At 29.5% G+C, this 72,089-nt stretch overlaps 11 protein-coding genes across 11 annotated transcripts in view; 5 read left to right on the top strand and 6 right to left on the bottom strand.

Annotated features, from left to right (window-relative positions):
• Positions 1-25,097: 25,097 nt before the first annotated feature.
• On the top strand, positions 25,098-25,721 carry HO173_008278 (uncharacterized protein; the record flags this gene model as incomplete). Its single annotated transcript, XM_037310178.1, has 1 exon — positions 25,098-25,721. One exon carries the CDS (start codon positions 25,098-25,100, stop codon positions 25,719-25,721), a length of 624 nt encoding a protein of 207 aa, XP_037162964.1.
• A 262-nt stretch (positions 25,722-25,983) lies between these two features.
• HO173_008277 (uncharacterized protein) lies at positions 25,984-26,629 on the bottom strand (the record flags this gene model as incomplete). The annotated part of the gene is made up of 2 exons (XM_037310177.1): positions 25,984-26,040; positions 26,087-26,629. 2 exons carry the CDS (start codon positions 26,627-26,629, stop codon positions 25,984-25,986), a joined length of 600 nt encoding a protein of 199 aa, XP_037162963.1.
• A 118-nt stretch (positions 26,630-26,747) lies between these two features.
• HO173_008276 (uncharacterized protein) lies at positions 26,748-27,761 on the top strand (the record flags this gene model as incomplete). Its single annotated transcript, XM_037310176.1, has 2 exons — positions 26,748-26,874; positions 27,697-27,761. 2 exons carry the CDS (start codon positions 26,748-26,750, stop codon positions 27,759-27,761), a joined length of 192 nt encoding a protein of 63 aa, XP_037162962.1.
• Positions 27,762-27,968: 207 nt separating this feature from the next.
• On the bottom strand, positions 27,969-29,097 carry HO173_008275 (uncharacterized protein; the record flags this gene model as incomplete). Its single annotated transcript, XM_037310175.1, has 4 exons — positions 27,969-28,248; positions 28,319-28,442; positions 28,495-28,979; positions 29,063-29,097. The coding sequence occupies 4 exons, from the start codon at positions 29,095-29,097 to the stop codon at positions 27,969-27,971; spliced, it is 924 nt and encodes a 307-aa protein (XP_037162961.1).
• Positions 29,098-29,469: 372 nt separating this feature from the next.
• On the bottom strand, positions 29,470-29,964 carry HO173_008274 (uncharacterized protein; the record flags this gene model as incomplete). The annotated part of the gene is made up of 2 exons (XM_037310174.1): positions 29,470-29,868; positions 29,950-29,964. 2 exons carry the CDS (start codon positions 29,962-29,964, stop codon positions 29,470-29,472), a joined length of 414 nt encoding a protein of 137 aa, XP_037162960.1.
• A 479-nt stretch (positions 29,965-30,443) lies between these two features.
• Positions 30,444-33,545, top strand: HO173_008273 (uncharacterized protein; the record flags this gene model as incomplete). Its single annotated transcript, XM_037310173.1, has 2 exons — positions 30,444-31,563; positions 31,615-33,545. The coding sequence occupies 2 exons, from the start codon at positions 30,444-30,446 to the stop codon at positions 33,543-33,545; spliced, it is 3,051 nt and encodes a 1,016-aa protein (XP_037162959.1).
• Positions 33,546-33,738: 193 nt separating this feature from the next.
• HO173_008272 (uncharacterized protein) lies at positions 33,739-34,365 on the bottom strand (the record flags this gene model as incomplete). Its single annotated transcript, XM_037310172.1, has 1 exon — positions 33,739-34,365. One exon carries the CDS (start codon positions 34,363-34,365, stop codon positions 33,739-33,741), a length of 627 nt encoding a protein of 208 aa, XP_037162958.1.
• A 30,060-nt stretch (positions 34,366-64,425) lies between these two features.
• On the bottom strand, positions 64,426-65,574 carry HO173_008271 (uncharacterized protein; the record flags this gene model as incomplete). Its single annotated transcript, XM_037310171.1, has 1 exon — positions 64,426-65,574. The coding sequence occupies one exon, from the start codon at positions 65,572-65,574 to the stop codon at positions 64,426-64,428; it is 1,149 nt and encodes a 382-aa protein (XP_037162957.1).
• A 660-nt stretch (positions 65,575-66,234) lies between these two features.
• Positions 66,235-67,487, top strand: HO173_008270 (uncharacterized protein; the record flags this gene model as incomplete). Its single annotated transcript, XM_037310170.1, has 2 exons — positions 66,235-66,715; positions 66,865-67,487. 2 exons carry the CDS (start codon positions 66,235-66,237, stop codon positions 67,485-67,487), a joined length of 1,104 nt encoding a protein of 367 aa, XP_037162956.1.
• A 180-nt stretch (positions 67,488-67,667) lies between these two features.
• Positions 67,668-70,011, bottom strand: HO173_008269 (uncharacterized protein; the record flags this gene model as incomplete). Its single annotated transcript, XM_037310169.1, has 2 exons — positions 67,668-68,885; positions 69,982-70,011. 2 exons carry the CDS (start codon positions 70,009-70,011, stop codon positions 67,668-67,670), a joined length of 1,248 nt encoding a protein of 415 aa, XP_037162955.1.
• A 420-nt stretch (positions 70,012-70,431) lies between these two features.
• Positions 70,432-72,089, top strand: part of HO173_008268 (uncharacterized protein) — a gene marked incomplete at both ends in the record, with an annotated part of 1,824 nt that continues 166 nt past the window's right edge. The window contains 4 exons of the mRNA XM_037310168.1: positions 70,432-70,743; positions 70,794-71,265; positions 71,440-71,974; positions 72,072-72,089. The exon at positions 72,072-72,089 is cut by the window's right edge and continues 166 nt beyond it. Of these exons, the coding sequence (XP_037162954.1) occupies positions 70,432-70,743; positions 70,794-71,265; positions 71,440-71,974; positions 72,072-72,089 (1,337 nt within the window). The remainder of the gene's footprint in view (positions 70,744-70,793; positions 71,266-71,439; positions 71,975-72,071) is intronic.

Genomic DNA, 72,089 nt, shown 5'->3' with positions numbered 1-72,089 from the left:
AAGAACGACTATATTCTAGAATTCGATTAAGATCTTAATATACTCGAAAGGGTTTAGCTCGATATTAAATAGGCTCGATTCGAGCGATTTAAAAATATATAAATATAGCCGTAATCGAAAGGAGTTATTAACTAGTCTCGACGAGAAAATCGAAATATCTCTAAAGAATTCGTAGTAATAGAGTATTCGAATTAGTAATTAGATTAAGTAGAAATAATCTTTCTAGACCATCTAATATATCTAGTTATCGTATATAATCTAGTTAAGATATAAGATTATTAAAATAACTTCTCTAAATTTTTCGAATTTCGTTAAGTTAAATATTCTAAAAATTAGTATATATAATTTTTTACTTATTATTTTAAATATCTAAGTTTAAAAGTATATTAATAAAGTATTTTATATATAGATTATAGTTTAAAATACCTTAAAAATCGATCTCGATATCGATAGTTTATTTCGAGAACCTCTTATTTCTTAATTCATTTTTCGACTCACTTTAAACTCTTATAGATCTAGGATTTCGACGTCGTTAATAAGTAGAATATAGAATATAAGTAATTTAAAAGTATTCGTGACTAGGGGTAGAATAAAAGAATTATTAATAAGAAATATTCGTATCTTATAGAACTTCGCCGTTTTTTCGTATTTTATCGTCTTTCGATCTTGAATTTATTTACTCGTAATAATATCGATAATAATCTTAAATACCTTTTCGATTTCTAATAATATAATCGTATTTTAAATAGCGAAATTCGTTATAATAGAGAGTGAGTTTAGAGAAAAAATTCGAATTTTTAAATAATCGATTAATTTCCTCGCTAATTTTACTATTTTAATAAATTAAATTTAGCTATTATTAAATCTCATAATAGATACTATTTCGTATATCTTAATCGAGTCGATAAAATAAATTTTTAAAGTAAGAATTAATAGTTAAAGAAAGTAAAGCGAAATTATACTTAATATAAGCTATAAAACCGATATTACGAATTCGAGTTATATACTCTATTATATTAAATAGCGAGTTATCGATATAGTAGATTTAGATATCTACTATATAATATTTAAATAAATAATATTTTAATAGTAATAAGAAGGAGTGTAAGTAATATCTTCGAAGAGATATCGTTAAGTCCTTAATATCTAGCGCTTAAATAAAGTTTAAGCGATAATATTTTAGTATTCGTAACTTAAATTTTAAATCGAGTATTAAAATTGATATAGAGTTCTTAGTAGAATTTAAAGAAGATTAAAATATTAATAACTAAATCGTTTCTTTATATAATTTAATAATTATTAAAAATATTTATATAGAATACTAGAAATAAAATATAAAGATCTTAACATCTATTAAAATATTTGAATTTTAACTCTTAATAAATTAAAATAAGATTTTTAGCGTATTTAATTTAAATATTTAATTAAATTTTATTTTAAAAGAAAATTAAGAATATTTTTATATATTTAAATAGCCCTAAACTAAGTTTATATATATATATATTATTTATATAAGAATATCTTAAATATTAGATTAAGAAATAAGAAATAAAGATTAAGGTTTATAGTAGCGGGTATACCCGTACTTAGTAAATCTCCGCGACGAAACTAGTCTTAATACTAAAAAAATTAATTTAGAAGCGAATTTGAAAATTCTTGAAGTATATACTTTCAATTACTTTAAATTACATTATTTTTTTTGAAATTTTATAGAATATAAATTCTTAAAGAAATTATAAAGAATAATAATATTATAACGAAGAAATGTTTAAGTCTTAATAATAATTATATATAATAATTTTTATTTAAATAATCTATAGTTACTTTCTTAATATTATTATATTATTAAATAGCTTTTAAAAAGCTCTATAATTATACGTATTTAAAGTTATATATTTTAAATATTAATAAGAAATAATAGCTTATCTAGATTTTTTTATATAATAATTCTAAATTAAATTAACGTTTTTATTTCATAATATAATAATTTATAATTATATTCTCGTTATTATTAGATCGTTAGATAATTATTCTTTACGTTTATAAATACTACTATATAAAGTTATATATTAATATTAATATTATTTTTAAAGATTATTCGAAGATAATAAGACGTTAATATATAATTTTATTAAATAAATAAATATTCGATAATAAAGATATTTTTATTTTAACGACGCGGAATAGCTCGTAATAAACTCTATAACTAGTTATATCTATATTAAAATACTTATTATATACTTATTATTAATATTAAGATTATATATAAAGATATCTAATTAATTTCTACTTAATAGAAAGTATACTTATAAAAAATATATTTCTAAAGCTTCTATATATATTTAATATTTTTAACTTATTTTTATATATATTAATTAAACTTTATATATAATTTTATATTAGAGATTAAATCTTAGTATCTAATTTACGTTAAAAAGATAAGACTTTAAGAAAGACTATAAACGCTATTATTTTAGCGAGTTATATTTTATTTATAGTTTTTATATATTAATATAACTCTTACTCATCGATATTTAAGATTAAATTAAGAAGAGAATAAAAAATATCTTATTAATTACGTTTCTAGTATCGACGATTTTCTATTTAAAGAAGATTATACTTATATTAAATATATCTCTAATTCCTCTATATATAATAAATATTTTTAATTTAATTTTATATATATTAAGTAATTTTTATATATAATTCTATATTAGAGATTAAATCTTAGTATCTAATTTACGTTAAAAAGATAAGACTTTAAGAAAGACTATAAACGCTATTATTTTAGCGAGTTATATTTTATTTATAGTTTTTATATATTATTATAAGTCTAATTTATCGATATTTAAGACTTAATTAAGAGGAGAATAAAAAATATCTTATTAATTTTATTTTTAATATCGATAAGTTTCTATTTAAAGAAAATTATACTTATATAAGTAAAGGCCTATGAATTAAATTCATGGAGTTGGATTTTTTCAAGTCAAATCGAATTTTAGCCCTAGCCCTAAGTCAAATCGAACTCTAATCGCTTGCTGTGCGTTTTTGACCTACTTCCACCACTATAAAATTAATTTAATCTATGTAGTATATAGGCATATATGTGCGGAGAGAGGCGCGCTAAGGCCTAATTAGGAAGGTGTAATAATTGCCTATAAAAAACAGAGAAAGGCTATATCCTTATGGCAAGAAGTATCGAAATATCGGAAAGAAATGGAGACAACGTGCCAATTAGTGGTGTGAATCCCACAATATCTCCTACCGCAGTGAAATTTTTCGAATAATAAAATAGCTGTAGACATCGGACGGTTTCAATTTGTCCAAATATGCATCGTTCCGGAGTGATGATTTAATGTGGAACCGTGGAGAGCATATGACGTGGGATCTTGGAGAGCTGAGCCGTGTTCTTGACGATGGTGGCTTTATTGCCGCTTGGTTTCTTCGCAGTATTCTCCGCATTTGCCTGTTATAGTTCCTCCTCTTACTTCTTAATATAGTGAGGATGATAGACTAAGTTGCAGTGGTGTTCTCCGCTTGCTGAGTGATGATTTGATATGAAATCGTGGAGAGTATATAACGTGGGATCTTGGAGAGCTGAGCCGTGTTCTTGACGATGGTGGCCTTATTGCCGCTTGGTTTCTCCGTAGTATTCTCCGTAGTATTCTCCGCAGTGTTCTCCGCATTTGCCTGTTGTAGTTCCTCCTCTTACTTCTTAATGTAGTGGGGATGATAGGCTAAGTTGTAGTGGTGTTCTCCGCTTGCTGAGTGATGATTTGATGTGGAACCGTGGAGAGCATATGACGTGGGATCTTGGAGAGCTGAGCCGTGTTCTTGGTGCTGGGGGCCTTGTTGCCGCTTGGTTTCTCCGTAGTGTTCTCCGCATTTGCCTGTTGTAGTTCCTTCTCTTGCTCCTCCTCTTGTAGAGTATCAGACTGAGTGGCTAGCTGAGTGGCTGACTGAGTGGATAACTGATATGACGTGGGATCTTGGAGAGCTGAGCCGTGTTCTTGACGATGGTGGCCTTGTTGCCGCTTGGTTTCTCCGCAGTGTTCTCCGCATTTGCCTGTTATAGTTCCTTCTCTTACTTCTTAATGTAGTGGGGATAATAGGCTAAGTTGTAGTGGTGTTCTCCGCTTGCTGAGTGATGATTTGATGTGGAACCGTGGAGAGTATATGACGTGGGATCTTGGAGAGCTGAGCCGTGTTCTTGACGATGGTGGCCTTGTTGCCGCTTGGTTTCTCCGTAGTGTTCTCCGCATTTGCCTGTTATAGTTCCTCCTCTTACTCCTTAATGTAGTGGGGATGATAGGCTAAGTTATAGTGGTGTTCTCCGCTTACTAAGTGATGATTTGATATGGAATAGTAGAGAGCATATAATGTGGGATCTTGGAGAGCTGAGCCTGTTCTTGGTGCTGGGGGCCTTGTTGTCGCTTGGTTTCTCCGTAGTATTCTCCGTATTCGCCTGCTGTAGTGACTTCTCTTACACTGGCTGAGTGGATTGGTGTGAGACCGTGGAGAGTAGGCCTGTTATATCACTGCTGCTGATGACTATCTCCGTAATGTTCTCCGTAGTGTTCTCCGCATTCGCCTGTTGTAGATCCTCCTCTTATTCAACTGAGTGACTGAATCGGACGCGTTTAATATGACTATAATATTTGAATATCAGTTTAACCTACCTATCGCTGGCTTGAGAGGAGTATATAGGGGAAGACGTATCCGTTCGGGCTCTTTTTGAGGGTCTTTTAACGCGTTTATAAGCAGTAGTAGATAGCTGTTAAACTCGCTTACGGCCTCGATTGCCAGTAGTAGCGAATTCATCGAGGGGTAACCTGAGGGCGTTAGTAAGGGGCTCTAATTAGGCGAGGGGTACCGAAGACGATTGTGTTCATATTGGTGGAATTAATAGAATTGGTAGAATTAGTAGAATGGTGGAAGAATAACAAACAGGTGGAAGGATTATTATCCGATCCCGGACGCGTCTGGTGTGACTACCATAATTATTATATTTGAATATCCATTTAATCCACCAATAGTAGGTTAAACTTCATTATTTTTACAGCGTTAGAAAGCGTATACTGAGCTCTATAATTTACGAAATTATGAAGAAATAGTATCCGTAGGGAGCTGGTTATTTCAGAGTGTAAGACTTCTGCACATAGATTTTTGATGGTTGCGGACGCTAATTTATTTACCCGCGGTGTCTAACCAAAAAGCGTAGACCTGACGAATTTATGATTGGCTGCACATATAAATTCAAGGTTTTCTAGTTCAGCCCTACCTTATTCTTTTATATATACTAATTAAATATATCTCTAATTTCTCTATATATATATATTATTTTTAATTTAATTTAATATATATTAAGTAATTTTTATATATAATTCTATATTAGAGATTAAATCTTAGTATCTAATTTACGTTAAAAAGATAAGACTTTAAGAAAGACTATAAACGCTATTATTTTAGCGAGTTATATTTTATTTATAGTTTTTATATATTAATATAAGTCTAATTCATCGATATTTAAGATTAGATTAAGAAGAGAATAAAAAATATCTTATTAATTACGTTTCTAATATTAACGATTTTCTATTTAAAGAAAACTATACTTATATTAAATATATCTCTAATTTCTCTATATATAATAAATATTTTTAATTTAATTTAATATATATTAAATAAAATTTATATATAATTCTATATTAGAGATTAAATCTTAGTATCTAATTTACGTTAAAAAGATAAGACTTTAAGAAAGACTATAAACGCTATTATTTTAGCGAGTTATATTTTATTTATAGTTTTTATATATTAATATAACTCTAATTTATCGATATTTAAGACTCGATTAAGAGGAGAATAAAAAATATCTTATTAATTTTATTTTTAATATCGATAAGTTTCTATTTAAAGAAAACTATACTTATATTAAATATATCTCTAATTCCTCTATATATAATAAATATTTTTAACTTAATTTAATATATATTAAATAAAATTTATATAAAATTCTATATTAGAGATTAAATCTTAATATCTAATTTACGTTAAAATAATAAGACTTTAAGAAAGACTATAAACGCTATTATTTTAGCGAGTTATATTTTATTTATAGTTTTTATATATTAATATAACTCTAATTTATCGATATTTAAGACCCGATTAAGAGGAGAATAAAAAATATCTTATTAATTACGTTTCTAATATCGATAATTTTCTATTTAAAGAAAACTATACTTATATTAAATATATCTCTAATTCCTCTATATATAATAAATATTTTTAACTTAATTTTATATATATTAAGTAATTTTTATATATAATTCTATATTAGAGATTAAATCTTAGTATCTAATTTACGTTAAAAAGATAAGACTTTAAGAAAGACTATAAACGCTATTATTTTAGCGAGTTATATTTTATTTATAGTTTTTATATATTATTATAACTCTAATTCATCGATATTTAAGATTAGATTAAGAAGAGAATAAAAAATATCTTATTAATTACGTTTCTAATATCGACGATTTTCTATATAAAGAAAACTATACTTATATTAAATATATCTCTAATTCCTCTATATATATATACTATTTTTAACTTAATTTAATATATATTAAATAAAATTTATATATAATTCTATATTAGATTTTAAATCTTAATATCTTATTTACGTTAAAATAATAAGACTTTAAAAAAGATTATAAACGCTATTATTTTAGCGAGTTATATTTTATTTATAGTTTTTATATATTAATATAACTCTAATTCATCGATATTTAAGATTCGATTAAGAAGAGAATAAAAAATATCTTATTAATTACGTTTCTAGTATCGACGATTTTCTATTTAAAGAAAACTATACTTATATTAAATATATCTCTAATTTCTCTATATATAATAAATATTTTTAACTTAATTTAATATATATTAAATAAAATTTATATAAAATTCTATATTAGATTTTAAATCTTAATATCTTATTCACGTTAAAATAATAAGACTTTAAAAAAGACTATAAACGCTATTATTTTAGCGAGTTATATTTTATTTATAGTTTTTATATATTAATATTACTCTAATTTATCGATATTTAAAACTCGATTAAGAAGAGACTAAAAGATATCTTATTAATTACGTTTCTAATAACGATAATTTTCTTTTTTTAAATTAGAGAAATATCTTATATAACTTTAAAGATATTATATTTATAATTATTATTAAGAAATATTTTCTAAAGATTTAATTAACGCTATATCTTTTTAAATATTAAGATAAAAATAATATAAAATACGTTAATATAAAGTATTTTCGATATTAATTCTAATAATATATAAATATCTATTAGATTTAATTTTATAATTTTCTTCTATCTAAGAAATTCGAACTCTATATCTTTTTAGCGTAAAGAATTTCGAGACTTTATAACTTTTCTTTATATTTATTAAATCTTATAATTCTAATATTATTATATCGCTTTAAATAAGCTCTATTTATAAAGTAAAAAAGTATAAAAAATATATTAAGTCTATCGAGATTCGAACTCGAGATCTTAGTTTTCGATTTCGTTACGTTTTATATAAATAATAAATTATATTATATATATATAATATAAAAAGAGAATTATACTCTATTACTAAGCTATAGACTTAATTTAAATATTAGAAATATAATTATATTAATATATAAAGAGTTTATAATTATATAACGAATAATTTATATTCGCGTTATAGATAATTAAAATAATACTAATATTAACTCTCTTAATAAAAGAGTTTTAATTAATTTTAAAATTATATTAATATATTTTACTTTTATATTTAATAATTTCTTATAATATATATATAATTTTTAATTTTTAACTTTAAAAATTGAAATTCTATTTTTTTATCTCGAATTAACTTAATTCTAATATCTTCTATAAAGATAACTATATATTATATATTTAATATTCTTTTATTATTAAATTTATCTACGTTTATATTATATTCTTTATTATATAAGTTTCTAAATCGATATTATAAATATTAATTTTAAATTAATTAGAAGTATTTAATATCTAATATTAAGTAATTAATTAATATTTTAATTTTAATAATTATATAATTAGATATAATATTCTTAAAACTTCTACGTTATTAAATTCGTCTAAATTTTTATTATATTATAGATTATTTAAGTAATAAAACTATAAATAATCGCGGCTTAATATCTTAGAGTATAATTAAGTTATAGAATTTTAATCTATTATATAATACTATATAAGTGAATTTTACTTCGATTTTCGAAATTTTAAGTTTTATATAAAATATTAATTAAGTAATTTTATTATTTTTTTTAGATTTTAAGAGACGTTAATTATTTAATATTAATAAAAATATCTCGCTTAATCTTTATATTACGTATAACTTTTTAAATATTAATAGTAAAAATATAATTTATATATTATTATTAATCATTTTTAACGTAGAATTTAATAAAAGAATAAAAAAAAGAAATTTTAAGATATTAAAAAAATGTTCTTAGGATAACTCGAACTCCGAACCTTTTAGTAAGAAAAAGAAAAAAAAAATATCCTTACCTTACTATAATCTTTCGCCTAAACGAAAGACTATATTAAGAGCGAAGGATTCTTAATTTCTACTATTAAACTATATAGTAGAATAAAAATTATAAAATATAATAATAACTCTAAGAGAGTAACTAAATCTTTCTTTAATAAATAAAAAGCGAAATAAAATATAATTTTCGAAATTTTAGATTCTATATATAGTTCTAACTAATTAAAATATATAGTTTTTTAGAGTTTTTTAAATTTACTATATAATCGTTATTAAATAAATTAATAAGCTAAGAATATCTCTTAACGCCTTTCTATTTAAAATATATTTAAAAAAATATAATATTTTAAAAGATAACTATAATAGTAAATAATTTTAAAAGATATATATTAAGATCGTTAATTTCTAGAAGTTTTTATAATATATATTTTTTTTTTATTCTAAATATAATTAATACTTTAATAAATATTTAAATTTAGAGTTAATATTCTTAATATTAAATAATTTAATTCTAATAGAATTTAAAATTTTAAAATTCTTTATAATCTATAAAAGTTAAATTATTATTATATTTTTAGATTTTAAATATTATTTTTTATTAAATAAGAATATTTAACGTCTAATATCGAGTAATTAATATCTTTATTTTAATAATAAAATAATTATATATAATATTCTAAAAATTTAAATATTATTAAATTCGCCTAAATTTTTATTATATTATAGACTATAAAAGTAATAAAACTATAAATAATCGCGACTTAATATCTTAGAGTACGATTAAGTTATAGAATTTTAATCTATTATATAATACTATATAAGTGAATTTTACTCCGATTTTCGAAATTTTAAGTTTTATATAGAATATTAACTAAGTAATTTTATTATTTTTTTTAGATTTTAAGAGACGTTAATTATTTAATATTAATAAAAATATCTCGCTTAATCTTTATATTACGTATAACTTTTTAAATATTAATAGCAAAAATATAATTTATATATTATTATTAATCGTTTTTAACGTAGAATTTAATAAAAGAATAAAAAAAAGAAATTTTAAGATATTAAAAAAATGTTCTTAGGATAACTCGAACTCCGAACCTTTTAATAAGAAAAAGAAAAAAAAAATATTCTTATCTTTATATAGTCTTTAATCTAAGTTAAAGACTATATAAAAGCGGAGGATTCTTAATATCCGCTATTAAAGTATATAATGAAATGATAAAATTTAATATAAACGCTAACTCGAAGTGAGATAATAACCATAAATCTTAATAAATTATAGTCGAAATATTAAATAAATCTTAAAAATTTAATTTCTATATATAATGCTAACTAAGTACTATTAGCATTTTTTTAAAATTTTTTAAATATATTATATATTTATTGCTAGATAAATCGATAAGCTAAGAGTTCTCTTAGCGTTCTTTAACTCGAAGTACGTATAAAAAGGTTTTATATTTTAAATAATAACTCTATAAGTAAATCTTTTCAAAAAACACGCGTTAAAATCCTAAAATTATATAGTTTTTTTTAAATATTTTTTAAGTATTTTTTTTTTAAATAAAAGAATTAAGTAATTAAATATTTAATTTTATTTTAAATATTTTAATAATAAATAGATTAGTTTTAGTTAGATTTTTAAAATTTTTAAATCTATAAATAATATTAATTAAGTAAATATATTATTTTTTTATAAAATAAAATAAAATTATATATTAACTACGAGGAATAAAATAGTTATATAAAGTTCTCTTAGTGTCGATAAATTAAGAAAACGACTTTATATATAGACGTTAACGCTTAAGCGAAGTCTAAGTAATAATATTATAATATTTATAATTTAGATTTTAGATCGAATATTAAAATAAATATAGAGTTTTTAATAGAATTTAAATAAGATTTAAATATATAGATTAAAAGTTAATATATTAATAACTTAATTATTTCTTTATATAATTTAATAGTTATTAAAAATATTTCTATAGAATAATCGAAATATAATATAATAGTTTTAATATTTATTAGAATATGTAAATTCTAACTCTAAATAAATTAAAATAAGATTTTTAACGTATTTAATTTGAATATTTATTTCAATCTTATTTTAAGAAAAAATTAAGAATATTTTTATATATTCAAATAGATCTAAATAGAGTTTATATATTTATATATTTTTTATTTAATAATATCTAGAATAATAGGTCGAGGAATAAGAAATAAAAATTTAGATTTATAATGGCGGGTATATTTATACGAAGTAAATCTCCGCGCTAAATCTCTTCTTAATATTAAAAAAATCAATTTAGTAGCAAATTTGAAAATTCTTAAATTATATACTTTTTATAACTTTAAATTACTTGATTTTTTTTGAAATTTTATAGAATAAAAATTTTTAAAGAAAATATAAAGAATAATAATATTGTAACGGAGAAAGTTCTTAGTTTATTAATAATTATATATAATAATTTTTATCTAAAAAACTCTAAATAATATTTTTAATATTTTTATATTACTAAATAGCTCTTAAAATCCTCTATTACTATACGTATTTAAAATTATAAGTTTTAAATAATAATAATAAATACTAGCTTATCGAGATTTCTTTATATAGTAATTCTATATTAAATCGACATTTTTATTTAATAATATAATAATTTATAATTACTTTTTCGTTAAGATTATATCGTTAAATAACCTTTTTTTATTTTTATAAATATTATTATATGAAATTATATATTAATCTTAAATTATTTTAAAAGATGATTCGGGGATAATTAGACGCTAATATACGATTTTATTAAATAATCAAATACTCGATAATAATTATCTTTTCGTTTTAATATCGTTGAATAGCCCTTAATTAGGGCTATAAATCATCTTATTTAAATATTTTTATTTATTATAAATTCGTTGTTGGCGTTAAGATTTTAGATAGAGATATTAAAATACTCGCTTATTTTTTATATTGCCTATAACTTTTCAAATATTAATAGCAAAAATATAAACTTAAATATTATTATTAATTATTTTTTTCATAGAGTTCAGCGATGTAATAAAAAAAAGATATTTTAAGAATTTAAAAAAGTGGCGACGGTGTGACTCGAACTCCCGACCTTATTCACTTAAAAATAAAAAAAAGTTCCTTACTTACGACACGACCACGGGTTAGATAACTATATTATAAGTAAGAAATAAAATGATTTCACCTATTTTATTATATAAAGAAAATAATTTCTTTAATATATTAATAATTTCTTTAATACGAGTAATAAGTATTACTTTAATAGATTATAACCCTAAAATTACGCGATTATTAAATTTTAAATTTTATTAAAAATTACTAACTAAGTATAACTATTATTATTTTTAAGTTTCTTAAATATATTTTATATATAGGGCGAAGTAAATTTCTAAGCTAAGGGTTTAGAAAATTCGAGAATAATTAGACGCTAATATACGATTTTATTAAATAATTAAATACTCGATAATAATTATCTTTTCGTTTTAATATCGTTGAATAGCTCTTAATTAGGGCTATAAATTATATTATTTAAATATTTTTATTTATTATAAATTCGTTATTGGCGTTAAGATTTTAGATAGAGATATTAAAATACTCGCTTATTTTTTATATTACCTATAACTTTTCAAATATTAATAGCAAAAATATAAACTCAAATATTATTATTAATTATTTTTTTCATAGAGTTCAGCGATGTAATAAAAAAAAGATATTTTAAGAATTTAAAAAAGTGGCGACGGTGTGACTCGAACTCCCGACCTTATTCATCTAAAAATTAAAAAAAATTTCTTACTTACGATACGACTACGGATTAGATAGCTATGTCGTAAGTAAAGAATAAAATAATTTCACCTATTTTATTATATAAAGAAAATAATTTCTTTAATATACTAATAATTTCTTTAATATAAGTAATAAGTATTATTTTAATAGATTATAACTCTAAAATTACGCGATTATTAAATTTTAAATTTTATTAAAAATTGCTAACTAAGTATAACTAAATTTTTTTTTAAGTTTCTTAAATATATTTTATATATAGGGCGAAATAAATTTCTAAGTAAAGGGTTTCTCTTCGCGCGAAAAGTAATCGATACGTATATAGAAATTTATTATTTTAAATAACGAATATAGAAGCAAATCTATTCAAAAAATATACGTTAAAATCCTAAAATTCTTAAGTTTTTTTATATATTTTTTTCAAATTTTTTATTTTAAATAATAAAAAAAATTAATTAAATATTTAATTTTATTTTAAATATCTTAATTCTAAATAGATTAATTCTAGGGTTATTTATAAAATTTTAACTTTTATATATAATATCAACTAAGTAGTACTATTATTTTTTTCAATTTTTAAATCATATTAATTATTCGTTACGGGGAATAAAATTATAATATAAAGTTCTCTTAGCGCCGGCGAGTCGGGGAAACGACTTTATATGTAGACTTTGACATTTTTTCAAAAAATAACTATAAGACCAAATTCCGCGTCATAAGGGGCGCTGTGTAGCCCTAGCTTAGGGCTATTCGAATCTAAATAAATAAAGAAATTCTATCAGAAAAAAAAGCGCATTCCATTTGAATATAAAAGTTGTAATGGAATGCGCCTCCGCGCTAAGAGCTGTTCTAATGGAATGCGGCCGCATTTCATTACACTCTATCTGATAGAGATAAAGTAATAGAGAGTTTTTTTTTTATTTAGATAAATGTTATCTATAGATAATAATAACTTATTAATAATATTTAATTAAATAAATTACGTATAATAATAGTAGCGTAAGACTAAACTTAATTAAATATATTATTTATAATAATAGGCGATATTAATTTTTTAATAGAGTAAAGCTAAATTTAATTAAATATATTACTTATAATAATAAGCGATATTAAAATATTTAACTTCGCGCGTAATTATAAGTAGAAGTTATTATTAAATAAAATATATTTAAGTAGATATAGTCTATAGATTTTAGCGTCGCGATTATAGAATATTAAAAGATTTTAAATAAAGTAATATATAAAGAAGAAAGTAGATTAGATAATTAAAAATTGAGAACGCTATTAGATTTAGCGTATTCGCTTTTATAATCTTAAATCTTAATATTATTATTAAAAAGCGTAAAATAATAAAATGAAAATCTGAAAGAATTTTTTTTTTTTTTTTTTTCTCTAAGTTTCACGCATCTGCCGCTGTAATTCTAATTCCTTCGCTCGTCTAATATTTATAATATATATTATTAAATATAAGTATAAAAGAAAGATAAGTAGAAAATTATCTTTTAAACTCGCTATAACTAGTTTAAATATTAAGTAATATCTTTTAATCTTATAAATACTCTTATAATCTTCTAAATCTATATAAATAAAGTATTTAAATTATATATTAATATCTTTTATATAATATACTTAAATAATATATTAATCTATTTCGAAATAAAAGAGTTATATTAAGAGTATATATATAAAGTACTACGCGTACTATTAGAGTATCGACTCTATATAAAATTATCGAAATATACTTTTAATCGTAATAAGATTATCTTTCTAAGATTCTTAATAAATTAGCGCGATATTTAAATAAAGCTATCGCGTATTAAGACTATTACTAAGTAGTTAAAATTAGAGTCTATTAAGAATATCTTAATCTTTCTAAGATTTATAAACTTCTATTAATAAATTACGAGTAAAGATTTATAAATTAAATTTATAATTATTTTTTTAATTAGAGCTATCGAGTAAGTAGATAAGCGATCTTTAATAAGCGATCTTTAATGAGCGAACTTTAATAAGCGATATTTGAATTCCTTGCGCTTTAATAATTATAAGACTAAATTTTAAAATTCTTAAAAATTCGAAAAGCATAAATAGCGCTTTAAAAATTAAAAAAAAAATCTTAAAATTTTAATAGAAAATAAAAAAGTAATTCTATATATTAATAATATATATCTATTTTTTTAATAAGAGAGGCGTAAGAGAGCGAGATTTTAATAATTATAAACGTTAATTTATTTATTCGCGATAAGTTAGTCGATCTAATTAAAAAGCGTAGCGAACTCGAATTAATAATTAACTATATATATAAATTTAAGATTTTTAAGCTTAATTTTATCTTATTCTTTTATATATATTAATATAAAGCTTTTTATAGATAGCTATATCTTTAATAAATTTAATTTAAAAAGTAAAGAAAGATAAGATTAAATTATTCTTTATATTTAATAAAAAAGTATATAAGACTTTTAAGATACTTAAGCGAGTATTTATTATTATATTTATATTAAAATATTATAATTAGAAAATATCGCTTATTATAAAGATCGATATTTCTAATATAGATATAGATAATATATTTAGCTAACTAAGTAAGAATAAATAATAATATTCTATTACTTTTTTTAGCTATAAATTTAAGAGCGTTAAGTCTTATTAGAATATATATAATAAGAAGCTTTATATAATTATATTAGACTTTAAAAATTAAAGATATTATTTATAAGATAGTAAGTACTCTATTTATATAATCTTAGATTATAATAACTTATATTATTTTATAATAATAAAAGAGTTTAATATAAAATAGATTCGCTAAGCTAAGAAATTAGCTATATTTAATTTTATAATTAAATATTATAAGAGAAAACTTAATTTTATAAATATATTATTAAGAAGATTTAATATTATTAAATCGAATAATAGCGAGAATAATAATAATAATTTTCTCTTTATTTTACGAAATAAGATTTATAATAAAAATTATTAAAATTAATCTATAAAAATATAATAGTATATTTATTATAGTTGAACTTATAGCGTTAACGAAGTAATTAAATAATATTATTATTATATATACTTAAATTATTATATACGTATTCTTAATATACTACTTAGCTCTATAACTAGCGAGTCTTAACGAAGATATTCTCTATTATATTATATCTTCTTTTTATCTATATAGTTCGATAGTCTTATTATTCTATCTATCTCATCTATATTAATATTATATCTATACTAGTTCTAATATTATAATAAGACTTCTTTATATATTCGATAAAGAGAAATATATACGAGTTAATTAACGTATACTTACGTCTATTCGAATTAGCGAACGAATAATTAATAAATAAACGCGCTAGTAAGGACTTTATTAAGATATTAACTTAAGATTAAGATATTATAATCGATTAAGATTAAGATAGAAACTTAAGATATCGTATTCTTAGATTAGTTTATTAAACGAGTAATTCGTTTTAATATAACGAAACGACCTTTAAATAGTAGAAGAGATAAAGTATCGCTAAATTATTCGTAGAATTAGCGAATCGAAAAGAACTTATTAAAATACTCTATAGTAAGCCTACTATAAGGTAACGGGAATAGACTTAAAATATAGTAAACGTACGACCTCTTTATTAAGTATATCGATAACATATATAGTAAGTTTACTATAATAACGATGGGAATAGACCTGGTAACTCGATTACGATTCGATCTCTTTACTAAGCATATCGATAATATATATAGTAAGTCTACTATCGAATGGCATTTAATACATTCGATTCTTATCATCTATCTCTCTATCAAATTCTACGAATCGAAAAGAAGATAAAATGGAGGATGAATCTTTGATGATAAGAGTATGAGAGATATAGAGTAAATCTATAGTGAAGCTCCTAGGCTAGGCTGCTAAAAGGTGTTGAAGATGAATATATACGTTGAATTTTTCTTAATTCTATCGAAGGACTATAATAAGAAGAACTATGGCAAGAAGAACTATAATAAGTAGACTAGATAAGGAGAAGAATTCGAAGAATATTAGTAATATCTGGGTATATAGTTACTGCTATAATGAGACTTATTACTAGATATAATATTCTTAATAATATCTATATCTAAAGAAGAAGAACTCTATATAAAAGAAGATAGTCTTTATATACTAATATACTAGATCGAATAAGTACTAGAGATAGTAAGTATTAAGTTATCGATACTAGCAAAAATCGAAAAAGATAAGACTATTCGCCTGCTATTAAAATATTACTTCTTCGAATTCTTCTCTATAATGCTCTCTATGGCTATAATCTCTTTCTTTACTATAAGCGTAGATCTAATTATACTAGATGTATTTCTAATAGCGATAAGAGAAAGATAGACCCTTATAATCAAATCCCTAGATAGCTATATTAAGAATACACCGTTCATATACTTTATACACCTATCCTTAACTTATAGCCTTTATTTCCTTCGTATCACGAATGTAGCTGAGCGGAGAGGCGAGCTAAGAGGCGAGAAAATGACTATGCTGGGAGGCGAAAAGTGAAGCGAGAAAATAAGTATGCTGGGAGGCGAAAGGTAGAGCGAGATTTGGAGTATACTGAATTTAAGCGATGCTGAGCGAGAAAGTAGGCTCTCTGAGAGTCGATATAGTGCGCGGATGTGAAATCGTAGAGAGTTGGCTCGTGTTGATAGGGCTGCTATCTTGAATGACTTGGTAGGGTGAGGGTAGTAGGTGTGGGACTCGGTAATCTGGGTCGCAGTTTATGGTGGGGGAAGGAGTTGGAGCGGTGTTCTCCGGTTGGTAAGGTTGTTGGATTGGCTGTTGCTGAGGGTGATGATACTGCTGCTGTGGAGGTAGATGTTGTTGCTGAATTGACTGCATTGGCTGTTGTTGAGGCTGATGTGGAACTGGAGTGGTATTCTCGATAATTGGAGTGGGGGAGGGTGGACTAGAGTGGTATCCTCGACAATTGGTATAGCCTCGACAATTGGTTGGTAGGGCTGCTGTGGCTGAACTGGCTGTTGCTGAGGAGGGTAAGATTGGAACTGCTTTGGTGGAGGACGTTCTTCGTTGTTCGGTGGTTATGGGTCGTTCGGTGGCTATGGGATATCTTCCTGAATTACATTTGCCAGTGCTTGGGCTATGGAAATCCCTCTCCCTTTTTAAATATAGGCTTCATTGGCCTGTAGGCAATCTCGTAGGCTGGTAATGACGTCCTTGTCAAGAACCTCGAAGTTCTCTCTGACGTATTGGGTAAAGTTGTTAGTAAAGACGTCAGAGAGTGTTCTAAATTTGTATATTGTGTATTGTTGTACCCTTCAACGAACGAATTTCTCGAGCTTCTCTTTAGTGTCTAATGGCTTGGCTCCTTATAGTTTCTCTAGCTTACTCTTGATTATAGTGTCTGACGATATCTTTAAAGAATTAGATGTCGGTATCTCTGAAGAATTAGATTTCTTATCCTTGAAGTCTATTTTGAGTGTGTGTTATGTGTTAATGTAATGTGAAGCTTAATAGTATTTGATGTTTTCTAAGTGTTTTCTCTACTGAATAGAGGTCGTAGGAATTATAGAAACTGTAGTTTTATTTAATCGAATCGTTATAATGAGCGGAATCGATTGAGTAATATAGAACCGTATAAAGTACCGCGGTAATATCGGAACGAACTTCCTTTAGAGTATGGCCTTGCTAATCTATATACTATTATTAAAGTATATTAATTAGTATTAATAATATCTAGATATATAGTTACTGCTATAATAAGACTTATTACTAGATATAGTAGTTTTAATAATATCTATATCTAAAGAAGAAGAACTCTATATAGAAGAAGATAGCCTTCATATACCAATGTACTAGGCCGAATGAGTACTAGTGATAGCGTGTGTTGAGTTATCGATAGAGAATCTTACTAATACGTAGGCAAGATGTTGCTATATCTCCGGGATCTCTGAAGGATAATATGGGTATGGCAGGTATATCACAGTTAAGACCAGCATGCGGCCCGGCAATACCTCGGACATCGTGTTTTTGGACGAATTGAAACCATCCGATGTTCTTTAGAAAATCGCCAAGACTCGGACTGCTATCGCTATACCCCCGCAAATCTTCTCCAGTCAAGGCCTGCAGGGGCTATGGATATCGGGAGACTCAGGGCAAGCAATGGGCGTGCATCTCCGGTCTACCAGCCATGGGGGCCATGGCTATTTGAGAGAGGGGGTAGTGTTACGAGCGTACCCTTAACACATTACTTAGTCCTATGGCTAGCGGGCCTTAGCGGAGGCATCCCCTATTATATTATGCCTTCTTCCCATATATATAGTTCGATAGCCTTATTATTCTATCTATCTTACTTATACTAATATCGTATCTATACTAATTCTAATATAAATTATTAATTTAAATAAGAGAGTACTTAATAGATAGATATATATTTTAGATATTATAATATTATTCTAATTTCTAATTTATTAGATTTTAGAGTTAAAGAGATTTTATTTAAAGTTATAAAAATTAATAATAATATAACTACTTAAATTATAATATAAGAATACTTTTATTATAAATAAGAAGTAGCGCTAAAAATACGCTATTAAATAGAATAAGCTTTCGAGATAAAGAGTTAGTAAAAATAAACTACTACGTTATAGTCTTATAATTTATATTTCTAACGATCTTACTATAAAGAAAGAGATTCTTTATATAAATTATAATAACTCTAATATTAAATACTTTATTTATAAATATATTAAGAAGAATATTAAATTTAAGTATTATTAAATAGATATAATAAGCGATATAATAGAGTATATTCGTACTTATCTCGATTATTAAAGAGTATAAATTTATTATTATAAGTCGTATAGCGAGCTAGCGTTAATTCTCTTAGATAGTATAAATTTATTTTATACTATAATATTAAATTTTATTACGAATTTATTATCTATAAGAAATTTATATATTAATAAAATTTACGATATTATCTTAATTTTAATAAATAAGCTAATTAAGTATATAATATATATAGTAATTATTAAGAATTTAAAGACTAATAATCTCGCTAATATCTTATAATAAAAGTTTATATTATTACGCGATATAATATATAACTTAATTTCGAATTAAGACTTCTTTTTTATAAATAAATTTTAAATAATATTATATTAATATCTAGATATAAAATATAAACTTAATATTACGTTTTATTCTTAAATTAATAATTAAATTAAGAGATAAAATTAGATATTAGAATATTATCTATAGATATATTATAACTATAAGTAGAATAATTAATCTAAATTTTTATTAATAATAGCGTTTATATATAAGAATAATATATATATAAGTATTAATAAGATCTTATAAGATTTATTAATAGAATATATAGTAGATTTAGAAAATACTTTTAAGAGTAAAATCTTAAAAAGAAAAATATTACTTATTATCCCCTTCTTGAGTCCGGGTAGACTACGCTAGGGGGATGTAGGAATTATCATTTATCCAATCACCGTTTACCGAAGAGAAATCTTAATAAGCAAGATGAATTCGGTTAGAAGCAGTGATGTGATCAATAATAATCCCTACATCTGGCCCCTGCTAGCGTGGTCCACCCGGACTCAAGGAAGGGGATAGAGCGAGTAGATTAATTATAAGAGATAAGATTATATTTAAAAGAATTATAGAAGCGAGTATCGAAGTAATAAGTAGAGTATTATAATAGTAATTATAAGACTATAATCTCTAAGAAAGAGAATAAAATATTATTATAGAGTTTAAATATATATATCTTATAATTAAAGAAGAAATTAAATTATAAATAGCTTAGATCTTTTAAAGTATTAGAGAAAATAGATATATAGACTTATAAGCTAAACCTCTCGACTAGATATAAAAGAATCTATTTTATATTTTATATATTATTATTAAAGCTATAATACTCGCGTAATAATAATTTAAAATTATAAATAATCTTAATTAATAAAGAAGAAGAATAAAAGATTAATAAGATATTAGATAAAAGAGTTTATAAAGACGAGATTAAGTATCTTATTAATTAAAAAAACTCTTTATCTTATAAAGCTTTATAGAAATTAATAAAATATCTCGAAAATATTAAAGATATAATTAAGAACTTTAAGCGAGTAAAGAAATTATATAAATTAATATTTAAGATAAAATTAAAGATATAATTATTAAGAGAAATTAAAAAGTAAGAAAGATTAAGAAAGTAATAATAGTAGAAGATTTAGATAGACGAATAAAATTTTAATTAAAAGATCTAACGAATATAATTAAAAAGCTTATAAATCGATTTTAAAATATCGAGATATTATATATAATAAGAAAAATAACTATTAGAGTTATATATATAATTATTACTATTTAATATTAATCTATCTATTCTCTTATATTAAAAAATAACTTTTTATTTAAAAGATTTATTAGATAATAAAAAGATTTAATATAAGAGATAGCGAGAGAAGTAATAGAAGAAGTAGCGAAGATAGCGATATTACGCTAAAGTTTCTTAACGTAATAAGTTATTATATATATTAGCTATATAATCTAATATATACTAATTAAAATTTATATCGCTTTATATTTAAAGAGTAATATAAATATTTTTATTAAAGTAAGCTATAGTAAGAATAATAATTTAATAATAAGAAGGCGCTAGATTTACGATATATATATAACTTCTATAAAAATATCGCTTATATTTATACTAGCGCGAGCTAATAGAAAACGCGATATAAATTATATAAGAATTATATATAAGAGTATATATATAACGATAGTAGAAGAGAACTAGTATATATTAATATAATCTCTTAGTTATTTAATATCTCTTTTACTTATAAATAAGAATAAAAATAATAATAAAAGAAGCTATTAAGCTCTCTTAGCTAAGTATATCTTTAAAATAATATAAATATCTATTAACTATAGCGAAGGGCGTAAAAATAATAATAATTATAAATACTTAGTAGCCCGTAGAGCTATAAGAGCGGAGATTTAGTACTATTATTAATATATTAATATACTTCTTATACTATTTATAAAGTATTATAAAGTATTCTTTAAGATACTTATTATATATAAAGTTAATTTAAATAACTATAATCTTATTTAACTATTATCTTAATCGATATATATATTATATTATTATAATAATACGTAGCTTATTATCGCGATACTACGATGAAAATAAATAAAGATAAAATAGTAGATATAAAGAAGAATTAGATACTTACTTATAATAGCGTTAATATTAATATTATTATTAAGAAGAATAAAAGTTAAACTAGAAGTAAGTCTTTTATATTTATTAACGCGAGATTTATAATTATAATAATAGAATTACTATAATTATTAAAATAATTATAATTATAATAGCGTATAATAATAATAATAATAATATATCGTAATAAGATAATATTACGCTTATATTCTATTAATTAAAATAATAATATATATAGCGATACTATCGCGATTTAATATATAAATATAATAATATACTTAAGAAAATTTCGAGATAAGTAATTTAAATACGCTATTATAATATATATTAATTTAAATTATATTTAAGCTAGTAATAGATAACGTATACGAGCTTAATAAGTTTATAATATTTAATTATAAGACGTAATAATAATAAGATTTAGAGACTATATCTTCTAAGAAGAAATATAATTATAAAAATAGAAGTACTCGAAGCGAATTAATAGATTTATTTATATCGCTTATTAGATTATAAGCTACGTAGCTAAGACGAGTATTTAATATACTTAATAAAGTCTTAAATACTTATAAATTTTCTTTTCTCTTCTTCTTTTTTTAGTTATTAGTTTATCTAGTAACTAATCTATTTATTCTATTAATTAGATATCTAGACCTTATAATTACATAGCTACTACGTAGTTTTATAAAAGAGATCTTACTATCTTAGAAAATACTAGATCTATAATAAGAAACTATTAATAATTATTCGCTATCTAGAATACTAGCGTCTTAAATTAGAATATATAAATATCTCTATTAGAATTTTTATTAATTATAAAGAACTAATATATTTTACTAAGAGAAGAGATCTTAATTAATATTAAATTCGATATTTAAATATATTATTAGAATTTAATATAAAGATTATTTATCGATTTAAATCTTAAAATATTAAGATAAATATACTTATATAAATAACTAAGTATAAATTAACTAATTTCGAGAACGAATAATTATATTAATAATATTAAATAATCTTTATTTCTAATTAATTAAAATTAAATAGCGAATATATTAATATATATATAATTAACGATCTTATTTATTATAAAATAGTAAAGACTAATAAAAAGAATAACTATTATATTAAAATTTATAACGTTATCATCGAAGATAAAAATAAGTTTTAAGAGATTATTCTTAATAAGTGCTTCGTATAAAACGAGATACTTTTTTATAAAAATTATTTCTAAATATTTAATAATATATATATCGATATTATTTAAGAGATATATAATTAATTATTCTACGACTATTTCGAGATAGTATATATCTATAAACTATTTAAAAGAGAATATTATTAATAAGATATAAAGATTATCGTAATTATCTATATTTAAAATTATTATATTTATTAAAAAATTAAGATATCTCGTAATCGAGAATATAGCTTACTCTAGTCTCTATTAATCTTATAAAAACGATAATAAGATATATTAATCGACTTCGTTATAGACTTATCTATATTCGACGATTATAATACTATTTAAATAGCGATTAATTAATTTATTAAGAAATATTACTACGTAATCTATTTCGATATTAATAAAAGTATTATTACTAAGAAGATAATTAATTTATTATTTAAAAAAGTATTTCATCTATATAATTTATTAATTTTAATAATATTAGATTAAGGCTCTTAATTTATAATTATTATATAAAAAGCTTTTTATAAATAATTAGATATTATAGCTAAGCTATTAATAGTCTTTTACTCTAAAATCGATAAATAGATAGAGTAGATAAATTAGAATATAAATCGTTATCTTCGAATATACTATAACTATTAAGAATTATTTTTATTATATATTATATATTAAACTAATATAAAGCTTAATAATATTTAATATTTTTTAAATATTTTCTCTATTAAATAGAAGTTGTAAAATAAATAAAAGATAGAATTTATAATTCTATTCGATTATATTATTAAGTAAATAAAATTAATTAAGTAATTATAGAATCGTATAAAGCTATTATAATAATATCGAGATAAAATTCTTATAAGAGTATAGTCTTATTAATCTATATATTAGTATTAAAGTATATTAATTAATATTAATAATATCTTAATATATATTTTTTTTTTTTTTTTTTTTTTTTTTTTTTTTTTTTTTTTTTTTTTTTTTTTTTTTTTCATTTTTCCCTAAAAAAAAATATTATAAATTTTTCTTTCTCGTAGTTATTACTATAATAAGATCTATTACTAATTATAGTATTTTTAATAATATCTAAGAAAGAAGGATATCTATATATAGGATAGGCCTTTATATATTAATAACTAGGCCGAATAAGTACTAGTGGTAACGAGTGTTGAGTCGTTCCAACAGCTAGACTTAAGGCCTTACCAGCCACTTAGCCAGCCACTTAGCCAGCCACTCAGCCAACAGCTTTAGCCAGCCACTTAGCAAGTCACTCAGTCGGCCACTCAGCAAGTCACTTAGCCAACCACTCAACAAGAGGAGGAGCAATGCAGTACGGAGAATATTGCGGAGACAGTCAGCAGCAGCAGTGACACAACAGGTCTACTCTCCACGATCTCACACCAGCCCGATACTCAGCAAGAGGAGGATCCACTACAGGCAATTGGGGAGAACACTGCGGAGAACACGGCGGAGAACACGGCGGAGAAACTAAGCGGCAGCAAGGCCCCCAGCACCAAGAACGCAGGCCTACTCAGTCACAGCCAAATCACTATGACCAATTGGGTCTCTTCAGGGGGGACTTCGGCCGATGCATATTTGGACGAATTGAAACCGTCCGATGTCTTACTCTGACAGCAATTTCATTATTCGAAAGATTTCACTACGGCAGGAGATTTTGTGAGATCCACACCACTAATTAGCCCGGTGTCTCCACTCCTTTCCGATTTTTCGAAAAGCACACATGCATGCATGTTTCTTGCCATGAGGACATGGCAATTCTCTGTTTTTTGTGGGCAATTGTCATGAGATGCCTCAGGGACACTCATAGGGCCACTAGCGTAGGCTTGGCACCGCACATATCTGCCTGCAGACCACATAGATTAATGAACATCTTTTACACCACACACATATATGAGTCAAACCATAATGATTCCTTAACAGGATTCATACTTTTGAGGTATGAATTAGTAACTCGCCCCATCGAGAACTACACACCACCCCCCAAATGATGATATGCTTCCCCAGTCATCTTCCTTCACTCTACTAACCAACGCCTCTCTCCACGAACCCACGTCAAACTTGACAGTTGACAGGTCTTTGTCAAAGTGCTAATCTCCATGTTTACCTACGCGGTTTGGCTTGGCTTGGCTTGGCTTGTGCATGTCCCCCTTAGGATATTGCATCTCCACATCATACTCAACACCGCGCCGGCTGGCTTCTATATCGAGAGTCGAAGGTCACAATAATTCAGTAACTCTCGTACAATACCATAAGCTTGCTTCTATCATTGAATTTCTGCCATGTCTGATCTAGTCGATACAAACACGCACTTCCTGGACGGCTTCCGCGAGCTCCTCCAGCGGAAAGAGGACGAGGATTGGGGTGCTAAGCTTGAACACTTCTGTGAAACCTTCTGGCTACATCTCGACGACAACCCCTCTCCAACGCTGGAAGTCATCAATGCGTTTATCGATGTACTACTGGAAAAGGAATCTTTTGCGGTTGCTAGGCTCCTTATTCCGGAGTTTCGCGGCGAGCTATCTTCCAAACTCGAGAACGAAACCAAGCAGTCTGTTATGGATCACACCGCACACCTACGGGCAGAGCAAAAAAACATGGAGAAGACGACGCCGTCAAAGTTCGATGACCCTCTCTATCGCGCCGAAAAGGAAGTTTTTCACGAAGCCGAAATGTACCGTGCGGGCCTTCTACTCTACTACCAAGGCAATCTCAGCAAGACGGAGAGGGCGGAGATCCAGAAGTGGTCGGCAGCACGACCTGGGTGTATGAGGGAGATGGATGGGGCCGTTGGGACGGAGATGAATGATCTACGAACCAGTGAAGATGAGGACAAGGAAGACATTATACCAGCGGGAGCAAGTAGGAAGCGAAGGAAGAAGGAAGAGGGCGCCGTAAAGGGATGAAGGGAGGGGCATGCACGCGCAGTTCAGGAATAGAAAGGCATCGAGCGAAAGAATAATGTTTTTGGTATTGTATACATATGCCTCATTACCGCGAAACGAGCGTCGAGAAGGTTAAGATTCTGCATTATATCCTTCTTGGCCAAAGAAAACAGTTCCCACAATCCACCGCGATCAATCCCTATCAGTCCACCTTGCTCCTTCCGTAAGTCCTTCACAGAGCAGCTCGCATATCCCGTCCATCAATCCTTTCCAAGTCTTATGACTACTCCTTCAGAGTTGGCAGAGGTATTTGCGAAAGTGCCATAAGCGAAGGGCTGATCTGATCGAAGGCCTCAGTGGCGGAAGATGGATAGGAGGAAACGTACGGGCCAAAGGATACCGAGGATGATGGCCCAGAGGAGACGAAGAATCCGAGAGAGAATAAAATAGACGATATTCCAAGCGAAACAGACCTTTTGATAGAACATGAACAGGACGTTGCCGACGAGCATCGCTAGCATACCGTATAGGAGTAGCTGAGCACATGTGCCCGCTTCTGGGCTGATCGCTTTGCTGATGATATCCTTGAAGATCGATGAGAGAAGACCCAGTGATGCCAGACCGTGCTTGGCCATGCTGACATAGTCGTTCCAAGGTAGCGAACGGATGGTATGGATGAGGCTCTGGATTTGCTCAAGGGCTTCGGTAACGATGGCCCAGGCATAATGAAAGGTCTCTGGACGCGCGATTTTCTGTAGGCCCGCAATCACCGTCACAACGACATAGGAGCCCGCTTCCTTGGCCGCTTTGATCATGGCTGCAGGGCCGAAAGTGAGGAGTACCCATCTTAATGCAGCGGCACCAGCGGCGCCAGCGGCGCCAGCGGGAATGAGCAGCATCACGAAGTTGACAAAGGTTTCGGAGGACATGGTGAACTGAAGGTATTGGGGATCGTTTCTGAATTCAGGGTAGACGGGCTTGTAAGAATGTTTGCCTGACAGATGCTGAAGCTGGTGCGTAGGGAAAATGCGAGCTTGATGCTACGAGATGCTGTATTTCAGGGAGATGGACCAGAGGATGATATTTGTATCCAGAAAACGATATCATAACATCGCCATCCTGCTTGCTGTGGACAATGAAATAGGAAATACGCATAGCCGATTGCACGAAAAAGGTATGGTGAAATCGGCATCCTGCAGATTGTCTTACTGTGATCAAAGAAACTGGAACGTTGCATAAATATCTGGTCAGAAAGGCCTGTTATTAATCGTTCTGGCCTAGCGGAAAGAGGACGTTCTCAACATACGGGCTGCATGTAGGCAAACACACATGTCGTCACATCCCTGAATCTCTACATTTCGACACTCACTACCCCGGCGTTCGAGGGATTATCGTTACCTCAAACGTAATTTATGGCGCGCCGGAAGCGAGACATAAAGCCTTCTTTGCCTTCCTCCCGTATAGGATCGCTGGAGTTTCTCGAAACTCCTATCCTCAACAATCGTGGAGCACGTTACGAAGGCGACATCTTCTCCACACTCCAGCACTCTCCCTATGCTCTGCGGTCTTGGGAGTTTGCCCTCGCTGATGGAGCCATCTATTGTAACGGGAGCGCCACGTCTCGCCGATTTCCAGTTTATCACTGTTGGAATTCAGCATCTCAGCCCTCGTCTAAACCTCCCTATAGCCCCGCCCCGCCCTAGCCCTCTCTCTCTCGAGTTCGCCCTCGCCCCAGTCTAAGGCCTATGGCTGGGCGGGGCGGGGCGGGGCGGGGCGATTTCAAGCGCTGCATGTGCCGCACCCCCTAGCGCCTTAGGGTTAAGGATTAATTCGGACGCTTTCGTTTAGAAGTGCCGGAATTCGCATCGTTGTGAGGAGTAGGACACTCGTTCCTTTGTGAGTGCGATCGTGCTCTTGCTTTTCCTTTTCCTTTTGCTTGAGTCATTGGGTAATCAGCCTGCTGTAAACGGGATAAGCTGATCGTCGAGGAATCAAGCCATCGCCATCGCCATCGCCATCGCCATCGCCATCGCCATCGCCATCATCATCACGCTCAAATAGTCTTTCTCCACCACGAAAGGAATCTTCGTCAATGGCTTCGTCTTGACCTTCGCTCCAAGAACGATTATCAGGGAGGGTCTTGATTGTGACAGCGGAAGTTGCGCGATGCTGGCTCTCAGTCGGAGGCGGTGTCAAAGGACCAGAACCTCGACCAGGCGTGCTTGGCTGAGGCTGAGGCTGAGGTGGTCGAGTTGGCGGCGCCGGTTGCTATTCAGGTGATAGCTCGATCTTAGCTTCCTCGAGAGAACAATATCCAAAAAGGCCAATCAGGCCTATAAGATTCTCATCGCAGGCGTTACCGAATGCCAAAGCATCCTTGGGGGCCGTTGTGGCAAAGCGTAAGGCCCTCGGATTTAGGGAAATGCCATTTCTCAGTAGTGAGACATAGTCTTTATGAATGACATTTTGAATATGAATGAGAGAGGGATGTCGTTCTAGCAAGAAGGGTATGGCGAATTCGAGAAGGGGAAGTCCAATGTTGAGAAGCCTAAGGGGATGTTTGTATATGGTCAGGTTCAAAACGTTGGGGAAGCTACTTGAGGGCTGGGTAGACGTACTTGGACGGTTTAATTAGAGGAGGCAAACCCCAAAGTTGGTTGAATACCGCAACGTGACTTCCGACCCTGATCGCATAGTCCCACATGGTCTTTGCTTTCTTCTCCGTAACTACCCAAGTACGGACTAAGAGCACGCTTTAGTTTATCGGCGCGTTTCCCACCACGCTTCCCACGACGTCCCGGTCCTGGTAAAGCGCGATCGACGAACCGTTCCATATATCTTCGATCCTTTACAGACACGTCATCGTCGAAAGTAGAAGTGTATATTTTGAGAGCTTGATTCCAGTAATTATAGAGCTCCAATCTGATTAGCGTAAGATCGACCTTATGCCAGCAACTATCTCCTAAGCTTGTGAGATGACGTGCATGGTCCCACCGCTGCTGAAGCGCCCTTATAGTATTGGGTAGTTCGCCATCAGGAGCCATACCTGCCAGGCTATAGCCCTGTGCCGATTCGTTACGCCTATCTCGAGCGAGATTCGCGACACCCGTACGCCTTAGTATGTGAATGCTAGCCTTGAGCTCCAAGTAGATATCAGGCGTGAAGAGAGAACTGATCAGGAGAATGAGTTCCTCTATGCTGTTGGCGAGTGGCTTTCCCTTGTCCCTGGGTTTCTTTGACTTCTTCTCGCGAGCCTTCTCATATGCGATCCAAACTGCTCTGTCCAAGAGTAGCTCGTTTACAGTCTCTCCAAGAGTAGGGCTCGTTAGTGCTTTCACTGAGGCGGAGCTCCATAGTCATACGACCGAGGAGTTCTCGCGGATATTCCAAGGGACATGTTGTAGTACTTGCCCGTCTACGCTGGTCCGTTGGCGCCGTTCGAACGACGGCTGCCAATCCTTCGTCCTTATCGGAATTCTGGGGTAGGGAGGGCGATGAATGGGGAGGTAATGAAGAATCCGGTGATGGAGGATCTTCAGTCTGATCGTTGACTCCTTCATTTTCATCACTGCCTTCTTTCTCATCCTGGTTATCACCTTCTTCCTTATCTTGCTCACCACCTTGTACCCCATCTTCCTTACCACCCTGTCCCCGCTCTTGCTCACCACCTTCTGCGTCGCGTTTGTTCTACATCTTCTATCTCATCTTGCCCATGACGTTGTAGCTCAATACTCTATCTCTCATCTTGGTCACCACCCTCCTCCTTATCTTACTCGATGTCCTGGTCCTCATCTTGATCGGCACCTTGTTCCTCATCTTGGTCACCACCCTCCTCCTTATCTTGCTCGATGTCCTGGTCCTCATCTTGCTCGATGTCCTGGTCCTCATCTTGCTCGGCACCTTGTTCCTCATCTTGGTCACCACCCTCCTCCTCATCTTGCTCGATGTCCTGGTCCTCATCTTGATCGGCACCTCGTTCTTCATTTTGATCGCCATCTTCCTGCTCATCTGGCTTATGCAGTGGACTAAGTCTTCGGGGACGTCTTCGGGAATTCTTCCGTAGTCGACTAGGTCTTTGGTCTGCCTTGGATTCGGCTGCCTTGCGCCCGGCTTTGAGTACGACTTGACGGCGGCGATCAATGTGTGATTGAGCTCCAGTGTATAAGTACTGCAGGCAGAAATGCTCCACCAAATGCCAGTCTTTGCATCAGCCAAAGTCAACGCATAGGAGTTGGTGCGCTTGACCTACAATGACCTTTTCCATTGTAGGCGTTACTTTTCGATCGTTGAGCGTCTTGATAAGTACCCCAACCTCTTAGCGAGCCCGAGCTTGAACTTTAGAGGGCCGGGCCATTGTCGAAATGGTGTTGGGGAAAGGAGGGATGAGGCTGATGTCTAGGTAGTTTGTAGTTTGTAGTTTGTAGTTGTAGCGGTGATGGCGGAGACTTTTATCCTCGACCCTTATCCGACCCTCGGGCTATGATTTGAACTGAGTATTCTGTCCAAATCGACCCAAAAAGGAAGGTCCGCCGATACACTTAGGGTTAGGGCAATGGGGCTGGCTATCTTGGAGCCTCGGCTAATCAGTACTCTACCGGTAAAAACTACCGTTTGGAGTAAAGGGTGTTACCTTGTTGCCAAGGCACTTGGGAAAATCCTAATTTCCCAAGTGCAACACCTCATATAATCTTGGCCTCATTATTCATTACCTTCTACCTGAAAGGAACTCGTATAGAGTTTGCCATGGCGCTAACTAAGGAAGCTGAAGGGATAGCCTACGACTGGTCTCAACTGCTTGCTGACGAAGAGGACTTCTATTACAACAGCCAAGCTGAAGCCAACGCCACAATCTTGAAATGCCTTGCGCAGAGTGGACCTCTTTCACCAACATTAGTCCTGGCTGGCCTTCTCAAGAAATGTGCTACCCGCGTAGCGAAGAACGATGTCATGGTGCTATGCACGCTCGGTACTGCTGTACGACTCAATGTCGCTGAGCAGGTCGTAGCAGGTCGGGAAGGGGAGGTTCGAGCTTGCATTCTCAGAGCGCAAGCTCAACGTGTCAGTATCAATCAAAACGCTAATGCTTTGCTTGGCGAGCGATGGGGAGGATGGAACGTATGTGAGAAGAACCAAAAGTGCTCGGTTCGACTGGCTACCGAGTTGGCTAAGCTATGTCGACTTGGTGACAGCAAAGAGGATGCAAAGGCTATGTTGCTCATGCAGATTACCAAGCGAAGGACCACCAAGGCCTCTGGTGTCTCCAAAGTCGCCACCCTCATGACAGTGGATGTCCAGAACGCCATCACCGCTAGCAAAAGCAGAATCCACAACAAGCGCGAGGCACAGGTTACGAAGGCCATGCCAGGTGATCTACGAAAAGACTCACCGCAGCCTGAATCCCCTATCGTCTTCAAACCTGTGCAATTTGGCGAAGCAGAGGACCTCAGTGACAATCACAGCGTACACTCACTGCCGTCCAACTTTGGATCCACCTCTTCTTCGCGTAGCTTCTCCACGCCTACGCGCCGTCGTCATAGCACCGCTCCCTCATCTCCTCCCGTAGACTCACAATCCATGACAGCCGACATCGAACCTATTAGCAAGCGCAGGAAGCTCGCCAATGGGCTTTCTCAAGCTCAGAGCCCTCAAAGACCTAATCCCACTTCATCGACATCGATCAAGAGTGAAGACCAGGATGCGAGTGAGTTGGGCGAAGCTAATGTGGAGCTCACCACCTCAAAAGAAGAGGGAAACGCACCCACACGGTCAGCTTTCGATGCAAAGGACACTTTCACGACATTGCCAGCAGCCCTCAAGGAGAGGGTATCCAAGGGACCCACTCCTCGCGTTGTTCTACCTCCCTGTAAGATCTCTCTTCACGCTCATCTCATCCAAGATGCTGATAAACGTCCAGATCCCGCCAAGTTGAATTCCTTCACCGGACTCAGGCGTAGAAAACTCAAGCTTCAAAAAACAACCGAAGCTGAACTCAACCTTGACCGTGCTATGAGCCCAGAAGTGATGCGCCATGATGGGGAACCGGCTATGGCAGACTGCGACTCCCCTATCATACTACCTTCCAGCCCATCGGCAATGTCGCCTGAGCTCAAGGCAGGGCACCTAGATGATCTACTCTCACCTGGGGGATCAAATGCCAAAATGAGCGATGCTATTGATGGATATGGGGGCAATAATGGAGATGCTAGCGAACCTCGCAAAGCCATTAACAAGGACGAGCGAAACAAAGACGTCGATGATAGCAGGAATGCTCTACCTGGCGGTATGAACAGTTGCATTGACAATGGTAATAACCCTGGCACCAGTGACATTAATGCGAGCGACGGCATTCAACATAGCATCGATAACGGTAGCGACAACGGAGATGCCAGGGACACTATCCACAGCAGGAGGGACAGCGGCATTAAGAGCGATGATGGCAGTCACAGTCTCATGGGCAGCGGAGTCAATAAGGGGAGTTTTAACGGCATCGATAACGTCATTGATAGTTCCATCCACAACCCCAAACAAGCTCCAGCAGACGAACCAATTCAAGCAAACGAATCGGCTCAAGCAGGTGCGCCAGCTCAAGTAGATGACCCAGGTTGCCAAGCTTCAACTACAAAAGATAAGGAAAGCGCCCCTTGTTCAGGACGCCAAATACCAAGCAACGATCTCCAAGGTGCGAGGCGTAGCTTCAGGCCTGGAACATGGCTGTCTACTACCGCTATTCAGTCCGTGCTTGATCGATGCCAGTTCAATGGCATTCGAGTTTTTGATCCTGCCTTCTTGTCCGCTAACACCGTAGCCCGTTTGCGTCGAGGAGTTGGCGAGGATTCTTGGTGGATTTTGCCATTGCTGCTCCAGAAGAGGCATTGGACGTTGATCACAATCGATATCCTTGCCAGTACTTCGTATTTCTGGAATTCATTACCGAATCCAGCCTACGAATCGAAGGCTCGACAAGCAATCGACAAACTCCTAGCAAGTCTGAATTCTCAAATGTCCGAAGCTTCGTCTGAAGCTACCAGCATCGAGTGGAAATTCAATACAGTAGATTGTTCGGCTCAAAACAATTTACACGACTGTGGCATTTACATCATTGTGAATGCCTTCCACACCATGCTTAAAACTCCTATGCCGCCATGCATCGACCCCGACCTCTGGCGCGGAGTTCTGGATTCCCTACTTGACGACGACAGCACGAATAGTCACCGACTTGAGAAGCTTGCCGAGATCGATTTGAAGATACCCCCCGTCACGCGCAAGGCAGGTCAGGCACCTGAAGTAGTGACTGCGAAGGAAATCGTTCAAGAAGACATAATTAACTCTCTAGCTTTCAAAGATTCTTTGTGTGCAGCTATCTCGCTGATGCGTGAGCGCTTACGCAATACGCAAGACCGCCTAACCCTTTCAGATGAAGTCTTGCATGTCCTAAGGGAACTGCTCAAACGAATGACGGATGTATACGAAACCTCCTTGATAGAAACCAAAGCCCTCGAGAAGACCGTGCGTGCCCATCACAACACGCTCACTACTTATAACGAATGTGACATAGGATATCAGAGCGCGGAGCTTCGCGATATGATCCAGTCAAAGCTGGAAGAGTATCAACACAAGCTTAACACCTGTCAGGCCAAGTTACCCGAGCTCGAGAAGGCGAAAAGAGGGTGGGAGAGAGCTGTCAAAACATGTGAGGAGGAGGGCAAGGATCGATCTGACCGAGTGGGGCGCGAGAAGTTACTTTTGCGTGACCTTGCGGAGAGACTAGACACCTGGAAGGAAAAGCAGCTGTTGCTCGTGAAGAGTATCGAGTCGTTGCAAGAAGAGCTTAGAGATAGTGTGTAAGCTTGTTTGATAGAAATCGAATAGTAGTGTCAGGACCAGCATAGGTGCGATACCAGTATGGGTGAGGTAGATCAAGGATAATAAGGCTACCGAACTATGTATGTAGGAAGGAGGCATGATATAGTAGGAGATGCCTCCGCCAAGGCCCGCTAGCCATAGGGCTGAGTGGTGTGTCAAGGGTACGCTCGTAACACTACCCCCCCCTCTCAATAGCCATGGCCCCCATGGCTGGTAGACCGGAGATGCACGCCCATTGCTTGCCTTGTATCTCCAAACATCCATAGTCCGTGTAGGCCTCGACCAGAGAGGATTTTGCCGAAGTGTAGTGGTAGTAGTCGAAAACATCGGATGGTTTCAATTCGTTCAAAAACATCATGTCCGAGGTTTTGCCGGGCCGCATGCTGGTCTTGACTGTGCTATGCGTGCCATACCCACATTGTCCTTCAGAGATCCTGGAGATATTGGCCATATCTTGCCTGCGTGCCAGCAAGATTCTCCGAGTTCTTCTCCTTGTCCAGTCTTCTTGCCATATTCCTTCGGTAGAATTGAAGAAAATCCAACGCATGCATGTGTTATCCTCCAACACCTGTTGGCAGCCTGGCCTGGGAGCATCACTGTAGATTTGCCCTGTGTCTCCCATGCTCTTGCCATCAAAAATCCATCCTTCGTTCCATCCTTTTCGTTGGTTTGGTAGGGAGGTAGGGAAAGAATCGAATGTGTTGAATGCCATTTGGTAGCAGGCTTCACTATGTGTGTTGTCGACATGCTTAGTGAAGAGGTCGAATCGTAGTCGTTTTGCCGGGTCTGTTCCCGTCGCCATTGCAGCAGGCTCACTATGTTGTTGTTGGAACGACTCAACACTCGCTACCACTAGTACTCATTCGGCCTAGTCATTGATATATGAAGGCCTTCTCTGTATATAGATATTCTTCTTTCTTAGATATTATTAAGAATATTATATCTAGTAATAAGTCTTATTATATAAGTAATTATAGTATTAAGTAATTATTAATACTAATTAATATATTTTAATAATAATATATAGATTAGCTAGAATATATACTAAAGAAAGTTTATCTCGATATCGCCGCGATACTTTATACGATTCTATATTACTTAATCGATTTCGCTTATTATAACGATTCGATTAAATAGAATTATAATTTCTATAATTTCTATAACTTCTATTTAGTAGAGAAAATATTTAGAAAATATTAAATACTATTAAGCTTTATATTATATTAATATATAATATATATTAAAATAAACTCTAAGGATAAGAAATCTAATTCTTTAGAGATATTATTAGATATTATAATTAAGCGTAAATTAGAGAAATTATAAGAAGTTAAATTATTAGATATTAAGAGGAGCTTAAGAAATTCGTTCGTTAAAGGGTATAATAATATAAAATATATAAATTTAGAATACTCTTAGACGTCTTTACTAATAACTTTACTCTATACGTTAAAGAGAACTTCGAGGTTCTTAATAAGAACGTTATTACTAGTCTACGAGATTATCTATAAATTAATAAAGCCTATATTAAGAAAGAAAGAGAACTTTTAATAACTAAAGAATTAGTAGATGTAATTAAGAAAGAGATTTTATAGCTATTAGATAACGAAGATCGTTCTCTATTAAAATTATCTTATTATTATTCTTAGTAATAATCGATTTAATTAATATAGAAATAATAGCCTTATCGATCGAAGAATACTATTCCTCTCCCCTCGTAACCGCCTTATTAATCGAAGAATTCTATTTTAATTCTCTCTCTAATACCAGCTTACGATCTAAATTATCGAGTTTTATATCTATTATTCTTATCTTATTAAGTTATTTAAGAGCTTTAATATTAAATAAAATTATAATTATAGTAAGAAACTTATTATTCTAATTAAATTATATATTATCGAGAAGAAGTATAATAGAAATTCTATCGAGAGTCTTAGCTATAAATTTATAATTTTTATAAATCTTTATTTAAAAGCCGAGATTTCTTAATAGATTCTTTTAATAGTATTCTTAATTATATTAAAATCTATAATATTAAAATACTACTACTCTAGCTATTAAGAAATTAGCCTTACTATTTAATAACTCTTTAATCGATTTTAAAATTATTTCGAGAGAGAAGAATATTATTATCTTATACTTTATAAGTAGAATAATATTACTCGTAGTATTTAGAAGTAAGTAATCTACGCTAAAATTTAGCGTCTTGGCGGCCGTTTTCCCGCAGTTAGATTATTTATTTAATTATTTACTCTTATAATAGCTATATTATATATATATATATTATAGCTCTATACGATAATAAAGTTAGTCTTTAGCTTAGAATAGCTATAACTATCTATAAACTACTTTATCTCGAAGTATTTTAGGAAATCGAACAAAAAACAGATGTAAAAGCTGGTATCGTAGCTTTTATTATACGAAGAGCAATCGATAGAACTAAGAGTGAGGATTTCAACGATGTGTTAGCATATTTAGGTGACTTTAATAGAACTAAAGCCTCTATCCGAATAGAAGACCAATTAAATCTTTCAAAACAAGTTCGTTAGGCTATTCTAAAGCACCCTAGATTACTCCGTAAAGAGGCCGTTTAATAAGAAAATATCGAGATCTCTAGGGCTAATAAAAAATGGAAATAAGACGAAAATAAACTTTAATTATTAGTCTCTCAATTTCTTCTTATAAGAGTTACTTTTAAATATATATATAAAATCGACGACGATTATATTATTAAAAGAATTAAGCGAAAAGTTAAGTTAAAGAAGCTACGTCTAAATTACTACGAGGAATATAAATAAGATAATCTTTATATATAAATTCTTAACGAGTTAGATAAAGGATTCATCTTTATCGCTAGTAACGAATATTATTATAAAATTTAAGATAGTAATTATAAATAACGTCGTATTTCGATAGAGAAAGGAAAATCAGCTAAAACGATAGCTATAATCGATATACTAGTATAATTCATATAAATATATTAGAGTTTATATTTCACGGAGCCTGATATCGATTTATAGTACTATTAACTTATACGTATCGTAATTAAACGTCGTAAGTTAGAGGTCGAAATTATATTAAAGAATTAAGAACTTAAAAAAGATATAATAGAAAAACGGGATCTCGCAGAAAATCCTCGAAACTCTAGAGTATATTATTATAGAAGTATATTTTTATATTAACTTTTATATAAGAAATACTAATAAAATATAGAACGAGAATCGATAAATTAATATTTTAATTTATAATCGGCTGGTTCGAGAGAGTAATAGAGGTAAATATAATAAAGGCCTGAAAAAATAACGTTTTTTAGAGTAAGTCTTTAAGTATATATCTCTTTTAATCTTTAAAGGCCATAACATTAATATCGAGTAGTATCGAGATTACATTCTATTAACCCGTCTATATAAATACGTCGAGGAAGTTATAGTTCGAAATTCTAATAAGATTATATGAATAATTAAGAATAATACCCCAGCGTATACCAAAGTAGCTAAGCTCTATAAAGAAGAACGGAAATAACGTAGCATTAACAAGGTCGAATAGACATCAAATTCACCTAATTTGCATTAGATCAAGTTATTATAAGACCCTATAAAGAATAATTTATAGTCTCGCTAGCGAAAATTTAAGGGAGCTAATAAGGCTTTTAAAGAGAAAGCTAGAGAGAAACTAGAATAAAAATAGAACTCCGCTAAAAATCGGAAGCGGAACGAGCTAGTTATAGGCCATTAGCGAGCCAAATTACAGCTCTGCCATAATCTAAAAGATAGCAATAAGTTTAGAGGATAGATATATTTCCTCTAGTATATCTATTATTAGTCTTATTTTACTTCAAATTCTCTACTCTTATAACACGTTCAATCATAGTCTCAGTCTTATACTCCAGACGACGTTCCAGCATATCCTTCTCTTATCTACGATTTATCTAGTCTAGAAATATCGTATTATTAAGTATAGTAATATCGGTAAGAGGGGTTTAGAAGGTATCTATCTACCGGAGAGCGAATATAATAATATCGTCCATTTAAGGGCGACGGTAGCTGATAGAGAAGTTATTTAGAGTCTTTACATAGTTAGTCATATGTAAGAAGACTAATAAAAAGCTTACTCACATATAAATATAGTATTTAAAGCCATTATTAAAGAATAATAGCTTATCTCTTCTATATCTATAGATAAAGACTAGTATAATATTACGGAGAAATCTAATAGTCTAATTAGTGAATATAGCCGGCGCTACTAAGCGAGGTTACTTACTTCTGAATACTACGAGTAATATAAGAGACTTACTCTAAGTTAATTCTAAAAAGAATAAAGAAATTATCTTTAATAAGATGATTTAATAATTTTATTAAATTTAAAGAGAGTTAGATTATAAATTTTAATTAGATATAGTACTTCGAAATAAGATAGTTATCTCTTATAGTAATATCTTTATATATAATATTATAATTCTATAATAGATAACTATAATTATAAAGCTAATTAATAATATCTATATTATAATCGAGAATTATAAAGAGATTATAAAGATTAAGAGATTTAAGTTATTTAGATTTATAATATACTTTATTAATCGAAAGTATTATATTAATCGATCTTTAAATTAAAGTAATTATAGTAGATTATTCTCGCAGATAAATAGCTTCTAGAAAAAGCGATATTTTATTTATAGAAAGATAGGTTACTAGTTAATTAATTATATTAATAAAGAATACTAATAATCTCGAAATAAGTTTATTAAGCGGTTTATCGACTTTATTAATAAGCGATATAACTTTTATATTTAAGAGTTTAAAGATTAAAAGAATAAGATTAAGAATCTTAAGATCTTAACTCTTAATATTTAAGATATTAACTTAAAGAAAATTGAAAACTTTATTACGACTACTTTTATAGTTATATTAAATTAAATTTAAGTATATTACTTAAAGCTTTCTAGTTATTTTATATATTATAATATTATTAAGTTTAATAACTTTCTTAATATTAGTTAATATATTTTAAAGTAATTCTATAATATTATACTAGATATTAAAGTTATATATATATTTACTATTAAATATAATTAATTACTAATCTATATAAGAGAATTTAATATATAATTAAATATTATTATTAATAATATTATTATCTAACTTAAGATTAAAATATTATTATTAATTAGAAAACTTATAATAGAATTGTCTATTAGTCGAGTTAATTTTTATATAATATAGATTAATATTTTATTTTTACTATATATTTAAGATATAGATAAATTAGAAATCTATCTAAATAATCTTAAGAATTAAGTTATTTTAAGAAATAATTTTATAGTTTTAATTATTCGCTTTTATAAATATTTATTCTTAATATAGAGTCTTATATTAGTTAATTATCTAATCGATATCGAGTTATATTAATTATATTATTAATTCGATTATTTCTTAATTAATAGACTTATTCGAACTCTAGAGAAAGCTAGCTATAACGACTTTAAATATTATTATATACTTAAATAAATTATCGAGTTCTATATATTCTATTAAAAGTACTCTCGATCTCTAGATTATTTTAAATTCTTATTTAAGAATAGAGATAATATCTATTTTAACTATATAATTATTTTTAATATTCTCTATATTAATAATAGTTTAATTCTATAAATTATTAAGAAAGAAACTTCTTTTTAAATCGCCCGCTAATTAATAAATATAACTATCTTTTATATATAAGATATATTAAGATTATACTAAATAGATATATATATCGAATCTCTTAATATTATTATTTATAACGCTAGAATTAATTTTAATAATATCGAGTTTAGATAAAACGCTAGAACTTTAAGTATTTAAATAAAATACGTATTAGTTAAGATCGCTAATTCTATCGACTTAATAAAATAATATTATATTTTATTAAAACGAGCTTATTTAATAATTATTACGAAATTAAAGAATTAAGATATTAGAAAGAAGATTTATTTTTAAATAATTATTAAGACTATTAATAATATAGTTAAATTTAACGATATCGTTTCTATATTACTAGTTTTTAAAATCTTTTTCTATATTATAAATAACGATATATTAACTCTATCTACTATTAAGAGAGTAAAAGCTATTAATATAATAATAGCTAAAGTTATAAAACTTTACGCTAAGAGATAAATTAATAACGTCTTATATTAGCGAAACGACTTTTAAATTATAAGAATATATAATACTTTAATTAATTCCTCGATATTAATATAAAGAATATATTAAAAGAAATAAATTATATTATATAAATTACTAGTTACTTCTCGAGAGATATATATTATTAAATTATCTAATAGTTTTATAGACTTTCGAGTTACTATCGTTAAGTTATATTAAAAAAAATACTTTAATTAAGTCTTTCGAGTTTCTTAAATAAGAATCTCTATAATTAGACGATACTTAATATAATAATAATAATAATTAAGATTATTAAGACTCTTTTTAGAACGCTCTACTACGTTATAACCCTTCTCGATATCGATATATTCTCGTCTATTTTTAAAACTCTATTAATATTATAATCTATATATCTAAGTCTATATTATAATTATCTTTATTAAACTTTTAGATATCTTAATAAAAAGAATTTAATAGATTATTTAAAAAGAGTATATTTAAGATTATAAAGATCGAAGATATTCTTATAGAAGCACGGATATTTAATAGTTATTTTATAAATTAAGTTAATAATAAGAGTATCGAGAAAGTCTTTAAGAAGTCGCGATTAGTAATATAAGTATTTAATAACTCGAAGAAGTATAGGATTCTTACTTAGATTTCTATTATTTAACGAGTTAATTAATAACTTATTATCGCTTTAACGTTAGCTATTCTATAGCTATCTCTATATTTATATGATATTACTTAGATATATATATAATCTTAATTCGAATTAATTAGAGATATCTTTATTTTTACCCTAGCTGAAATAGGACTATTCTTAAAAACGATACTTTATATTATTCTCCCCCTCTATAGAATTGCTAAGTTCGATATCTATTAGTTCTAGATATATTATAAGCATTATATAAAGAAGCTAAAAATAATCTTATCTATATTCGATATTTATCTACTATTTAATAATAATACGATAATAATTATTAGCTTATAAATCGATAACTCTCTTATCGCCGATATTATTAAGTTTATGAACTTAAAATTATAAGAATTATATATCGCCGAATTACTAGCTAAATTATACGAGAGACTTACTCTAAAATAGTCTCTCGAATTTAATAGATTTATTATTACTCTCGAGGATAATATAAGAATTAGTTAACTCAGATAAGCGAAGAAGATTTAATTATTTACGAAATCGTTCTCTTATCGCCGGTACCACCGAGTTTATAAACCTAAAATCACGAGAATTATATACCGCCGAACTACTAGCTAAGTTATATGAGAGACTCACTTCGAAATAGCCTCTTAAATTTAATAGATTTATTATTACTCTCGAAGATAATATAAGAATTAATTAACTTAGATAAGCGAAGAAGATTTAATTATTTACGAAATTATTTATAAAAGAATAATACGTCGTCTAGCGAGTATAAAAAGTATATATCGCTACTATATTATAGCTATAAGCGATATTTACTCTATTATATACCGCTTAGATTATAAAGCTTATATACGAGAATACTTAATATTTAAATCGCTATTTTTTATAGTAAATAAAAGAAAGAGATTTTATATTTATTAAGTTAGATATAATATCTCTAAAAATTATAGCTTTTACGAATTCGTTATTCGTTAATAATAAAGATTTTTCTTTCTAAATCGACTATATAATAATTCTAGCTAACGCTTAGAATAATATTAATATTATCTATTAATAATCGATTAAATATCGCTAAGTTACTAGAAGCGTATTAATCTTTAAACTTTATATATTATCTCTAAAATTCGACGTTATAGTTATTATAAAGTTTACTCTAAATTAAATCTTCTCTAATACTCTCTAGAGAAAGATATCTCTATTTATATATATAGACTCGAAATCTTTATATAAATATCTTATTAAGCTAGAGATAATATTAGAGAAAAGATTAATAATAAATATTCTATATTTAAGATAGTTATATAAATAATAGAAGATTATAAAGATTCTATAGATTAAAGAAAATAAGAATTTAATCGATTTAATAATAAAGAATAAGAGATATAACGTACTATAACGTCTAGTAAATATAAATTATCTAGAATTAAATCTAGAAAACTAGATAAAAAGATAAGATACTAATATTAATTAATAAAAAGTCGTCTTAGTATAGTACTATTAGAAATACGTCTAATATAATTAAATTTACGCTTACTATAGTAGAGAGAGTAATTACGATTATAGAAATTATAAAGAAAGAATATAGTATATAAATAGCTATATTTTCTATTTTTTGCTAGTATTAAAACGACTCAAATACTCGCTATTACTATTACTTATTCGATCTAGTTATAGATATATAAAGGTATTCTCTATATATAGATATTCTTCTTTCTTAGATATTATTAAGAATATTATATCTAGTAATAAGTCTTATTATATAAGTAACTATAGTATTAAGTACTTATTAATAATTATCGATATACTTAGTAAAGAGATTATACGTTTACTATTCTTATAGTAGACTTACTATAAGTATATAAGTAATCGACGATATAAAGAAAGATATCTTAATATAAATATAAGTGAGTTTAAAGTGTAGATATAGATAGGTTTAAAGTGTAGATGTAGGTCGATTTAGATCGAAATTTATAATATATTAAATATAGATAAAGATAAAGCGAAGAGATCTCTGGAGATGCGAAGCGGAGAAGGATTTTTTATATTCGATATAGAGGACTCGTTTTTTGATGGATTAGGCTATCGTTAATAATATAGGTTATTTAATATAGATTCTTTCGAATAATATAGATATCTGATTTAAATATATAATAGAATTTCTATATAATAGAAATACTCAGCGTTTTCTTTATTAGACTCGGTCGCTTACTTCGAGTAGAAAGTAAAATATTCGATAGCTATTTAGTTACTCTACTATTCTCGAGTATATTTATTTAAGTTTCTCTTCGCCGAGGAGAGTATAAAGAAGTCTTATTATAATATTAGAACTAGTATAAATACGATATTAATATAGATAAGATAGAACGAGAATAATAAGGCTATTAAACTATATAAATAGAAAGAAGATATAATATAGTAGAAGATATCTTCGTTAAGACTCGCTAGCTATAGAGCTAAGTAGTATATTAAGAGTATACTTATAATAGTCTTAATTAAATATATATTATTTAATTTTAAAATAATCTTTTTATTTTCTATTAAAATTTTATAATTTCTTTTTTAAATTATAGAACGAATCATAGACTTTTAGATAAAAAAAGAATTTCTAAATTTAGTCTTATAATTATTAAAAAGCAAGGCATTCAAATATCGCTTATTAAAGATCGCTTATCAAATTTACTCGATAGCTCTAATTAAAAAAAAATTATAAATTTAATTTATAGATCTTTACTCGTTTTTTATAATATTATAATATTTATATTAATAAGAATATTAACTTTAAGATTATTTATAATATATATCTTTATTATAAGATAGATTATTTTTATTATATTATTAATAACGAGTAAAGATCTATAAATTAAATTTATAATCATTTTTTTTAATTAGAGCTATCGAGTAAATTTTGATAAGCGAACTTTAATAAGCGAACTTTAGTGAGCGATATTTGAATTCCTTGCGCTTTAATGATCATAAGATAAATTTTTAAAATTCTTTAAAAATTCGGAAAGCGCAAATCGCGCTTTAAAATTTTAAAAAAAAATTCAAAATTTGAATAGAAAATAAAAAAGTTATTACTATTATAAATAACGTATATCTATAATTTAATAAGAGAGGCGCGGAAGGACGAGATTTTAATAGTTACGAACGCTAATTTCTTTATTTACGATAAGTTAGTTAATCTAATTAAGAAGCGTAATAACTCTAAATTTATAATTAGCTATATATATAAATTTAAGATTTTTAAGCTTAGCTCTATCTTATTCTTTTATATATATTAATAAGTAAAGACTTATAAATTAAATTTATAAAGTTGAATTTTTCTAAGTTAAATCGAATTTTAGCTCTAGCTTACTATACGTTTTTAATCTACTTTTACTATTATAAAATTAATTTAATCTATATAATATAAATATATATATACGAAGAGAGGCGCGCTAAGATTTAATTAGAAAGGTATATCGAGTATAAAGAATTAATTTATAATAATTATCTATAAAAAATAGAGAAAGACTATATTCTTATAATAAGAAGTATCGAAATATTGAAAAGAAATAAAGATAATATATTAATTAGTAATATAAATTTCATAATATCTTCTATCGTAGTAAAATCTTTCGGATAATAAAATAGCTATAGATATTAGACGATTTTAATTCGTTTAAATATATATTATTTAATATTTCTTCTATAGAGATTATAATCATCTATAATCGTCGTAATAGATTCTTCTCTTATAACGTTATTATAGCGATATACTATATAAGTAAAAATCTATAAATTAAATTTATAATTTTTTTTTTTAATTAGAGCTGTCGAGTAAATTTAATAAGCGAACTTTTAATAGACGATATTTAAATTCGTTACCTTTAAATATTTATAAGACTAAATTTAATAATTCTTTTTTTATCTAAAAGCTTATATTTCGTTCTATAATTTTAAAAAAAAATCTTAAAATTTTAATAGAAAATAAAAAAGTTATTTTAAAATTAAATAATATATATCTATTTTTTAATTAGAGCTGTCTAACTATCCGCGATCTTTAATAAGCGAACTTTAATAAGCGATATTTAAATTCCTTACGCTTTAATAATTATAAGACTAAATTTTATAATTCTTAAAAATTCGAAAAGTATAAATAGCGCTTTAAAATTTAAAAAAAAATCTTAAAATTTTAATAGAAAATAAAAATGTTATTCTATATATTAATAATATATACCTATTTTTTTAATAAGAAAGTGAGAAAGATATAGGAGGGCGAGATTTTAATAGTTACGAATATTAATTTATTTATCTATAATATATAATTAAAAAGCGTAGATCTAACGAATTAATAATTAACTATATATATAAATTTAAGATTTTCTAATTTAGCTCTATCTTATTCTTTTATATATATTAATTAATATAATAGAGATAATAAATTAAATTATAGTAATATTCTTTACTTACTAAGTAATAATTTAATATAAAATCGTAGAGAGTATATAACGTAGGATCTTAGAGAATTAAGTCGTGTTCTTGACGACGATAGTCTTATTATCGCTTAGTTTCTCCGCTATATTCTTTATAATATTCTCCGTAGTATTTCTTATATTTATCTATTATAGTTTCTTCTCTTACTTCTTCTCTTATAGAGTATTAGACTAAGTAGCTAGCTAAGTAACTAACGAAGTAAATAGCTATTAGACTTACTTACGACCTCGATTATTAATAATAGCGAATTCGTCGAGAAGTAGTTTAGAGGCGTTAATAGAGGCTCTAAGAGGCGGGTAAAAGAGATATATATATCTTAGACGTTAAGTAACCTTTAGACGAGGGGTATCGAAAACGATTATATTTATATTAATGAAATTAATAGAATTAATAGAGTAATAAAAGAATAATAATTATATAAATAGGTGAAAGAATTATTATCTAATCTCGGACGCGTTTAATATAATTATAATATTTAAATATCTATTTAATCTATTAATAGTAGACTAAACTTTATAATTTTTATAGCGTTAGAAAGCGTAAAGCGAGCTCTATAATTTAAGGAATTATAAAGTAACTATATATATCGTAAGCTGAGTACTTTAAAGTATAAAACTTCTATATATAAATTCTTAATAAGAAAGACGCGAAAGGACTATCGAGCTAACTTAGTCGGTCTAATTAAAAAGCGTATAGAACTCGAATTTATAATTAGCTATATATATAAATTTAAGATTTTTAAGCTTAGCTCTATCTTATTCTATTATATATATTAATAGTTTTAATATAAATCGTAATACTAGTATACTCGACTATACTAATAATTTTATTCTTTACTTTTTAAATTAATATAAAAACGCTATCTTCTTAATTTTAATATTAAAAATATACTTTTATAAATAAGTATAATTTTCTAGAATTACTTCGTAGTCGAAGTTAGATAAAACTTCGCTTTTCTTAATATTAGAGTTTAGATTATATTTAATCTTTATAATAGTATACTTTTAACTTCTAAAGTTATATTTAAATTTAATATTAATAATTATTTTCTCGTAAGTATTATTAGTTATAAATAATTAAACTTATTAAGCGTTATCTTAAATAGATCTTCTACTTTAAATTTAGAAATCTTATTAATAATAGCGATAGAGATTTTTACTTTTATAACCTTCTAATAGTCTAATTATAAATACTTAAAAAGCTTATTTCTTAAAAAAGTAAGCTTTATATTTACTATATATATAATTAACTTTCTTATTTATAAAATATATATTCTATATATTATTATAATTATTATTATTATAAGATTCTTCTTACTCGAAGATTAAAGCTTCTTAAAAAGTATTATTTAGAGAACATTTTTTTATAGTATAATATTAATAAAATCCTATAAACTTCTTATATTTATTATTAAAGTTCTTATTTATAATATCTTTAAATATTTAATAAATTCTCTATTATTAAGATCGAAAGCGATTTTCTAGATTATATTAAGATTTAATAAAATATAATAATTTATTAATATTATTAAAAGCGAGCTAAAAAAAAAGTTACTACTATTTTTAAGATTAAAAATCTAACTTATTTATAAATCTAATAATTTAAAAATATTATAGAGAAACTCTTAACTAATTTTCGTTTAAACGTTAATTTAATTATATTAATCTATTTAAATAGTTTAAATAATAAAACTATACTAGCTAGTAAGCTTAAAGATTTTAATAAAAAGAATATTAAAATTATAGCTTAAATTAATATAAAAAATTAATACTCTATTTAATAATTAGATTAAAGATTTAATTAAATAAAGCTCGATTAATCTCTATAATTAAATAAATTATTATATTAACTATACTATTCTATAAATCTATTTTTATAAAAATAAGATTATTAATTTATCTAAAAAAAAGATCTAGAAGCTATACTTTTTAAATCTAGATTTCTTTTATATCTATTAATATAAGCCTATTATTTATACTTATATTTAATAAGAATTATAAAAAATAAATTTATAGTTATAGTATTCTTAGATTTATTATTTATTAATATCTCGTTAAAGTTCGAGATTAATATTATTATAAATAATATTAAATTAATTCTTAATAAGTATTATATCTATATCTTTAACTAATTTAAAATTCTTTAAGTATACTTATATAGCTTATAATAAGAAATTACGTTATATATAATATAACGCTCGCGAAGTATAGCGTTAATCGCTATTATAGTAAATTTCTTAAATCTAGCGATTAATAAGATAATTTATTTTTTAACGCTATTATTAAGCTTAATAATACGTTTCTTAATAGTAGAAATTTCTATTATCTACTATTTTAACGCTATTCTATATAAACTTCTTTATAAAAAAAATTATATTAAATTAATACTCTTAATAATAACGAGATTCTTAACCCATTTTACGAATAGATATATATCTCGAGAATACGTTTTCTTATTAATATACTCGATTAGTAATTTTATATTAATAGACTTATTATTATAGTTAAAATTTAAGATTATTAGAATTTTAATATATATAATTAAAAATATTCTCTATTATAATAATTTCGAGAGATTCTAATTTACTAGATAATTCTTATATATCTAATTAATTAAAAATATTACGTAGTAATTCTTATAACGCTATTTATTATAGCTATAAGAAATTAATATTTTATTATAATTAATCTTCTATTATAGCTAAATCGATTAAATCTTTATAAATTATCTTCTCTATTAAAACTATTTTAATAGTTTAATTAATATCTTTAATAGAATTTAAGCTTATACTAGATAAATCTAAAGAAGTTTTTATTAATAAGATATAAGATATATAATCTATAAAGAGTAAATTACGATTTCTAAAGTATTAAATAAGCTTAAACTTACTTTAAAAGATATATATTCGATTATTAAAAGCTCTAACTATTTTTTAAAAGATAAATTAATCTATAAATTAAAAATATAAAAAAGCTAAAGATTTAATCGATAACGTTCTTAAATACCTCGATAATTTCAATATCTACTTCGACTAATAATTATAATTCTAGATAATATAATTAATAGAGTATTCGATAAACTCGAAAATCTTATAGATTTAATAATTAATATTAATAAAGTCTTTTATTAATAATATAAAAGTAGCTTAATAATAATATACTTTCTTATTCTAAAGAATCGAGATTCTTATATTAAAAAATTAGGATTCTCGAGATTTTTATAATATAGTAAGAGAAGAAGCGAGATTCTTATATTAAAGAATTAGGATTCTTATAATATAGAATAATTTAAAAAAAGCGAGGTTCTTATATTAAAGAATTAAAATTCTTATAAGAATATAATAAAAGCGAATTAAGAATTTAAGAATCTAATTAAATTCTTTTAATATAGTAAGAATTTTTAATACGCTAGATATATAGTATATAATAAGTAATTATATAATACTTACTATAAAGTAACTCGATATTATTATTATTATTATAATAGTAGAAAATTAATTACTATTACTATTATAAATTTATAAGTTAAGTATACGATAATTAAGATTCTATAGAGAAATTTACTAGAAAGTCTTATCTGCTAAGACGCTATAATAGCGTTATCTTTTATTTCTTTATTACTATTATATTTATAACAAATATCACTTATTAAATACTTATTTAGTTTATTAAGAATATTCTTTTATATAAGCTTAAATAGTCGAGTAATAGTAATTTTAATAAAATTTAAAAGTATTTCGCTTTATTCTCGATTCGAATTTCTAAACTTCTCTCGCTAAAAAATCGTAAAATCGTAGAAATCGTAAAATTAATAAAAGTTCTATAAATTATAAATTTAAAAATAATAATAATTAATATGAAAGAATTATTATTAATTTTAAAAAAAAAATCTTCTTATTAATTAAATTTAAATTAATTTAAAGTTAATTAATTTTTAAAAACTTATTATTTATATAACTTCTCTTTTTTCTATTATAGTTTTTCTATTAAAATTTTTAATTATAAAATTTATTTAAGAATTTCTAATAATTTAAAATTTATAAAGTTAAATCTTATAATTCTAAGTAAATCTTAAATTAAAGTATTTTTACTCTTTAAGAGTTAAATTTAATCTCGAAATTACTTCTTTTTATAAAACTATTTATAAAAGCGCCCGTTTAATAGCTATTCTATTAAATTTTCGCTATAATTATCGCTAAATATATATAAGAGATATTTCGTTATATAGATATTATAATAGCTATTCTATCTTTCTAATTAAATTAGAATTAAAGTTATTTAATTAATAATATAATATAAATATATAGAGAAGTTCTTTCTCTATTATATTTATAGACTATATTATCGCCACTATATTATCTAAATTATTATTTAAGAAAAAGCTTAATAATTTTAAGAAGCTTATTATAAGAAAAAGATATATAAATATTCTACTAGTCGTTAATAATAAGTAATTTTTATTCTTTTAGAATATAGCTACGGAGGGGAAAGTAGTAATAGATATTCTTATTACGCCTACTTTTAAAGCATTTAATTTAAAGTTTATAATAATATCTTATAAATTAATAATATCGTTATTAAGATTTAATAGATTAAAGTCTTTTAAATAATAGCGTTTTAAATCGATAATTAAGTTTCTTCTAAATCTTATAAAGTCTAATTTATCGCTATTAAGTTAGTTTTCTAAATCTTTAAATAATATATCTCTATTAAATCTTCTAATTAGTAAATAATATTCTATTAATTTAAAGTTAATTTTTAATTAAATACTTATTAGCGAGAATCTAGTCCTTTTAGAATAATTAGATAATCTATATAATTCTCGCTTATTATATTATAATCTTTCTTCTTCTTTTTCTTCTCTTAGTATATAAGCGATTTCGTTTATTATCTAATTAAACTTATAGATAATAATTAATAATAATAAAAATAGAGAGAAAAGAAATTATTAGAAGATTCTAGAAAGTTAATAGTAGAAGAAAAATAAGAAATTAGCGAGTAAGAAATTAGCTAAATCGAGGGGGAAATTAAAGCTTTTTAATTCTTTTATCTAGAAAAACGACTCGCTTAATAAATAAGAGAAGAGGAAAATTATACTATATAAATTTAACGTAAAGTCGTTTTAAAAAAGCGAAAAGATTATATTTAATATCGAGATTAAGAGATATTAATTAAATAACGAATTTTTATTATTATATCTATTATTAGCTAATTAAAATAGTAAAGCTCGTAAATATACTATATCGCTTAAATATATATTATATTATTAAGTTTCTCTTATTATAACTTTTTTATATAACTTTTTTATTATAATTAAATAGAAGTATTTTAATATTTAAAAAACTTATTCTAGCGAGTATAAATAGATTTTAAATATAATTTTTAAGGAATTATATAATTAAAAGTATAAAAAAGAGCTCTAGCTTAATTTAATATATTATTATACTTATAATAAATCTAATATTATTAAGAAGAAGTCTATTATTACTAAAATAATTTCTTTAATAATTATTTATAATAATAGAACTTAGAGTAATAGATTTATAAGCCTTATCGATATTTTAATAAGTTTATATCTTATTAAATAACTACTTAGTATATAAACTACGAAAAATAAGATTAATTCTATTTTTACTATTAGACGTAATACTTATACTCGCTAAAAGTATCTTAAGAAGAATTATAATAGTTAGAATTATTCTAAATCGACTTACTATATTAATTACTTTAAAGATCTTTATAAATATTATTCTATTACGTCTTAAAATCTAATTAGCTAATCCGTAGCTATTCTAAAAAATCGAATTAATAAACTTATTATTAATTAATCGCTTATAAATATAATAATTATTATATAGCGTAAGCTAAAGAATAATCTAAAGAATAATACTTATAAGAAGAGGAATAAAAGAGAGGAGGAAAATCGTGCGCTAGCTTCTACTATTACTTTTTTAATAATAATTATTTAACTTTCTATATCTACGCCTTTATCGAATTCTACTAATAGCCTTATAGATATTTAATCTTTATATCTTAAAGCCGAACTCGTTATATATAGCTATTACGCCTTTTAGCGCTCGATTAACCGAGCTTATAATTATAAAGTAATAATAACTTTTATTACTTTAAAATAAAGGGCTAGTAATTTAATATATATTAATTTAGAAGACTTTATCGAAGATATAAAGCTAGAGATTATATCGTATAATTAGAGGGCTTTAAAGAATATAAAGAGAAAGCTATTAAATAAGTACTATAAGTCTTATTATATCTAAAAGTGAAAAGGCGATAATTTCGAGTATAAATAAGAGAAATTAAATATTAAATCGAGTATTAGACGTAACTTAGCTGATAATATAAAGGCGTTTAAACGTAGAAAGTAGTTTAATTACGCTTTATTATATGCTTATATATCTTCGATCTCTATAGTAAAATATATTATAACTACTATTAAGACTAAAGGCTTCGATATATAGTTATAAAAAAAGAAAGAATTCGAGAGTAAATTAAATTAAGATAAGATATTATTCGATAATAAGAAAGATTACGTAGTATAGATATAATAAAGTTATTCTTTCGCTATATCTATTTCGTTCTATAATTTATAGAATATATTACTTCTTTAAAAGAGATTATTCGCGTTATATCTATTCTTCTACGTCTAAATAGCTAGATTTAAAAAATTATTATATTATTTATTATTAAAGTATAGAATAGCTAGATTTTAATATCTCTTAATTTACATCTTAAAAATCGAAAATAAGATCTTAATTAAATTAAGATTAAATAAGTATAAAGATAGATACTTTAATAAAACGCTTATATCGTAGTATATATAAATAAACTTAAAATAGTAATATATCGAGATATTATTATATATAATAATTAAAAGAGATTTACTTTTATTAAAGCTATCGTAGTAAGAGAGAATATAATCTTATATAAAGTCGATAAAGATCTCTTACGTAATAAAGCTTTAGAGAATAATTTATAATAGATAGTCTTATATAATAAATATCGATAGTAGATTTTATCTCTTTAATCGCTTAAACTCTTTATTAATCTATAATCTTATACTTAGAGATATTTAGCTATACTTTCTATCGCCTATTAAACTTAATATCTAATTAATATAAGAGATAAGAGAATACTTATTAATTCGTTTATAAGCTATTAATTTATTTAGAAAGATTAATTAATTAGCTTATTAATTAGCTAGCGTAGCGAATTAGTTAATATATAAAAAGATATTATATTAATTAGCTATTCTTTTTATTTACTTATAAAACTAGTCGAGATATTATAAAGCTCTCTAGCTAATACTCTTATCGATAATAAGATTAAATTCGTTAAAGAGTATACTCGTATTATTTAGAAGTAAGTTATCTCGCTTAATAGCGCCGAAAGAGTTAATTAATTAAACTACGATTTTTACGAAGAACTAAGTAATTTAATTAATTAGCTCTTTCGACGCTATTAAGCGAGATAGCTTACTTCTAAATAGTATAAGTATATATTAACTCGTTTAGATACGATATAGAGCGCTCTTCGAGGTACGCGAGTAGCTATTCCTCGATATACTAATTTATAACTCTAGGGCGTTCGCTAGAGCTATTATTTAGAATAAAAACAATATTATATTCGCGTTAATACGATCTTATACTCTATAAAGTTTATATATTTATATCGTATAAATTAGTTAGAATAATATTATTACTATAGTTTTACTCGAATTTCTTCTAAATAAAAGCGCGAATAAGTTTTAGAATTAATAATAATATAGCGATAATAATTATACTCTATAAGTATATTAATAATTAAACTCTAATTCGACTAACCCTCGAATATATTATATAATATATTTTAACCTCTTTCGAGATCTTAATTACTAAGTTTTTTATTATTACTACTTTTATAATTTAATTAAACTAATCTATCTTTATCTAGCTATCTTTTTACCTCTATAATCTATTATCTTATTAACTTCTTTCTCTTTCTATTTAATATTATTTAAATTAGAATTATTATAGATAATATAAGCTAATAAGAGATATTTCGATAAAGCTATATTATAGAGTATATCTTATTACTATATTATATTCTTATAAATTAGTCTTACGTATAAAGATCTATTAATAAGTCGTTTAACGACGTATTTCTAATATAGTTTAGTCGTCTAATACGCTATATATAGAGAGTATAGTTATAGAGCTTTATTTTAATATACCTTAGCCTATTTTTTTTTTCACCACTCTATATAGAGGTTCTACTCGATTTTTAGATAGTAATTACTTATAATCTACTTAAATAACTATAGTAACTACTACTATAACGGCTATTTAAATATAATTCTATATCTATATAATACGAAATATCTCTTACGTATATTTAACGATAATTACGACGAAAATTTAATAGAATAGCTATTAAACGAACGCTCTCGTAAATGATTTTACAAAGAGGAGTAGATATAAAAATAAATTACTTTTTATAAATCTAATTTATAAGCTTAAATTCATATATTATTAATAGTTATTAACTTATTAATAAATAGAATTTCTTAATAAAATAGAGGCTATTAAAGTTAGTTCTACTTATAATAAATAGAAATATAATAAACTATTAGTTCTTTAAAAGTATCTTATCTATTTCGACTTATAAATAATAAAAATCTCTTTTCTTCTTAAATAGTCTTATAGTAGTAATATTATATTAACTATATTCGATATAAAATCTTAATAAATAAAAACGACTAAAAAACGTCTTTTAATAGTAAATAGAATTAGACTTAATAATAATAGCGTATTATATATATAGAAGACTACTCTAGAACGTATAATAGAATATGAAATAAGTAGCTTATAGTATATTATTACTAATTTAGAGAAGTAACTTAAAAATCGTTTTTTCCTCTATTTATTATAGAGCTAATATAAGGCTAAATAGATAAATATATAACTTATTTTATAAGTAGAAGTTACTTTAATAGTTAAAAATAAAGATACTTTTAAATAATATAAGATCGTTTTTTCTAGACTAAGATTTCTTTATAGATTTCATATTAGTATATATAATAGAATAAGATAAAATTAAGCTTAAAAATCTTAAATTTATATATATAATAAATTTAAAATTTAAAATTACTACGCTCTTTAATTAGATCGATTAAGTTATCGCGAATAAATAAATAAATAGTCGTAATTATTAAATATTCGTAACTATTAAAAAAATTAAAAAATAGATATACGTTATTAATATATGAAATAACTTTTTTATTTTCTATTAAAATTTTAAGGCTTTTTTTTAAATTATAGAACGAAGATTACGCTTTTTAATAATATAAAAATTTAAAATTTAGTCTTATAGTTATTAAAGAATAAGAACCTTAAATATCGTTTATTAAAGTTCGCTTATTAAAGTTCGCTCGATAGCTCTAATTAAAAAATAGATATATATTATTTAGTTTTAGAATAACTTTTTTATTTTCTATTAAAATTTTCAAATTTTTTATTTAAATTATAGAATATAAAATTAGCTTTCAGATAAAAAAAGAATTATTAAATTTAGCTCTATAGATATTTAAGGGTAAGAAATTTAAATATTATCTATTAAAGATTCGCTTATTAAATTTACTCGATAGCTCGAATTATAAAAAAAGATTATAAATTTATTTTATAGATCTTCACTCGTTTCATATATAAATATTAAAAATCTCTTTTTATTTAGCTCTTATTTATTAGAAAATAGAAGATATTAATATATATAAAAGAATAAGATAAGGCTAAATTAGAAAACCTTGAATTTATATATATAGCCAATTATAAATTTAAGGTTATTACGTCTTTTAGCTAAACTAACTAAGTTAGCTCGCTAGCCCTCTTAAACTTCCTTATTAAAAATTTATATATAAAAGTTTTACACTCTAAAATAACTAGCTCTCTATAAATACTATTTCTTTATAATTTCGTAAATTATAGAGCTTAATATACGCTTTCTAACGATATAAAAATAATAAAGTTTAATCTACTATTAATAAATTAAATAAATATTTAAATATAATAGTTATAATAGTTATACTAGATACGTCTAGAATTAAATAATAATTCTTCTATCTATTTATATAACTATTATTCTTTTACTACTCTATTAATTCTATTAATTTCATTAATATAAATATAATCGTTTTCGATACCCCTCGTCTAAAGGTTACTTAACGTTTTAGATATATATATCTCTTTTACTCGCCTTTTAGAGTTAAATTACTTCTCGACGAATTCGCTATTATTAATAATCGAGGCCGTAAGCGAGTCTAATAGCTATCTACTACTACTTATAAATATATTAAAAAACCTTTTAAAAAGAGCCCGAACGAATATATTTTTCTCTATATACTCTTTTTAAGATAGCGATAAGTAAGTTAAACTAATATTTAAATATTATAGTTATATTAAACGCGTTTAATTTAGATATATATACTTCTTTTACTTATCTCTTAGAGACCTTATTAATATCTCTAGACTACTTCTTAATAAATTTATTATTATTAATAATCGAGGCCGTAAGCGAGTCTAATAGCTATCTACTACTATTTATAAACGCGTCGATACTCTTACACTTAATTAAATAAGAGAAGAATCTATAATAGACGAATACGAAGAATATTACGAAGATAGTTATTAATAGTAATAATATAATAAACTTATTCTTTATAATCTTATATTAATTTACTTAGTTAATATAAGAGAAGTTAATATAGTAAATAAATATAAAGAATATTATAGAGAAATTAAGCGGTAATAAGATTATTATTATTAAGAACACGGCTTAGCTCTTCAAGATCTCACGTTATATACTCTCTACGATTTTATATTAAATTATTACTTAGTAAGCGAAGAATACCATTATAACTTAATCTATCATCTCTATTATATTAAGAAATAAGAGAAGGAACTATAATAGGTAAATATGAAGAATATTACGAAGAAATCAAGCGGTAATAAAGTCTTTAGCATTAAGAACACGGCTTAGTTCTTCAAGATCCTACGTTATATACTCTCTACGATTTTATATTAAATTATTACTTAGTAAGCGGAGAATATTACTATAACTTAGCTCGTTATTTTTACTATATTAAGAAGTTAGAGAAGAAACTATAATAGATAAATACGGAGAATATTACGAAGAATACTATAAAGAATACTACGGAGAAACTAAGCGGTAATAAGATTCTTAGCATTAAGAATACGGCTTAGCTCTTCAAGATTCTACGTTATATACTCTCTACGATTTTATATTAAATTATTACTCCGAAATGATATATATTTAAATAAATTAAAATTATCCGATATCTTACTCTAATAGCTATTTTATTATTCGAAAAATTTTACTACGGTAAGAGATAATATGAAATTTATACCACTAATTAATATATTATCTTTATTTCTTTTCGATATTTTAATACTTCTTACTATAAGAATATAACCTTTCTCTATTTTTTATAGGTAATTATTACGAATTAATTCTCTATATTTAATACACCTTCCTAATTAGGCCTTAGCGCGCCTCTCTTTATATATATATATTTATATATTATAGTAGTAAAAGTAGATTAGAAACGTATAGCAAGCGATTAGAGTTCGATTTAACTTAGAGCTAAAGCTAAAATTCAATTTAACTTAGAAAAATTCAACTCTATAAATTTAATTTATAGGCCTTTACTTATATATAATAAAAGCTTAGTAAATCTATTAATTAATTAATTTTATATATTTAAACGAGTAAAGATTTATAAATTAAATTTATTATTATTCTTTTAATTAGAGTTATCGAGTAAATAGATAAGCGATCTTTAATAAGCGAACTTTAATAAGCGATATTTGAATTTCTAACGCTTTAATAATTATAAGACTAAATTTAAAAACTATTATTTTATTTAAAAGCTTATATTTCGATCTATAATTTAAAAAAAAATATTAAAATTCTAATAGAAAATAAAAAAGTAATTCTATATATTAATATAATATATCTATTTTTTTAATAATTATAAATGTTAATTTATTTACCCGCGATATTTAATTTAAAAGCGTAGATTTATTAAATTTATAATTAGCTATATATATAAATTTAAGATTTTTAAGCTTAGCTCTATCTTATTTTATTATATATATTAATAAATAATTACGTTAATATATATAGAGTAACTTTATAATTAAATTACTATTTTATAATAGAAAATAGTAATTTAATTTATAGATAATTAATAAGGCTAATAACTACTCTATATGATTAGCCTATCGGATTATTACCCTTTTCGTTTTAAATTATTCTTTTGAATCACATTGCTAAACCTGTCTACTGAGTGTTAGTGATCCTCATATCATCGTATTCGGCCTTCTTACTTTCTTACATCGCCATAATCTTCACGGCAATTGGTTGCTAGAGCTCTTCCGTATCAAGAAGAGGATCAAGACCCTCCACATTAGAAGCAAATGTTTCGATTATCTGCAGACTAACGCCCTTGCAGATAAAACTGCTGATCCACGACAGAATTTCTCGCATTTGAATGCCTTCCTTCCCATTACCATCGTATACTGCATTGGAATTAGCTAATAGAAGGCTAGTATATCTATATACTATTAAGTTTTAAAAAAGTATTATAACTACGTCTTATGGTGGTAAATAGTCTTAGCGTGGCTTCACACCATAGATAGATAATTACCTCTATTCTTTCTATATACTTCTTTATAGAATATAATAATAAACAACTATACTTTATGATTTAAGACTATTAAGTATATATTATTTTTAATAGATTATAAGCCCGGAATTTCGCTATCGTAGTCTCTATACTATTAATTAGAAATATTTATCTATTTAATAATTTAGTATTATAAGAGTTAAACGAATATTCCTATATTCTTATTATATATTTTCTATTTACTCTTTTATTCTTTCTTCTATAGATAGTTATATAAGATAATTATATAGGCGTTTAATATATATATAGCTATATTAACTTAGATCTAAAATTTTCTAAAGCTTAAAGAATAAAAAAACTATTAGTCTTAATTAAAGAAGATAAAGAGTATTCTAAAGTATTACGATTTATGAGACGTAGTAAAATAAGAATTAGTACTATTTCTAGACGATTTATTAGAGAAAGTTATTATTACGAATATACTAGCTAATAAAACTTATCGTATAAGAATTATCATATCGAGATTTATTAACTAGTAGATTTTAAAATACGATATCGATATAAAGGTCTAAAAGAACCTTAATAATTAAGTATCGAAACTTATCTACTCGATATATAAGAATAAACTAGTTAAAGTAATAAAAGATGAGGAGATAGCTATAATAAGATAAATTAGACTTTAAAACGACTATATGAACTTCGAATTTATTCTTCGCTTTATTAAGTTATAGAAATTATAAAATATTATTATAGTTAATAGTAATAACTCGATTAAGACTTATATTACTAATATATATATAAAATCTAAGAACCTTAAGCGTATAAGAGCTTTAATTGATAAATAGATTCTTATTACTCTATTATTAAATAATTTAGACGAAAAGTATAAGAACTTCGTATATCGTCTTATCTTATAACTTAATAATATATTAGACTTTAATAAAATTATTATACTTCTTTACGAAGAAGATCGTCTTCTTAAGCGAGATAATAAGAAATAAGCTATAGTCGTTACTATAAAGAAATATTATAAGAAATAGAAGAATAAGAAGGTCTTTAGAGATAATAACAATTTAGAATATAGGGGTAATACTTTAGAATAAGAATAGGGTGAAAATAGCGGTAGAAATAATAACTATAACTTTAATCCCCTATTAAATAACTCGAATAGTATCTACTATAAGAGATTAGATAACGTATCTAAGTATTTAAAGTACTTATTACTATTAAATAAAAGTAAGAAGAGATACTAGTCATATAGCTACTAAATTCTTTATAACGAAAAGATATCTAATTAATTTCGAAATAATAATAATAATAATAATAATTCGAACTTTAAGTCTAAAGCGAATATGGCTAATATAATTAATAGGCCGAACGATTTTATAAATTAAAATTATACTTATATTTTAGTAATAATTTATACTATAATCGATAATAGAGATACTATAGAAGATAAAGAGTATTAAGATTACTTAGTTAATAGCTTAATATCTAAATTAGATGAAGGGGTAATAAATAAAGAGCTCGAAATTAAGTCTCTCGATTATCTCTTAGTCGAAATAGCTAAATCGCGAGAATTATAGAAGAATATAGGAAATTAATTAATATCTTAGCTTAACGCTAGTCTAAAATTAGATAATAAGATAAGTCGAGAGACTAAAAATATCCTTAACTCTTTATCTAATTCTCTAGAGGATATCGAAATAATTAACGAATTATTATATGAATTCTTAACTTACTTTCTCTTCTATATAGCATATATAAATAGTTAATCTACTATTATATACGAATAAATAATAGACTTAGATTATACTAATTATATATTCTTCGATAAGAATAAGTTTATCGACTATTAGTTATATCGTATAGGTGTTATAATAGTCGATAAGATTATCGTTTAAACGTAGAGCCGCGATATAATTAAAATAAAATAGCTATTATAGAATAAATCTAGTAATATCGTGAAAGTTAGTAAAGTCTTATATATTTCGAATCTTATATACGAATTATTTTCAATTAATTAAGCTATACGAAAAGGATTTAAAATTATCTTTCTTAATAATAACTATTATATTCTTTAAGATAGTAAGCTTATTAATAGCACTCCGAAGATAAATAATATCTATATTCTCAACATCTTACAATCTATAATTAAGGTTTCGATACTTATTTAGAAGAATATAAAGGTCTTAATAATAAGTCTAATATTTAACGAGAAAGCTATCGAGCTATAGTATCGTCGAATAGAATATTTAAATAAGACGAACTTTAAGAGATTAATTAATATAAGTAAGGATATTATATTAACTTAAAAACCTCGAATTAGATTAATATATAAGGCCTATTTTAAGACTAAATTTATATGAAAGGTTTTAAGAAGAGTATAATACGAGGTACTCGAAAAACTCGATAAGATTTATATAGACTTAGAAGAATCTTTCAATATATCGTTTATTAATAAGATTAAGTATTATATACTTCTAATCGACTAAGCGACTCTTCGAATCTAATACTTCACGTATAAGTATAAAGATAAGATCTTTAAGTTATTTCGTAATTGAAAAATTTAGATAAAAAACGAATTCGATTATAAGGTTAAGATAGTTCGTTTAAATAATAATATCGAATTTATTAATAATAAGTTTAAAGAATACTTTAAGAACTTCGAAATTATATAAGAGTCTACTATACTCTATACGTCTAAGTAAAATAGACTTAGCGAGATATAAAATCGGATTATTATAAATAGAGTAAGGGCTATACTTTTTAATTCGAAGTTATCCCGCTATTTATAATTAGAACTACTTTATATTAAAGTATATTAAAAGAATAGAAATTTCATTACCCGCCTTTAAGATATAATACTATATAAGATATAAATAGATAAATAATTATATCTCGACTATATAAAGATTATCGACTACGTTACTTAGGTATATATATCTAAGAAAAAGCGTAAGAAGCTCGATAAACGTAGTAAGAAGTGCTATCTAATTAACTACGAAGATATAAATATCTTTCAAATATAAAATTTAGTTACTCGATAAGTAAAACGATTCTCCTATATCGATTTTAACGAATTATAAATAATAATTACTACGGTCTCGAATATCGACTATTAGCTAGTCGAGGCTATTAATAACGATATAATAGATATATTTAATATAGAGGGTAACTCTATAGTATATTAACATATATCTAAGACCGTTATCGATATCGATATAGACTCTATCAATATAAATAAAATTAGAAATATTCTTTTTAATGGAAATATCGAAGAAATCGAAGAAGTCGAAGATATAGGAGATAGTAATATAGGCTTAGAAGGATTTAACGACGACGACGTTAAAGAGATACCTCGAGGTAGCTCTATTACTCACTTAGATCTATATTTCGATACGATATATAATTCTTAACTAAAACGAACTTCTATATCTTCTTAGAAAATTCTTCTAAATAATAAATAGAGTAATATTAAAATATAGGCCTAGAGGGCTATTATCTATATTAAGTATAATAAAATCCTCGAATTAAAACGTTTATACTATAGATAAGCTATACTAAGTTATAAGAATCTAGATTATTATAACTTCGATCTCGTCTTTAATCTCGCTACTACTATTTAATAAATAACTAATATAAGATATTAATAGACTATTACGGAGATTAATAATTTCGAGTTATTAATCTATAATTAGATAATAGCTGGCCTTTATATTAAATAATAAAAGAAGGCTATAAATAAGTAAATGAATTCCTTTATTATAATAGATACTTAAAAGCTTATTTCGAGAATAAAGAATATATTAATTCTTATTAGTAGATGGATCTATAAGATAAAAAAGAAACTTAATAACTTTATTCTCTATAAAGTACGCTAGATAGTTCGAGGTTTTAAATAGATCTACGACGTTAATTATAATCAGACCTTCGCCTTAGTAATTAAGTCTATATTATTTAAGATATTATTTATAATTATAATATACTACGATCTAAACTATAAGTAAATAAATATTATTATCGTATTTCTTAATATACTATTAAAGAAAATTATCTATATAAAATAGTCTAAAGGGTATAAAAAGAAAGGTAATAAGGTATATCTATTATTTAGAGTATTATATAGTCTAAAGCAATCGCTACGAGAATAGTACTTTACCCTATAAGACTTCCTTATATCTAAAGAATTTAAACCTATCAAATTCGATTACTCACTCTTTATTAATAAGAAAATACGACTTATCGTTAGCGTATATATAAATAATATTTAGATTTATAATCTAAAAGGATTAAAATAGATATCGAAACTTAAATAAGATCTTTATAAGCGATTCGCCATAACCGATCTCGGGCTATACTTATATTATTTAGATATAAAAATCTAGAGAAATCGTAAGAAGAGAATCGTTCGAATTATCTAAACGACGTATCTAAAGAAGATACTATCACGATTTAATATAATTAACTATATATCTACTCTTATATTAATAATAATAAGCACTTAACTATAAGAGAAACTAATCGATAAGATTAAATTAGAAGTTATTTAGAAGTATTAATTAATAATGAAATCGATAATATACCTTATAATTTAGACTCGCCCGAATATCTATTTTATCGTTATAATTCTTTTATAATATAATTATAACTCTAATTCGAAATATATTATAGCCGTTAAACGAGTTATTTATTATCTAAAGAGAATACTAATTTATAATATTATATATAGAATAACTAATATATTAAAAGACTATACGAATACTAATTAGGCCTTAAATTAAGAGACTTATCGATTTCTTAAAGTCTATATATTCTTACTCTACGATAAGATAATTAGTTAGATATCTAAACGATAATAGTCTATTATACTATTATCTTATAAGACTAAGTATATAGCTTAAATCCAGATAGTAAAGAAAGCTATATAATTAATTAAACTTCTAAGCGAATTAGATATTAACTTCGAATTATCTAGTAAATTAATACTAATTAAAGTAGATAACTAGGGGGCTATAGTACTAATAAAGAACCCTCGCTTTCACTCTCGTATAAAGTATATTAATATCTAATAGCATTTCGTACGAGACTAAGTGGAAACAGGAGCAGTTATATTCGAATGGGTATCCACTAACGATATAACTGCGGACGGGCTTACTAAGACCCTTACTAATAATAAGTTTACTATATTTATAAATTAAATTGGATTCAAGAAGAGTGGATAAGGAGTAGTCTAAATTCGGACTATGTGGGAGTGTTGGAACTAATAGTGTTTCCAGCCTACTATTTAGACTGTGTGGGAGTGTTGGAATCAGCCAATAGGAGGCCAGCATATCCACACACTACTAAGTTCCAAAGAGGTATTATAACTACGCCTTATGGTGGCAAATAGCCTTAGCGTGGCTTCACACCATAGATAGGTAGTTACCTCCATCCTTCCTACATACTTCTTCATAGAACATGACAATGAACAATATGCTTCATGATTTGAGACCATTGAGTGCATACCATTTCCAATATACTGCACTGTATTAGCACTCATGAGCATGCGAAGTCTCTAGCTCCTTTCGATCCCATCCATTCCCGATTCATCTCTCCCCTTTCACAAGAAGAGAGCTCGGATTCTTGAAAACCGACTACCGACATACGAGCTACTGCACTGTGCTTCGTGATTTGGTATCCTAACGCACGCCGAAAATCTTTTACATCAGACAGATCTTGTTAAAACAAGGTAAGCGGCTTATTTTCTCCGAATCTTCAAAGGCACAGGAGGGAAAGGACAGCGCGCTGCACTGGGCGGCCCAGCGGAGACAGCTAGCTACGATACGACTATCTTCTAGATTCTGGGGCGGACGTCAACGGGAGGGATGTCTGCAATTCGACGGCGCTTTAGAGAGTAGCTGATGTCGGATATGAGGCGATAGTGCGATTGTTGCTCGAAGAAGGGGCGGGTCTCACGACCAAGAAATCGCCATGGGAATACATTATTGCTGTTTTTAGCGGTCCCAAAAGAGCGAGGAAGCTCCTGTACGGCTACTGCTAAAGAGAGAAACCAATAATGAGACAACTGATTTTTAGGGAACATACCTCGCGGTATATATATAGCGATTTCACACGGCAGTGAGATCAATATTGTACATATAGTTACTACTAAACAAAGAGGCGGATACCGCAATCAAGAAAGCTGATCTTCTGGATTTACTTATCACGTTGCATGATGCGACATAAGGATTCCAGCATGGCTACTTATTGTCCGGCTGCTGGAACTAGCTGTGGCCGTGAAGGAATATCGGAGTCTAATGATGACCGAGCTCATCGTTTGGCTTCGAGCTCGAGTTTCTCTTCCTGCGCGACGCGGCTGGCGGCCTATTGCCCGATGTAGGCCTGTTGCTGTATAGATGAAGTGCTTCTATTCGAGAAGCTAGCGCTCGATGTGCGAGAGGGCATGGTGGGTACGCTGAGCGCTATTGACGTCTGTTACGCTTAGAGGTGACGTCGGAAATTCGACCGCTACCGCAGGCGCTTTGATCATTGCCCTCATCCGTGCGACATATAGCAGCGCGACACGGGGTTCGGGGAGACGTTCACGCCGCGATCGCTGAGTGGATATGGAGAGGCTGTTGGATCGATTTCACATATATCTCTTCATACCGGCTGCGCTTCAAGTGCGAATAGTCGCGAGATAGTCTCTTGTAGGTGTTGTGCGGCGGATCCGCGTTCTGTGTGTGTTCTTAGCTTGCGAAACCCTTTCAGATACGTGAGGTGTTGAGTAGCTTGACTTGGCTTACCTGGACACAACGAAGGCTGCACGGTGGAGATAGTCGCTACGCTCGCTCAGTACGTTTGCAGATCCTGCGTCAAGTAGCATATAGCACAACTATCATGTTGTCCAGATCTCCTCCACCTTCCATCCCTCCTCCTCCTCCTCCTCCTTGCTTGCTGACCTGCACCCATTCCTCTCCTTTATCGTATCCTCATCTGCCTCCAAATCCACCTTGGCGCCATCCCTGGTACAATCCAGCCTCTCAAACTCTTGAACAAAAACCCCCCAGACCTGGCCCCCGACCAGCGCAACATTTTCGAAGTACCAATGCTTCATATCATCCTCTCCCATCCTCTCCCCCTTTCGCAATCTTATCCCCAACAACGTCAACTCCTTCTCCAACTTTTGGACCTCCTTCTTCTTCCGAGCAATGGTACTCTTCTCGTGTGCGGCTGCTTCGATCCCGACTTCCACTGTCGCTACCCAAGCCTTCACGTGGGTATACCGTTTGATGTCGCTCTCGAACGGACAGATGTCGGTGAAGTACCGCGTCACCAAAGCGTTGTTGGGTGTGCATAAGAGAGCCTTGAACCACGGTGGGCGCAATGCTTGTTCTGACTTCAGTGCGGAGGAGAGGAGTTGCTCGTAGTGGGGGAGGAGCTCGTCGTAATAGTCGTCTAGATTACCCAACGCGGTAGATGCATTGGTTGCGGCGGAGGACGTATACCAGATGTCTGTGGGATTGTGAAGGGAGGCGGAGGCGGAGGCGGAGGAGGAGGAGGGGGAGGGGGAGTCGAGGAGGATACAGGGCAAGGCGCTAAGAGTGAGTGTGTGAAGGAGAGTGAGGTGGTCGTTGGCGATGGTGATCAAGGCTGGGAAGGACGAGGGACGGAAGGAAGCGGAAGTGTTGAGGGTGTTGAGGAGGGGTAGGTGAATGGTGTAGTTGATTGTCAGGGGAGCGAAAGCTTGGTGTGAAAGCCGGGCTTTGGGGACGGCCTGCTGTGCTGTATAGTTGGTCCATGCGCTTTGGTAGATAGAAAGAGTAAGGATGTAGCTGATGAAGAGGATGACCGGGGCGAGGATGATGTAGAATGATGAGAAGATTGCGAGATTGCTACGAGTACGCTTCGCATTTCTGTTGCTTTTGTTTTTGTTTTTGTCTTTGTCTTGCAAGGTGTGTCGAGTATTCAGTCGAGCTTGTGTGTCTGTGTCTGTGTCTGCTTCAGCGGAGGTAATATGATTATGGCCGTGACCATCTATGTCCATTGCTTGCTCTCTGACTCTTTTGCTCTCTCGTTGTCTTGCTTGTTCTCTTGTTCTATTATGTCTGCGAAATCCTCCTTCAATTGTCTAAGGCATGTATGTATTCTAGTTCCTGAGAGCATTATCTATCTATTCGGTTATTCAACACATCACCGTTTGATGGCGGCGGTGGACAGCACTAACCCTAATCCGAGCCCTAAGCCTGACTTTACTACGCTAGCCCCTTGGCCCGAGGTTCCACGTTGAGTCCGTCTTCATCATAGTATTAAGTATCAGGAATCAAAGAAAGAATAAAACAACAATAATAATAATATAAACAACATAAAGAAAGATTATCCGAAGAGATGCATTCATCTATTACATCCCCTGACCTTTTGACGGAATCGGAATTGAAAAGAAAAAGAGAAAAGAGAAAAAGAGAGAGAGAGATGCATTCATCTATTACATCCCCTGACCTTTTGACGGAATCGGAATTGAAAAGAAAAAGAGAAAAGAGAAAAAGAGAGAGAGAGAGGCATTCCTCGCATATAAAGAGCAATCAACCCTCAACCCTCACCGCTATCAACCCTCTCCTCCAAACTCCTGACCTTCCTTGCTCATCCGCTTATCCTCGCCATTCAGTTCAATCCAATCCAATCCAATCCTCCGTCTAATCCTCTCATCATGCCTCCACGTCGCCCTGCGTCATCAAAAGACGACAAGCCTCCATCTTTAGGCCTATCAGGCAGGCCCTCAAATGCAAGAGGAAAAGTACGAGTTGGGGGAGAAGCGAAACCGAAAGACGAAGATAAAATTGGAATCATACTTGATAGGATTCTTCTAGGCATTGGACTTCTTGCACTTGTTGGACTGGTGCTATATTTCATCGGTCTGGTTACGAATCCGAAGGACAAGTACCAGAAGCGATGTGACCGTCTTCACCACGAAGCCTATGCTCAAGCCGGCGCTCCAGTACCCGAAACATTGCACCGCTCGATTCAGGACGACATCAACATGACCAATTGCCCATCCGCGACTGAAGGAGACTACGGGCTCTGCATGAGGAACACCTTCAACCATGGCCAGCATGAGGCGCCAGTGACGTATTTCCCCGAGGATGTTATGAAATTCTTTTGGAACCATCGGCCGCGTCTTCTCCAAGCCCGTCAAGCCTCATTCATCTCCTCCCTAAGCCTGCCTTCAACCTCTCTGGTCTGACGCCGGTTCAACGGGGCGGGCTGGACCTGTGGTTCACGTGCACCTACCCACGCTTCGGTCAGACTCTGACGCAGCCTCTGAATCTTTCCTGTCCAGCCCAAGCCTTCAACCTCCTCTTCTTCCATAACACATTAGGTCATGGCAACGCTGTCCTTGCTGTCCTTGAGACCGGTCACGACAAGAGCGACATCCAGCAGGAGCAGGCACGAGCGTTCTCAGGTCAGGCGGGTACGCTGATGTTTCCGCGACTCACCTGCACAAGTCCTCTCCGATTTTCCGCCATCAAGAAAGTGCCGCCAGTAGTGATTGGAGTTTACCCCACATTCGCACCCAACATCTCTCCAGTTCAGTTCGATCATACGCCTCACAACTTGGCCAAGATTCTCTCCCAGTTACTCCACGAGATGATTCACGCGGTCACCTATCTCTACTCTTGCCCCATCTGTTACACTGGCAAGATGCCTGGCATACCGGGGATTATGGGGAATTATGCCCCGTGCCCGTACGTCGAGTTCCGTTACTTTGACGATCATGGACATGGGCCGATATGGCTGGCTCTAGCGGTGGCAATCGATCACATGTTAAATCAGGAGGGGGTGTTGGAGATTCCCGGCGTCAGTTGGAAAGACCACAGGTTGGATCTGCACGTTGATGATGTCATTGCGGAGTTTGAGGATGCACATACCATGCTTAGGATGATGAAAAAGATGAAATCTTAGACTAGGTAATCTTATTAATCTTTCGAACAGATAGCTATGGTGATTGTAACCGAAACGTTCCAAGGGTTACTGTAGGGTTCAATTAAAGATTGAAACGTTCATGAAGTACGTTTGAAAGTACAAAGATAACGTCAAGTAGGGTTAAACCCTATTCCTCTTCCTCTTCCTCTTTCTCTTCCTCTACCTCTTTCTTAGATCATGCCCATTGAATCTTTCTTCATTCACAAACTTAACCTGATCAGTCCCAAACCAGCCAGTCTTCCCACTCTTCCCACTCTTCCCACCCTTCCCACCCTTCCCCCTCTTCCCCCTCTTCCCACTCGACGGAAAACAGACTTGAAAACAAAATTCGCCATTGGGAGTTACCTGTCTTCTTGAAAGAAGATAGCCCCATACCAACCGCGGTGGAGCCTTTGTCGCCGTGCGCTGGCCGTCACTCGCTTTGTCTAGCCTCACCTGACACATGATCTGGCCACCTTGATCACCATCATCATCACCATCACTATCATCACCATCACCATCACCATCACCATCACCATCACCATCACCATCACCATCACCATCACCATCATCATCACCATCACTATCATCACCATCACCATCACCATCACCATCACCATCACCATCACCATCACCATCACCATCACCATCACCATCACCATCACCATCACCATCACCATCACCATCACCATCGCCATCGTCGCCGCCGTCGTCCTCTTCACTCGCCTGATTGATGGCCTGGGCGTTCAACCCCCTCGACCGCCGACCTTTCCAAAGCATTGTACCCATGAGTACCAAAACCACCCACCCAATCCGCGTCTTGTTTTCCGACGCAACCTGCACCGCTCTGAAGAAGAGTTGCCGCAAGCCACCACACCCACCGGTAACTGAAGGCTCGATGTCATGGGCCAATCTGTTTACAGCATCGGTCATGTCACTCGCAAAGACGTTGCCAGGGACGAAGTCAAAAGAGCGGACCCACTCATCGAGGCTGCCACCTTTTTTGTGAACCGTGCTCAAGTCGATGCCCGTTTCGATCAATTGTTCCATGAAGACACCGAAGCCGCCAATCCGGTCGTATTTGCTGAAGTAGTCTTTGAGGAGCTTGCATGTTGCGGACGCGTCGCACTCTATGGCGAGAGTGCTCTCGTGGAGCCACCGTAAATCCAACATGGACATGTCTGGCACTTCTATGGCGAGAGTGCTCTCGTAGAGCCACCGTAAACCCGACATGGGCATGTCTGGCATGGGCATGTCTGGCATTTGACGGTGGAATGTTTCTGCCACCTGGCTTGATGGGCGGGCGAATGGGTTGTAGCGGAATGATTTGGTTGGAAAGGGTGGTGTCCGTTCGGGTGGTATGGCTGATGATAAAGTGACTGACGACTGACTGACTGACTGCCACGAAGAAAGTCAGATGATGTGCAGTCCGAGAACAGGTGGAATGGCGGTTGTGTACGAGGAAGTCGATAATGATGAAGGAGAACGACGCTGAAGGGTTGAGAAGGAAGAAGAAGACTTTAAGAAGGGTGCAAAGTGGCTAGGGGCTGAAACTTTGGATTCCAAACATCTATTGTACGACACAATGCCCCTCTGAGCCACCTGTGAGTCTCAATGTCGTTGTGGTACTTTCCATCGTTTGAGGCCTCTCCTCTATGCCTAGAACACGGCCTCTGCTGGGCATTGTCTCGGGCGTGCGTACGGGATTGTTCAAAGAGGAGGAGAGGTATGAATCACCAGTGCCGTGATGTCTTTCTTTCCATCGTTTGAGGCCTCTCCTCTATGCCTAGAACACGGCCTCTGCTGGGCATTGTCTCGGGCGTGCGTACGGGATTGTTCAAAGAGGAGGAGAGGTATGAATCACCAGTGCCGTGATGTCTTTCTTTCCATCGTTTGAGGCCTCTCCTCTATGCCTAGAACACGGCCCCTGCTGGGCATTGTCTCGGGCGGGGTACGGGATTGTTCAAAGGGAGGAGGGTAGAACACCAGTGCCGTGATGTCTTTCTTTCCATCGTTTGAGGCCTCTCCTCTATGCCTAGAACACGGCCTCTGCTGGGCATTGTCTCGGGCGTGCGTACGGGAGCAGGTGAGAAGAAAGACCTTGTTCGAAGAGGAGGAGAGGTATGAATCACCAGTGCCGTGATGGCAAAGACATTGGACGTGCAGCAGGATTGACGTTGTCTCACTCGGTATGTCTTGTAAGACAAGCCGATTCCAAGCAAAGCAAGGCCAGCGCTAAATTTAGAAAGGGGGGAGAGCGCTCAGGAGTCAGATCGGGAAGTGACCATTCCCTTGCAAAGCAGCTGTTCCTTCTCAATGATATATGGTATAATCAGCACAGAGCGGGAGAGTTGACGATGCATATAATTTCTTGTTGGGAAGAAAATACAAGTAGCTAGCTCATGGCAACAAGCCACTGATTATGTATGGTACATCTGCATCTTCATCTGCCTAATTCAGCTCAAGTATTTACCTTATGTAGTTGCATACATACAGTCTCACCACGAGCTGAAGTATCTTCCATCTTCTCCCGGTATTTACTCTCCACCTGCTCTCTTGGACCAATCTCTCCGCTGCTGATAACGATTCATTGAGAGGCATTCTTCAGCGAGTCCGCCGAGGATTGTCAGCACAGCATAGACAGCTCGGTGAGATGGAACGGGAGACACAGCTTGGAAGGGTGCCTTCAGATAAGGAATACTAGACTCCATGAGCTTGTAGCTTCTTTCTCCACTCGTCTTCTTAATACTCTTATAGCGTTCATCAAAAGCAGTGAGAAAGTAGAGTGAAGTGAGGTGCAAATCAAAAGTAGGTATCCAAGATATCTAATTACATTACAGAGCTAATGGTATTAAAAGATATCCGGTATATTTCCTATCTCCCTTACGCATCCTCATTTCTCAATTCTCAATTCTCAATTACCAACACTCCCATCCTATGGCTGATGCTGATGGCTTTAGCGACATCGCCTGCGCATCACAATCGAAAGAGAAAGAGATTGCGAAGCGACTCGGTACCTCAGACTGATTGCCATTGCCCTCCGCAGTCCAGCGCTGGTAACCAACGACAACGAACACCTCCTTCATTCTGGGACAACCTCTCCCGACAGTGGCTCACTACCCGTACCCTTAGAGAGTGGAATCGCAGGACAGCCCTTGCTGCGGCCTTGGACCTACCTCCTCGTATCGATCACCACGACTGGGGCCTCGAGCGCTTTGCAAGACAAGGTGGACCTGATCTGAGTCACGTCCGAGGAGTAAGCGCTCTCTCCTCCCTTATCAGTTGAGCTTGCTGATATAGTCATAGTACCCGAATCCTACAAAGAGTCCTGCCTCCAGTCATACGATGCCCTCAAATCAATCAGGCTCACGGAAACGAATCAAGACCGGGGAAGCATCAGGCACGACCACGACCACCAAAAAAACTTCTCCATACGACCGCGCCTTCGAACAGCATCTCATTGATCATCGGATCTATCCCAGCAGATACAGACATACCGATCGCGAAAGTGTGCAAGAGCCTGATAATGTGGAAGAGCTGAGGACTATGTTGGCCCGATCTCGCGCGTCTCTTTCACCATCAAGGTTCACAGATCGCAAGTGGGAAGAGTTTGAGCAAGCAAGTGAACAGGCCGCGAGCGAAAATTCGGTGATGAGCAAGGCCTTCCCCATAATCGCAGGCACCGCCGACAACTCTTCCCAGGAGAATCTCGTGTTTGGGAATCTCAAGGAATTGACCGACGGCTCTATCACCCAAGCCAAACCGGATGTCTATTATGGTGAGTTCTCCTAGCTTCTATCGCTCTTCTCCAACCCGTTTGAGACGTTCGTGAGACACGAATGGCCGGTTCTAGGCGTTTGAAATCGCGAATACGCAGCCGTTTCAAGCTTTTGAGAATGAAAAGTGTTGACCAGTTCTATAATGGTAATACTGATTCCCATCTTCACTTCAGGATCGCCCCCCGAGCAGCTGAACGAACACGTCCGGCAAAGTCTCAGCGAATACATAGAGCCAACCACGCTGAAGACTCTTCCAATTCTACCCAATTGCTTCGCTGAAGGAAAAGGGCCAACAGCGGACACATCCGTCGGCAGGAGACAAGCATGCTACGATGGGGCAATTGGTGAACGTGGGATACTTCAACTTGAAGCGTACGCGAACGGCGGGAAAGCGCAATATGGAACCGCCCACACAATCGCATCTACCTATCATAGCGACACCGGAGATCTCACCATCTATTCCACCCATGCGACTCAGTCCAGCGACCCTCAGCACCCAATCGAGTATCATATGAGGAAGCTCAATGGCTGGAAGTTGACTGGGAATGCCGATCATTTCCGTCAGGGAGTCGGCGCCTTGAGAAATGCTAGGGATTGGGCAAAGAAGAAGCGAGACGATGTCATCGCAGCAGCAAATCGTGTTGCGCCGTACCTGAACACGACTGACACAGAGGACGGATCATCCTCACCCAGCCTCGTTTCGATAAGGTGAGTCAAGCTTCCGAGTGATCGTTTCTAGCTATGCAAACCTCGAACCCGTGGAAGCGACCTCGAAAAGCAGCGCTGACTCTGCAATTTCCAACAGGTCATCAAATGAAGGTGC

Source organism: Letharia columbiana, assembly GCF_014066305.1.
Source record: "Letharia columbiana isolate WasteWater2 chromosome Unknown Sc0000029_s0, whole genome shotgun sequence".
Lineage (NCBI taxonomy): Eukaryota > Fungi > Ascomycota > Lecanoromycetes > Lecanorales > Parmeliaceae > Letharia > Letharia columbiana.
This window is presented reverse-complemented; position numbering and strand designations above follow the sequence as displayed.